We start from the raw sequence: 72,089 nt of genomic DNA, 5'->3' as shown, positions 1-72,089 counted from the left end.
TTGATGACATAAACCTCATTGGAACTTCAGAAGAGCTCCAAAAGGCGATTGAATATTTGAAGAAAGAATTTGAGATGAAAGATCTCGGAAAGACAAAACTCTGTCTTGGTCTGCAAATTGAACATTTCGCAAAAGGGATCTTTATACATCAATCTGCCTATACTGAGAAAGTTTTAAATCGGTTTTACATGGACAATGCGCATCCTTTAAGTACTCCTATGGTTGTTCGCTCACTTGAAGTGAGCAAAGATCCGTTCCGACCTCAGGAAGAAAACGAAGAGCTACTTGGTCCTGAAGTACCATATCTTAGTGCAATAGGTGCACTTATGTATCTTGCTAATGCTACAAGACCTGACATAGCATTTTCTGTTAATTTGCTAGCAAGATATAGCTCTTCTCCTACACGGAGGCATTGGAACGGGATTAAGCATATATTGCGATATCTGAAGGGAACTAGCGATATGGGTCTGTTTTATACTAACAAAGGTAGTACAGATCTTGTTGGTTATGCAGATGCAGGTTATTTATCTGATCCACATAAAGCTCGATCTCAAACGGGCTATCTGTTTACATGCGGAGGTACTGCTATATCATGGCGATCGACCAAGCAGTCCATTGTTGCTACTTCTTCAAATCATGCTGAGATAATCGCTATTCATGAAGCAAGTAGAGAATGTGTGTGGTTGAGATCAGTGATACATTTCATCAGAGAAAGATGTGGCTTGAAGTGTGATACAAAAATACCAACAGTATTATATGAAGATAATGCTGCATGCATAGCTCAATTAAAAGGAGGTTTCATAAAAGGAGATAGAACAAAGCACATTTCACCAAAGTTATTTTTCACACATGATCTCCAGAAGAATGGTGATATTGATGTGCAACAAATCCGTTCAAGTGACAATCCTGCAGATTTGTTCACTAAATCTTTGCCAACTTCAACTCTTGAGAAGATGATATTCAAGAATGGAATGCGAAGACTCCGACATCTGAATCTTGGTCTTCGTCAGGGGGAGTGAAATACGTGTTGTACTCTTTTTCCCTTAACCAAGTTTTGTCCCATTGGGTTTTCTTGGTAAGGTTTTTAATGAGGCAACTCTCAAAGCGTATTATTAGATATGCGCACTCTTTTTCCTTCATTAGGACTTTTTCCCACAGGGTTTTTCCTAATAAGGTTTTAACGAGACACATCATCTATTAATGGATATCCAAGGGGGAGTGTCAAAAATATCCCAAATAGTGGATATCCAAAATATCCCAAAATATCCCAAAATATCTCAAAATATCTCATGTCCTGTTTCTCTATAAATAGGATGCACAGATGCAATGTTGAAAGAGCAGAAGTAATATAAACTGATATCTCTCTACATATTCTCTCTACATATTTCTTCCGTATATTTACTTTATAGTTATTATTTTATAACACGTTATCAGCACGATGCTCGCGATGAGGGGGTGTGTTGTGAACTTGAAGTTCCCACATCGCTCGCACACGGGATTGTGTGCGTGCTTATAAGCTGGGCCTGAAGCCTTTACTTGTATACGCGTTTTAAAGCCGTGAGGTGCGCCAAAGCGGACAATATGTACAAGCAGTTTATAACAAGACAACTATTATAGCAAGGTTTGTCACTAACTTTTAAGTGCGGCACCGGGCACATATATCAATTATTGGGGCTATTGGGAAGACACATCAGAATCAAGAAGCAGCAAATTCATTATCCTGTTCCAGCAAAAAAATATACCATCCATAGCTTTTGATCAATAAAACTAGGAGCTAGAATGGTCATTATAATAGTGCTAATCCCTGGTAGTCTTTGGTACCTATCAAAAAAGGATGCTAATCTCGAATATGGTGTGCTTCCTACTTTAATGGACCCTAAGCAACGCGCCATGAGATAATGGATGTCAGCACTCAGCAGTAGAACAAGCAATTGAGTTCGAGTTAGATGTAAATATTATAATAATATATACTCTTATGGTTGGATTAAAACTTCTCAATTATGCTTTCTCAATCCTTAGTAAGTTTGAATCGGTTATATGAATCCTTATTGACCACGTGGCTTAAGTAATTCTCATTTCTCACTGACCATGTTGCTTATTTTCCGTCATTTTAAAAAACATTCAAGAAAATTCATCGAATAAATTATCAACAAAGGTTTTAGAGAATAAGTAATTACTTCTTTATGATTCTAGTAGTAGATCAAGATACAATGCTCAATTACTCATGCACACCAACAAATGTCTTTAGGGCAAGCGATGATCAGACATGTAATATATGAGTTCACGCGATTCAGTAATTTTTGCCCAAATTTTATATATGGGTGAAAAAATTCACTAAATATTTAAGAATATTTGACTAAACATAGTTATTATGATATATTAACTTAAGGTCGTTGTAAGAACTAAGTTGGTCAAATCACAAACTTTAATATAACCCACTTGACAAAGATCTTATGTTTCTTTATAAAGTTTTTAGATTGTAATTTACTCATGGTTCTTGCACTAATCAATATTTAATAGTTGCATGCATTAACAGACAAATTATTTTTGCATTTTTTTTTATTCTAATACTTCAGAGCTAATCAAATCACACCATTACTAAAATCAACTTAACAAAGAACCCGTGGTTCATAACATAAGAACAACTTGTAGTGTATATTTACAATTATAAAGAGAGTTAAATAGAATACAAAGGGTCATACATGATGAATATTTCTAACATAGTATCTTATAACATGAGATTAAACAAAAGGCAAAAAAGCCAGGGAGTAAAACCACTATGCTAAAAAGGATAAATACTTACCCGCAACAAGCTTTTTTCCTGAAAATTTAACCTTAGTTGTTACAAACCAAAGTCAAAATACATACTATATCTGATATCACTTAACCATGGTTAAGCAACGGAGAAAAGACCATTTTCATTATCCATGGCTAAGGAGGATCCTCATCATAGCTTTTACTTTGGCTTCCATGACACAATTTACACAATTCTATGCACTAAAACTACACTAAACTCACGTTATATGCGAGATCTGATAAAGAGTCTGACCACATTGAGTTTAGACAAAATCTCCACTTGTCTCTATCACATCATCTATATCAGCATCAATATCTAAGTCATCATCAAGATCAAGACTACTGCTTCCATTAACAAATAAGTCACCTACTTTGGGCCCTTCTCCTGGCTTTCTTGCCTCTTGAATTATAGCCAACACTTCATCAATACTTTGAGAGGGTTCATTTTCTCCATTCATTTGTAAACTTGCTTCCTCTCCTTCCATAAATTCTATAGGCGAATTCTTTAGAAACCAAGGATGCTTTTTAATCTCTTCTATGGTTATTCTCTACAAATACAATATCATAGAATTAGCTGATTTTCAACAAACAAAAAGAAAGTGGATGTACAAATTTGAAGAGAAAAATAAAACTACAAACCTTCTCAGGGTCAGCTACAAATATTTGAGATAAAAGATGCTCACACTCCTTCGAAAGTCGAACGTAATAAGGAACTGAATATTGAACACTCAATATCCTCTGCCACAAACCAAAATTTTTCATCTTTAAGGAAAGAAAAAGAGGAAATGAAACAAGAAGTCGACTATATATAGAGGGTTAATTTCACGTCTGGTCAATGAAAATGACTTTACTGTTATAGCGGGTCACCTTTAGTGACCATACGTGAAAATTAACGTGTTTTTTAAAAATGAAACATAACTTACTGTCAAAGTTTTCCTGAAATTTCTTGGATCACTAGGATCTTCAAAGGGATAAGCACCAACAAGCATCACATATAATGTAACCCCACAAGACCAAACATCTGCTAGCTTTACATCCAAAATGATGACATGCAAACCATAAAGTTTAGTCAACAAATCAATGCATTAATTGAAATAATAATTAAATGATTTAAGTTATATATACTGACAATATACTATCAAACCAATTTAATCTGTTACAGCAGTTTGCTACTCTATAGTTAAAAGATCATTATAATCGTACCTTCCCATCGTACTCCTTTCTTGATAAGACTTCTGGTGCGATATAGGCCGGAGTTCCAACAGTAGATTTGGGTTGGGAATGCAGGACCGACGACTAAACAATGAATTATACAACAATCAGAAGCTATTTTTGAAAAAATAATCCAATTTCAACATAGGATAGAGTTCATATTTTGCCTTGGAGTAGCTAAAATCGCATATTTTAAGGCGCGGTGTTGAGCTACCATCTAAGAGTGTATTTTCGAGCTTGAGATCTCTATGACAAATTTGCTGCATTCAAGAAAATATTTGCACATCACAAGCATCATATAGGAGTAAATTTGGGTATTAAAGCATAGACCAATTGAAATAAACTTAGTTACTAGTTCTCATTTACCATTGAGTGACAGTAACTGACTCCTGATATAAGTTGTTGAAAGAAAAATCTTGCCTGAAAAATCATAACCAAAAACAGGACAGATTGCATTAACAAGGAATTCAGATTACAATGACACTAAAATTGGATTATTTAATAAAGTTTCAGTATACAAACTTCTATAAGATTTATGAAAAATAAAAATAGACGTGTATCTCAAACTTCCAAGAATAAGAGGAACTAACTTGATTGCCTACCTATGTTGCTAGGTCTCTTTGAAAATGTCACTAATGCGTGTCAGACCCTCTAAAAGTAGTGCAGTTTTGGAGAATTCGAATCAATGCAGTAACATTTTGGAGAGTCTGAGCAGCAGAATTGCTTGCTAAAATTAAAACTAAAAGATGTGACAAAAATCTAGAATTTTTATGTTACCTCATCTTCACTGAATCTACCAGCATTGCAAATTCTTCCAAACAGCTCTCCGCCAGCCGCATATTCCATCACTATTGCTAGATGAGTTGGGGTAAGAAATACCTGCACAATAATGAAAAACATGATCTAAAATTCTGGTCCAAGAAACTCTATATTCAGATTAGCTAAAATCAGATTCTCTGCTTTCTTGATATCTTCATAACAGAAATCTGATGAGCCATTATTGGTCTCAGACGGAACTTGTTGAGAATTTAATTAACTAAATAAAAATGTGTTCTCTTTATCAATTTAAGCTTCTAAATGAGCAAACAGAGCCCATATGTTCTGGATTCAAGTCTCACCACCACCATTATGAAAAATAAATTTCACGCACTTGGCCAATGTAAAAGAACCAGGCACCGCACGTGAGGGAGCGCATTGAGAATATAATTAATTAAATAAAAGAATGCTTCTCTATTAGCTTAAGCTTCTAGATGCGATGATCACATACTTCAACAGAACAAATGAACGAGGCTGCATTATCAGATGTAAGGTACAGTTTCTTAGCTTGTGAAATCAAGATTCAAGTACATAACAATAAAAACAGGTTGAGTTGGTTACCTATATTTTGAAAATGATCCTATTTTCTTAAGAACATCGAGAATTGTGATAGCTGTATGTATTCAAGCTTCCACTAAATGTGAAGAATCAAACATCAAAGGGGGTTTCATTTGCTTGCTCAAAATACTAAAATGGCATCTGATTTAAAGAGGCAAAATCTTGAAAAAGCTAGCACTTTTAACATGACAAAGGGAATCTCAGCTTCAAATAAGTATAACAGGCTGTTCAACAGAGTTTACAACTTAAAACAATCACTGACTGAGAAATTTATCTGTTACTAAATTAGTATGATCAAAGGGGAATCCACGATTTGAATTTTCTGGATTCGGATGCACTGAATTCACTGACATTTGAGTTGATGGGTTCAAAATTTAATATTCGCACATATTTCCAATAGATTTTTTCAATATACATAATACTAGGACTGAGCCAAAACTATTGAGTTCAGCTGAACCCATAACTTTTATGAACAGACAGATTTTACTATGAAAAACTTCATTAAATGATGCATTAATAATTACCTCCTTGAATTTAATGATATTGGGATGCCTCAAGGACCTATGATTCATGATTTCTCTCTGAACATGCTCATCCATCTGCACGGACAAACCCAAAATAAGGCAAGAAAGAGTAGCAAAAATGAATCTTGACAATTAACAATAATACTACATAACAACCATACGAATATTCAACGGGTTCGATCCTTAGAAATGAAAACAATCTTGCTAGGGAGCATTTCCCCGTACCAGAAATCAGGTGAGAAACAAAAGAGAAGAAGAGGTGAATGGTTGGGAGAAAGAGATGAAGCAAACCTTTTTTCCTCTCTCAATATACTTGACAGCATAAAGCTCACTTGTCCACTTATCTTTCACTAGCTTAGCTACACCAAAACTGCCAGAACCAATATCTTTCACAATTTCATACCTTTCCATTCTATTTATTTTAGCTTCAATAATACCTCATATCAATGCACTCAGTATTTGAAAACAAAAATACACGATAAGGGGATTTTCAAGATTCTGGGTACTATATATACAAGAGCTGTATAACTAAGTGAACTGGTCATGTCTTGCTAGTCTTCAAAGAACATGACTGCTATTTGACAGGAACAGAAAATGGCAGACACGTGGAACTGCTCCAATGGTTTGATATTTGAGTATAACTAAGATATTACGGGCGTGGAATATTTACGTGCCTGAACCAAAAAGAGAAAACAACATAAAAAAGATGACAGAAGATGTTATGTGGTGGGACGGTCGAGATTCTTCTATTTTGTTTTTGAGGAACTTTAATAGTGAATAATTAAGCAGGAAAAAAACCAAAAAGTAAACAGGAGCGGATAGCAACTTGGTACACATTTCCCTTTTGTTATGTTTATTGCATCGTGACTTCACAGGCGGATGCAGTTGCGTTACATCATTTATCTAAATTCTAACACGTTTGATGGAAAACGTAAATTTATGTGGAGGCACATTCACTAAAATTGCAATGAATAATAAGTTTGAACCTATATTTTTACAAATATAATGAATACAATGCTAAGGATCTTAAAAGCTGAACCTTCATATTTTAAATCCTGAATCTGTCTCCGTATGACCTTGGAGCTACGGTTGTTATACAAATACAGTAAATTCTTTGCAACATTCTGAAACTAAAATCTTGAAATTTGAAGGCCAACATCATTTTTCTAAGCTTGTATAGGTAGGTTTTTACTTGGTTTATATGGAGTATTTAACAAACTGTCTTAATCAATTTGATTTTTTTGTAAGGGACTTAAACTGGACCACAAACACCTTGACCTTCACCATTAATTCTTCAAACACGTACCAAGGGAAGGAAGAAAATTTGAAATTCAGAGCTGGAAAGTTTGAAAATTCCTTATTCTTTTTTCCTTCAGGAAAATGACTAATATGATCAACTAAAGATACTATTAACGTAGTATGATATTGCTCGCCTTGATCAAATCCATATTGTTAATCTCAAAAGCCTCACACTATTGAGAGAATCCCTACATTTTATATGAAGCTTCTTTTTCTTTTTAACTACTAATGTGATGCTTTATTCGATCAACCGATAATTTTTCTCTTAAACTAAGTTCCACATGCCCATCACCAAGATTCACGGGCTAATACCGACATTCACCGTGAATCTGCATAGTCATGACCACCAAAGCCTATAGGCTTCTTTTTGAGTTTACGCATCTCCAAACGACGGCAATAATTAACTCGTAGATGGGCAAAGGCAGTCACCCGACTCACACCACCCGCCAATTCCATATTTGTCTAGCAAAACAATCTACATATACTCTTATACTTAACATGGTGTGTTATATATTCTCCGTTTTGGGCCCAAGTTTTTTCTCTAGAGAAGACCTCACAATATTAAGAGTAAGCCCCCCCCCCCCCCCCCCCCCTTTTTTTTTTTTTACTTTTTACCTTTATATTAAGAGTAACCCTACACTTTATATTATATTTTTTTCTATTCAGCTATCAATGTGGAACTTTGTTGGCATATCCACCACTGCCCACTGTTAATCAGAAGTCAAGGGTTCAAGCGCCGAAAATAAAGAAATTCCTCACATGGAGCCTTTTTTTCTTAAATGGGTCATATGCGACACAAATTTAAATTAGTCGAGCCAATGAATTCTGAATACCTAATGAATTTACAACAAAGATTCCATGGAGGGTTAACACTGAAAGTAAGGAAATTCCTCACATGGAACCTATTTTCTTAAATGGGTCATACGCGATGCGAATTTAAATTAATCGAGCCAATAAATTCTAAATACCCAATGAATTTACAACAAAAATTCCACGAGGGTTGGAGGGTCCCCCAAAAAGGAAACCAACCATATTCAAGAAAACATTTGGCATCAAGAAAATCAATTTCAAGATTCTGAATAATATTGTCGAATGCAAAGTGAAGGATGGTTGAAGCAACAAATGTTTAAATACACTCATAGTTGCTAGCCTTTGTCCTTATGCTACTTTGTGGGTCTTAGGTCTACCACCCCCCTTCTAAAAGCTTGGACAACTCATTGACCGACCTCTTTCTTTTTAAGTGCAAAGTTGGCAAGCTAGAGTAATTAACGATATCCTTTGGTAGAATTATTCTTTGGTTTGGTCCTCCTTTGTCACCACTATTATTTTAGTGGAGTTCAAATTCTATACATGTATTGCTGTGTAAAAGAATTTTAATACTATTATAAAGTCGACGGAATTGATCCTGATTCCTCTGAGTAAATAACTCAACTTACAACTCAGTGCACTGCTAAGCCTTTATGTAGCATGAGTGCGCACAGGTACTAATAAATCAATTCTACAAAATATGTACATAAAAATATATTTAATTTTGCAGAAAGATTATTGGTTCACGTGCACCATATAAATTACCCACTAAATTCGCTCCTGAACTTAAAGCTCATTTTAGTTACTGAATTTGTAATTAAATAGTCATACATATCTAATGAATCTATCAATACTACATGATTTAAGCAGAAGCTACTGTGTTCACCTGGGCATCTAATACGATAGCTCCACCATTTACTATCAGATAACCACATGTAATTATACACAATAAGTAACCTATTTTGTCAAACTTTTGGAAAGTCAAAAGTGCTTATTTTAAAAAGTTGAGGTGTTGGTCAAGCTATTAAGAAAGAAAAAACAAGTGTTTTTGAATAGCAGCAAAGCCAATTTAGAAGTTTAAAAAGTAGCGTATTCGAGAAACATTTTTTGAAACCTTTACCGAACAAAACTTGCTGCTCTAGTATTGATATAAGTCATTTTCAAATTGATTTCCAACTAAAAATTGCCTAGAATACTTTTTCGAAAATCATTTTTAATGAAAATACTTTTCAAAATAAATTAATTTTGAGAACTTGCCAAGCATGCAGTAAGATTTGTTATTTTGGAGATAATAGGTTCAGATACAATGATGGCGTAATTTTTTCTACAGTATTAGTTAAAACTGCCCCTCTGATTTAGCTCTTTCACTGAGAGTTCTATAGATTTTGCATTTTCATTAGCAATGTCATTATTTGAGTTACAATTTCACCTGTAATTGTTTACTACCGTTCTTCTTGTATGTCCCATTTGCATATAAGTCTTTAGTTAATCGGTTCCCAATTCGTAGACTGAAAAAACTTGTTCTAAATTAGTTTACATTGACCCATCCAAATTATAGCAGGAAAATTGGAGGAGATTACTCATGACAAACACTATAATAGAAGGAAAAGAAGCTAAAAGAGAAGAAAAGAAAACTGCAAATACGATTGACCCCAAAAAAATAAAAAATGCAAATACATTTAATTTTATCTTTCCTAAACTTTTATGTTATGCATAATTTGTAGATATGCTCTTCAATATCCATCAACGTCGTACATCCTGAAATATAAATTGCTAAATGCAGGTATTTTCACGTACGTTTACTTATCTATCTCTCTATTTGGTTACATAGGCCTTTTTCATCACGTCTCTCCACAAAAAAGACACGGTATGGTTGGAACAGAATTTAGTTGACGTAAGACAAAAAATTATGTGATTATCACAATAATAGATATACTTCATGTTACATTCCAAATCCATGACACGTATTGTTTAATTTTGACCGAATAAATTTAACGAATTTTATCCTTTGAGTTATTATATATCGAGCCCAATGAGCACGCACCCAATACGTTTTTGAAGTGTCACGCTCATGATGGAAAACATATAGTAGACAATTAAATCCTTTAATGAAAATGTTGTATCAACCGCTAATTACGATGATTTATGAAAGGTACTGATGATTATACAGTAACAAGAAGACATGCATGGAGCTAAATCTGCAATTATCATGAACAACTGGCTGATAATGAAATCATCAGGTTGACAATAAGCTTCCTTCAGATTATAGGAACAAATGGCAAAAGGACAGGTGACCTTAATTATATGGGCGATGCCAACCTTTCATGATTTATGTTATAAAGGCATGCATTTGGCGCCACACGCATGTCTTTCCATTTTGATATAAAATTTGGGGATTACATATATTTCGTATTTGGTTATTGACATCAGCTAAAATCTGTACAAATTGTATATCATAATTTTAATAGTATTATTTATCCCATATAATAAATTGGATAATAAATTCTAATCCGAGATTATAATCCTGGATATGAACCCCAGAGCAAAACTCCTCCTCTTTTATATAAACTGTTTAAACAACAGGTTGCATTCAAACATAATCCTGATATTTCAAATGTTATCCTGAAATTAGAGTAATTCGATTTGTTGAGATCTTAAAAAACAGCAGTGCGTTGAATATAATTGGCTTATAATAATTTTTTATATATATTCGCTAGAATTAATTAGCATGTCTATTGGTGTCACTGCGACTTTTTCAGGTGAATTCTGAGAAATTCATCAGATATGCTTGTTTGACCTTGTTAATGGTTTTGTTGCCCCTCTTCTCACGATCAACCAAATATTGAACATCGGTAAGCATTTTCAATCAGATAAAACTTGCGAATAATAACATATATAACAAAAATAGTTTCAAATATCTAGTCTTGCAAAATTTGTGAACAATTGAACAACACATACATATTTTGCCAATCCAACAATACTTGTGAATAATTGTACCAAAGCTATGTCTGCCCATCATAATTGTGATCAGGGCTAGTTTTGCATTTGACCAAATCAAATGCCAAATTGTTGTAAACATTCAAGTTGACAATCGATGTTATTAGACAGCCAGTATTCGACCAAATCAAATGCAAATTGATGTAAACATTCGAGTTAACAATCGGTATTTTTAGATAGCCCGTAGTCGACTGAATCAAATGCCAAATTCTTGTTAACATTCGAGTTGCAATCGCTGATTTTAGATAGCCATTAGTCGACCAAATCAAATGCCAAATCGCTAACAGTCAGATCATACAAAATGAATTTTTAAAAGAGAAAATAATCCAATTAGTAGTAGTAAACTAATAATAACTGGTAAAATATTTCTTAAGCTTGCAATTTGCAATAGTCAATTGTTGTGAAACGCAGTTCTAAACCCTAAACTGATTCAAAGTTTGATCTATATAAATTGATCAGAAACTCCAACATTAATTACACCAACATATTGGATAAATTTTCTAAAGAAATTATATACTGAGTGAAAAAAATGGCAAAGGGTGCTATAACTATTTTGGTACATAGGCTTTCGGCCTGGCTCCATGGGGGACAAAAATATCTCGATGGAATTCAACAGGAAATTGTTCACATGGGAGATGCAGTTGACCAAATGAGGACTTTCTCAAGAGTAGCTGATGCAAAAGAAGAAGAAGAAGATGCTGAATTGTACAACTATGGATCATGCAAATACAAGACCTTGCACATGGTGTCCTAGAGGTTCTTGGAAAATATGTTGCCACATGCAACAATTTTCAAGAAAAGGGATCGTGGCCACGAAAAAGATCAAATCTTTCATTGTCTGAGAAGTTAGAAGCTCAATATGACAATCTTTTAACAATGTTGGAAGGCATGAAGGCTCGTATCGTCATCATTTCTGGAGGACATGCAACATTTCTTCAGAAATATGGTGTTACAGCGAGTGTTGAGAGTAGCAACATTACTACACGATGTAATAAACATGAAGAAGTACTTCTTGATGATGATGTAGATCTTGTAGGCATTGAATATCGTAAATCAGTACTACTTGATTGGGTTCTTTCTGATGATCCAGAATGGGAATTGCTTTGTGTAGTTGGAACAAAAGGTATAGGGAAAACTACCCTAGTCAAGAAAATCTTTGATGATCCAACAGTGAAGAAGCATTTCAATCATACACTGTGGATTGAGATTCCAAGGTTTTCTAACATTAATGATCTATTCACAAACATACTTGATCCACAAGATGACCACACCCGTCGAGCACTTGAAGCCATGGATGCTTACATGTTGGCACAGTTCATTCAACAGGTCTTTGAGTCATCAAGGTACTTTGTAGTCCTTGATGACCCTAATATTGACACATGGAGGGCTTTCAAAATATGTACTTCCTATTGAAAACCGCGGAAGCAGGGTCATCATCATATCACGTTTTGCTAAAATATGCCACACCATTTGTGCGGAGATTGGTGATCATAGCCATATCTATAGTATGAAGCCTTTGCCTGAAGATGAATCTCGAATTCTTTTCTACATAAAGGCATTCTCAGGTAACCTACTCTCCATCTTTGGTGCAAATCTCCAAAGAGACATAGAAAAATGCAATGGTTTGCCACTGGCGATTTTGGTGATTGCTGGTGCACTAGCTACTAAATGGAACAAAATGAAGGCATGGGAGTTGTTTCATGGAAGCCTTGTTGACAAGTTACAAGGTGGTTATAGCGAAGTCGACCACATGAAAAGACTACTCAATCTATGTTATCAAGACTTGCATCTTGAAGAAATGAGAGAATTTAAACAACACAACTGGAAATTTTCTCTTGTATATTTTCCACCTCTGTTGTATACACTGTTGTATCTATTTATGCTACTAAACTAGGGACTGTAAATGTAAATTATATACTGTACAAGCAATGTAAATAAATAAAATAAATCTGCAAATTATCCTAACTAAATTTGTCTCATTCAAGTGTCATATTATATTGTATGGTAGAGTGTATCCTAATTATACTATGTGTCACATTGTTGGGCTGAAGAGAAAGTAATTCATTTTGTGTGTACCGGAGGCCCAAGATTAATATGAGCCCAATAATGTGTAAAATTTCAGAAGCCCAAATATGTTTTGTCCAAAACTTGTTAAGCGTGTGTCAACTTAACGTGAATATGTTGTGTCCGTCTCTTTCAATTTAGAAGGTTGTTGAACAGCTATGGAGGATATTTCATCAGCCTCCCTCAAGTTGGTATCCGGTGATCGTATACCCAACTTGACAAAAAAATGACGATGAAGAGGACCGGCGAGAGCCTTGGTGAACAGATCTGCGATTTGGGAAGAGGAAGGTAGAAAAGAGAGAGAGAGATAAGGCCACCAAGGAGTTTTTCACGAACGAAGTGACAATCAAGCTCGATGTGCTTGGTGCGTTCGTGAAATACGGGGTTTTTGCAATATGTATGGCGGATCTATTGTCGCAGTGTAGAGGAACAGGAAGAGAAGGTGAGACAGTGAGATCTGAGAGAAGACGAACGATCCAAGAGATCTCGGCTACTAAACGACGCATAGAGCAGTATTCAGATTCTGTTGAGGAAAGAGAAACGACTGGTTGTTTCTTGGATTTCCAAGACACTGGTGAGTCTCCGAGACTGATGTAGAAGCCGTTGACGGAGCGTCTAGAGTCGGAGCACGAGGCCCAATCGGCATCACAGAACCCAAGTACATGAAGAGAAGGAGAAGAATTCATAAAAAGGCCCAAGCTTGGATCTTTACGGAGATAGCGAAGGGTATGGAAGGCTGCCTGAAGGTGACCAGTGTGAGGCTGTTGCATATACTGGTTGAGAGTTTCGACTGCAAAAGCAAGATAAGGACGAGTGTGCGTGAGGAAGTTGAGTTGACCCAATAGTCGACGGTAGAAAGTGGGATTTGGTAGTGGTTGACCGGAAGTTATGGTGAGTTTGAGAGTAGGGTCCAAGGGAGTGGAAGCAGGGTGGGAAGAAAGATCGGGATATTCCAAAAGAAGATCCATGGCGAATTTCCGTTGAGTCACAAGCAATCCATCTGGTAAGTGTAACAATTCCATACCAAGAAAATAACTGGCAACACCTAAATCTCTGATTTTGAATTCATTGTTGAGAAAGACCTTAAGCTCACTAATTTCTTGTTGATTGTTCCCAATTAAGAGTATATCGTCAACATATACTGCAATGATTGTGACAAGATTCCCAGAAGACTTATAAAAAAGAGAATAGTCGTTCAAAAACGAAATGAAACCCCGAGTTCCCAAGGCTGAAGATAACCTTGCATACCACTGGCGCGATGCCTGTATGAGCCCGTACAAGGATTTCCGTAAACGGACCACATATGAGGGAGAAGGTGGTGTCATGCTAGGAGGGTAGCGCATGAATACTTCTTCATCTAAATCGCCGTGTAAAAAGGCGTTGTTCACGTCCAGTTGAAAAAGTGGCCAGGATTCTTTTACTGCAACTGCAAGGATGCACCGAATTGTGGTCATCTTAACAACAGGTGAGTATGTTTCTGTATAATCGACCCCTTCGCGTTGTATATCACCTCGCACAACTAAACGAGCTTTCAATCGTTCCAATTCACCATTTGACTTCAATTTTACCTTGTATACCCATTTGCAGGGTAAAGGTTTCTTACCTGGGGGCAGGAGTACCTCGTCCCATGTAGAATTAGAAATAAGAGCTCGGATTTCATCATCCATGGCAAGTTTCCAACCTGGATGGCACATGGCCTGTTGGTAAGTGACTGGTTCTGTGATATGCTCGATGGAATGTAAAATTTTGTTGGTTTTCTATGCTTAGAAGTGCAAAGGAAAAAGAATGCAGGGGTAAAGTAGATGGGTTAGGGGAAATGACTGAAAAAGCATTGTCACATATAAAATTAGACAAATGAGAGGGAAAAACAGACTTTCTGGTTGTTCTGCGTAAGTCTTGTACTGTAGATGACACATCCACTGTAGGGGCAGGAGTACTTGGTGAGTTAGAAGGAGAATGATGTAGTGAATTATGAGGAGATTGGGCTGAATAATGAGAGGGACTAGAAACTGCTAAGAGGGGAAGAATTGTTGGGATCATCTGGTGATTGAGATGAATTAGAAAAATCAGTAGGTGAAGTAGGGGAATAGACAGTAGGATCAAGAGGAATGGAAACATTAGACTTAAAAGAACCAGGAAACAGTTGTGACATAGGCACAGTGTGAGCAAAAGGAAAGATGTATTCATAAAACTTTACATCTCTACTAACAATGACTTGTTTGGTAATAAGATTGAGCACTTTATACCCCGTTTTGCCAAATGGGTAACCCAGAAATACTCCAGGGATAGCCCTTGGAGATAGTTTGTCTATATTTTTAGACAATGTTGACACAAAAATTAGGCAACCGAAGGTTTTTAAATGTGTGTAACTGGGGGGCTTGTGGAAGAGTTTCTCATATTGTATGAGATGATTAAGAACAGTGGAAGGGAGAATGTTAACAGGGCTTCCCCCCGGTAGCATGGTTTTAAATGAGATTGATACATAAGTGCCTTACATATCTCTAGAAGGTGCCTGTGTTTCCTCTCAGCTACCCCATTTTGTCGTGGGGTAGCAACACAGGATGTTTGGTGCACAATCCCTTGAGAAGAAAAGAAATATGTAGGCAAAGTCCCAGACCCCAATTCATAGTTATTGTCTGATCTCACAAGTTTAACTTTCTTCCCAAATTGTCTCTCAACATAGGCTAAAAATAACTTCAAAATTGGGAAAGCATTTGATTTTGTAGACAAGAGATAAGTCCAAGTTGTTCTAGAAAAATCATCAACAATAGTAAGAAAGTATTTCTCCCCTTTATAGGTTGGAGTTTTGTAGGGTCCCCATGTGTCTATATGAATCATGTCAAATCAGTCATGTGAAGTAATGATACTGGTAGGAAATGGTAACTTGGATTGTCTAGCCATAGGACATACATCACAGGGAAAATCATGGTACTTGGACTGTTGCAAATTAATACCATGCACATTTTTTAATGAAGCATAAGGTAAATGACCTAATCTAAAGTGCCAAAGTCTGTTAGAAGAAGTGTTTGCTGAACTGAAATTCATTTCATTAATGGAATTAGGAGTACATTCATTTGAAATAGTACTTGGCAAGCAAGGCAAAGACTCAACACCAGAAACTACAAGACTATTGGCAGAAAATGAACTAGATTTGCTATTTAAAGAGACTAGGGGGTTTGGAAAGACTGGATGTAAACGTAGATGTGTCATTCTTCAGTAAATATAGACCTCTAACAGCTTCACCAAAAATCTGTCTCCTCTGCATTGTATGGCCCTGTATGAAACACCCTATTTTAGTGAAAAGAATTTCTAACTCAGTTTCCTGCACAAACTGACTCACAAAGAAGAGATTATGCTTAAAAGAAGGCACATAGAAGACATTAAATAAAGTAATATGTTCTGTTAGACTAACATCTCCAACATATTTGACTGTGACCTTGTAAGAATTTGGTAAAGTGACAGAAATAGGACTGGGCAGTGATTTGAAATTGTGAAAAACTGTTTTGTCAAAACTCATGTGATGTGAAGCCCTTGTATCTATTATCCAGGGGCTTGATTGGAATTTTATGAGATAGGAAGTGTAGGCTGAAAAAAAAAGCAGAAATACCAGCCATATTTGCACTGTGTTGTTCCTCTGTACCAGTTCCATTCTGTACTGATCTGAACATATGAATGAGTTGTTCACATTGTTCCTTAGAAAAATCCTGAATATTAAAACCAGTAGGTTTCTTGTGCCCATTCATTCTAGTTCCCTGAACATCACTGATAATGGCATTTTTTTCTTGTAAAGTAGAAATAGGTCCTGAACTCATGTCCTCAACTGCAGTAGTTGCATTTGCTTTGGCATTGTTGAAAGGCTTCTTTTGCTTGTTTGTGAACTTGAAATCCGAGGGGTACCCTATTAATCTATAGCAGCATTGTCTAGTATGATTTGTCTTCTTACAATAGGTGCAGAACAAGTTGTTACCAGAGCTTGTATTCTGAAAATTCCTGGGATTAGAGGACTGTTGGTAAAAAGGCTGTGGATTCTCCTTCTTAGAATTAAAGTTCCTAGGATCATTCCATTTGTTGACACTAAAAGCAGATGATTCAGGTGTAGAGAAGTTCCCAAAATGCACCTCCCTTTGTGATTCTTGATTTAGCAAGATTGAGTAAGCCTGACTTGTGTTGGGTAATGGTTTCATCATTAGGATATTTGCCCTAATTGTTGAATATGCTGCATTCAAACCCATGAGAAATTGCATGAGTTTGATGTCCTCATTCATTTTGTGATTATGTTCTTTTGCTCCATACTTGCAATCACAGGTACAGTTCATAAATGTGTTGAGAACTCTCTGTTGATCCCACAACTTTTTTAATTTATTGAAATAGTTTGCAACATCACTTGTACCTTGTGCAATGTTGTTTAAGTCCCTCTGTATTTGAAATAATTTTGAACCATCTGGCTGATCATATCTCTCCTCCAATTCATGCCACAGATCTGAAGCTGTCTGTGAATACAATAGACTTTCTGAAATATCTTTCGTCAAAGAGTTCAACAGCCATGCAATGACCATGTCATTGCATCTTCTCCACTGGTTAAAAAAGGGTGAGTTTTCATCTGGAATTTCAGATTTTTCATTTATAAAACACAATTTGTTTTTGGCTGATAGTGAAATCAACATTCCCCTTTTCCAGTTGCCATAACTTGATCCATCAAAACTCACATTCAACAAATTCATTCCGGGTGAATCTGAGGGGTTCAAATAATAGGGGTGATTGGGAGGAACAACATCAGATGCTGTTTTCTCAGCAGATCCACTTGAGATCTGACTGGAGGAAGAGTTTTCTCCCATTTTGAAGTTGGAAAAGAGAGAAAAAAGTTGAAGAACAAGTCTATACTAGAGCTTGCTCTGATACCATGAAGAAATGAGAGAATTTAAACAACACAACTGAAAATTTTCTCTTGTATATTTTCCACCTCTGTTGTATACACTGTTGTATCTATTTATGCTACTAAACTAGGGACTAGAAATATAAATTCTATACTGTACAAGCAATGTAAATAAATAAAATAAATCTGCAAATTATCCTAACTAACTTTGTCTCATTCAAGTGCCATATTATATTGTATGGTAGAGTGTATCCTAATTATACTATGTGTCACATTGTTGGGCTGAAGAGAAAGTAATTCAGTTTGTGTGTACCGGAGGCCCAAGATTAATATGAGCCCAATAATGTGTAAAATTTCAGAAGGCCCAAATATGTTTTGTCCAAAAAATGTTAAGCGTGTGTCAACTTAACATGAATATGTTGTGTCCGTCTCTTTCAATTTAGAAGGTTGTTGAACAGCTATGGAGGATATTTCATCACATCTCCATCTCAAGTCTTGTTTCACATATCTGAGCATAATCCCGAAATATCATGTCATTAATATGATGAGACTGACTCCAATGTGGGCAGCAGAAGGACTTGTCCTTGAACGAGAAGGAAAATCAATTGCACAGGTTGCTGGAAGCTATCTCAATGAACTTGCAAACAGAAGCTTGATCCAAGTTTCTAAAAAGTACCCAGATGGAAGGTTAGCGACATTCAGCATCCATAACCTATGGTATGAACTCATTCTTTCTAAATCATGGGAAAGGGTCCTTGCAACTATAGCTAATGGGGAAGAAACTAGAAGGCCTCCCCAAGTCAGACATCTAATAATCGTTGATCAACTGGCTAGCGATATACAAGATATTAGTCGGTTTAAGCATCTTCAATCTCTAATGGTGTTCGGGTCATCATATTATGTCACTAACTCATTCTTGTTAAAGCTGTTATGTGGCAGTTTCAAGCTACTCAAGATCTTAGACTTACCGGAGCTCCATTAGTGAAAATACCAGAAGAAGTCTTTGAATTAGTACATCTCAAGTTTTTGAACTTGAGGAGCACTAAGACAAAACATCTTGCAGGATCAATAGGGAAGCTTGAGAGCCTCGAATTCTTGGACCTAAGGGGGACATCAGTAAACAAATTTCCTATTGAGATTCTAAGGCTTCAATATCTTCGTTTTGTCCTCATTTATAGCTCTGGTGCTGGTTTTTTGCATGGTTTTGATGCTCCTAAGAAGATAGGGACCCTTCTGTCCTTAGAAGTGCTGAATCTTGTAAATGCCACTACAAGCACATTGATTGAATTAGGGAACTTAACAAGACTAAGAATGTTAGGCATCGCGAATCTGAGAAGAAAACATGGGAGGGGTCTTTGTTCTTTCCTTGACAAGTTGATAAATCTTTAACAACTATCTATCTCATCTTATGGGGCGAGTGTCATTATTGATTTGCACTATCCCCTTCGTTCTACACATTCATCCCTTCGAACATTAATCTTTGAAGGGCGTTTGGAGAGGCTTCTAATATGGGTAAAATCTCTTCAAGCCTTAGCCACAGTTCATTTAAAATTGGGCAAGCTAGAGGACAATGCACTAGAAAGTCTTCAAGATTTACACAGCCTTGTAAACCTTGTGCTAAAGTTGTCCTACGAAGGAGAAGAATTGAGATTCAGGACGGGTGGATTTAAGAAACTGAGAGATTTATATATTTTGCACTGTACAAAACTGAGAATGATTAAAGTAGAATAAAGTGCAATGCCTTCTCTTGAGGTGCTTCAACTCTGCAATTGTATGCTAATGGAGGAGTTGCCCTTTGGGATTTAGCATTTGATCAAGCTTCAAAGTCTTGTGCTTCAGAATATTTATGAAAAGATGTTGATGACTGTGCAGCTTAAAAACAGTCTAAGTGGAGACTACTGGAAAATCACTCATATTCCAAGAGTTCACGTAGTAGACTTGTAGAAAACTGGAAAGTTGAAGAGAAGAGAAACAAAGTCTCATTGATTAGTAACATATTTTTCTGTCATAATTCAGATTCAAACTCTCTAAGGATACTAATAGTTCAAGATTTTACTCTGTACTCCTCATTCTAGATTTAAAATTTCTCATCCTAGCACATTTATGATCCCATCACCTGTATTCTGCTTCCAGATGATATGAAACAAAGTTATGATCCTAGATCTTGTCAATTCAAATTGCTGAAGATTTTCACATCAAATGATGATAAGATCCCCCAAAGTCACATCATATTTTGCTCCATTTCATGGAAAACTACTGGACACAATCCATTGTGTTTTAGGGAAGGAAGAAATGGAACTCTCCCATAAAAAAAGGGCAGTGGGCAGAAGCGTGCAGGAGCAAATGAAGAATATCGCAGCAGCCCCAGCACTCGAGAGGAACTCTTTCTAACGGCTCAGAAATATTTGTATGGAATTTCTTATGTGTAAAACTTATCATATCAACATATGTCTAATTTCAGGGGCATTTGGATTAGGAGGCCACTCGCTAAAGGCTCAGAAAGATTTGTTTTGGAATGTCTAACTCTTGTGTAAACTTACGTATCAACAAATCCCTTATTTCTTGGACATTTGAGTTATAATTCCACTTACTAAAGTCTCAGAAATATTGTATCGAATGTCTTATCCATGTGTAAACTTTCATATCAGCAAATCTTGATTAATCTCTCTGGCCTATCATTTGTTGGTCGATCCCACAGGCGATTCCTCTTGATTAAACTTTAAGGTAATTGAGTGGAGAAAAAGTAACCAACAAGTCTTTAAATGGTACTCAAGAATCTTTACTATTTTGATAAATAGAAATTGTTTCTTAAATTCATAATTGTAAAGGGAACTTTAGCCTTGAGAAATTGTTACTATCAATCCTATCAGTAAGAACTACTTCTGCAAGAACCTGATGATATCTACAAAGGAAAAAATTAGGCCTGCCCTAACATAAAAGGTGAAATATTACCTAAAAAGTCGAACACCAACGTTAAAAAGTATTGGAGCACATATTACCTGCTGATCAGAACTGAGTTGACCACTTTTTTAGCTAGTCATTAGGAGTTTGTTGTCTTTTATCTTCTCAATCAAATCTCCCTTTTCTAGGAGTTAGCTTAACAAGTAGTTTAGTCCTCCTCTTTCAAAGGGAGTTAGTTTAGGAAGTGCTTATTCCTTCTTGTATATAAAGGTTGCATTGATTCAATAAATGAACACAAGTCTTTTGTGCTCTATTCTTGTTCTTATATGGTATCAGAGCCTCAACACACTCTAACAAGTAAGATCCTAACCTTTTTTTTCTTTTGTGCTCTATTCTTGTTCTTATAAAAAGTACCTATATCAGCATTTACATCTCCAGCACTTCCCTTGGAACCTTTTTGAATGCTCTTAATTTTTGAAAACATGTAATGTCAGCTACTAGATACCTCATACCAGCAATTTTCTGTTATTGACATAATTGTTAAAATCAGACAACCACCTTTAATTCGGGGGAAACAAGAAATATAAAATTTAGAAGGAATTTAATGTCCAGGAAGTATCTGGGGAGCTGTCCTAGACACCAGGGTTATAAGAAATGCATTTGGCAAGCACGGGCACAACAATTTATGTTTTGTCCTAATTTGTATGTATGAGATGATAGAGCAATCTAACGGTCCAAATTATTGGATCTAGTCTGTTATGATCAGGGTTGAGCATAAATGATCAAAAATCGAATTACTGAATCGAACTGGTAATTTCGCTAATTCGGCATTCGGTACTTCAGTAATGACTATAGTATTCGGGAGTAAAATTTTAGAATTACAGTATTCTTATTCGAGCTCGATACATGATATTAGTATAGTTAGTAACTTAGTATATACGGATACCGAATTATTTAGTAAACAAAGGCTGTCAGTTTATGTCATATACGGGACACAGGTCCATAGGTACAAGTTAAAGCTAAGTTTTGTATATGTGAAAGAAAAAGAAGAGAGGTAGTAACACAGAAAGTCACCCAATTATGGGTAATGATCTCCCAAAAAGTCATTTTTTTTAATAACAATAAGGTCACCCAACTTTTTCTTTATCACTTTAAAAGTCATCCAATTAATATTTGACCAGCAAAATATGACATGACATTTAATTTAATCCACATAGACTTTCTCTTTTTCTTTTCTCAGTCTACATGACAATAAGACCCAACCCGACCCTAACCCATAACCCAAATTAACCCTATTCTCTCTTAATTAAAATAGTGTTGCACTCTCTAGAAAATAATTGGCCCATCATTCCATTAAAATCGTGTCGTCTTTTTTTCTTTCTCTTAGGCGAAGTACATGTGGATTTTTTTTAACGACATAACGTAAATATACTTCCTGAAGTTTGGTCATTCCTTCTGACCCATAAATCGTACTCCTATAATATATTGGCATCACTTATATTTAATCAAAATAGGAGCACCTTGATGTATTTATTTCGCAAGCTATAACGTATTTAACTAGACTATTAACCCTTAAGAATGCAAAAACTGGATCGATGCTAACACATATTACTATTCTAAAATAAAATAAGATCAAATTCCATCATTTGGATTTGTAGTCTTTGAAAATATACCCTAGGTTAGTTAGTACATGACGCAGTGCCAGCTTACCGAGGACATGTTCTTAAATGGAAAGTTATGAATGACGCATATTAGGGTAAAAGGGTAGTAGGTAATCCCGTTTACCCTTTTGTATTAACAGTTGCAGTTTTGCCCAGTAATTTCTTGTCATTTGTTTTATGCTACTATTTGTTATTTCTTGTATTTCAATTATTTAATTTATTTGTGATAGTTGTTGTTCCTTTTCTTTTCAAGACTGTTTTATCATGGTTTTTCGCTTTCATTATTTCATTTCTATACTGCTTTGATTGCTTATCCTTATCTGACCTTTTTTGCCATGCTTTCTCTTGAGCCGAAGGTCTTTCGAAAACATTCTCCATACCTTCCGAGACAGTGATGTGGTTTGCGTACACTTTACCCTCCCCAAATCTCATATTGTGAAATTTCACTAGATATGTTGTTGTAGCCTAGGTTAGAGAAATACATGAAGAAACGGATTCCAGTTTCTGGGGTTTAAATAGGTTACTTTGTTAAATTATTAAATTGATTAAACAGAATATTCTCTCCTTCATAGGAATGTTACAAAACACTATGGTGTAAGACAGAGTGTGCCTAATAACCATTTAGGTTACCAGAATTATGGGAACTGTGATGTAGAAATACGGTGTGCACTACATCCTTGATTAACACCTGCAAATCTGCAATATATAAAAAGCTTCATGACGAGCATAATAATAAATGTTAGCATCAATCAAGTCTTTGCGTTCTTAAGGTTTAATAGCTTGGTTAAATACATTATAGCTTGCAAAATAGATTCATGAGGATGTTCTTCTGAATAATTATTAGTGTTGCTTATATGATAGGAGTACAATTTATGAGCCGTTTTTTTTTTTTTTAAAGAGAGTGGAACTTTTATTTTAATAAGAGAGAATAGGGTTGATAAGGATTAATTTGGGTTATGGGTTTGGGTTGGGTCAAATCCGATCTTATTGCCATGCAAACTAAAAAAAAAAAGAAGAGAAAATCTACATGCACTAAATTAACTATCATGTCATATTTTGTTGGTTAAATATTAATTGAATGACTTTTAAAATGATATATGAAAAGTTGATGACTTTGCTGTTACGAAGAAAAAAACACGACTTTAGGGGGGGGGGGGGGGGGGGGTTGTGTGGTTGATGCATATTATAACTTCTTGATTGTAGAGCAAATCACACTTTTCTTTTGATATATTTCAGATCATACTTGCTGGGAGTGCAGTAAAGCTTCTTTGACTAGTTTGGTTGTACTTATCAATCCAGATACTGTATTTAACATGAGGAATTTTTTATGCGGATTCGTTAAATTGCGACTTTTCTTGTGATTTAAAATACCAAATTCGTGTTATTGTTGTCCGTTCCATAATAGTTGCTCTCTTGAATGGTAACACTGAAAACTTTAATACCAAATCCTAAAGTCTAATTTACCGAACAAAACTTTAAAACTTTGGTATTTGATATTTACTTTCAATTACGGATTATCGAACTACTGATCCAGAATTTTGAAAATATCGAACCAAACACTGAAAGCCCATCCCCAAACATCATATTATGTTGTGCAGTCTATCAAAATTATGCGTCAAACAAGAAACAACAGAGAAAATAAATAAACGGCATATGCACATCCTGCTTCTTATTCAAGCGCATAAACTTAAAATAGCCGGCTGGTATATGTACAATGCATCTATAATATGTGTATAACCATGTATAATTAGTATATAATTTATGTATATGGACTAGTAAAAGTAAACAGTATACCTGTTATTTGTGTAAAGATCTCTAAACCATCCTATTTTCTACGTAACAAAACTCCAGGAAAATAAAACTATTGACTATGTACAAACTGGTTACAAGAAAGACGGAGAAAAAAATTCCAACATCGCGACAAAAGCAAGTATTATATCTGTTGATTTTTCATCACCAATTGAGCACACTTGTATAAAGGATGCAGGGGATCCTTTTAATTGTTAAGAATATTGCTCTTTCACTTTCTCATCATCAGCAATGACTTGATTTAAGGCCAAGAAAAGAAAATCAGCACTCTTATTCAAGGACCATGAGTATGCCAACTGAAATTCTGTCGAATTCATTTCCAGTTCAAGACCCTGGAAAAGAATCATCTTTGAAAAGTCCTGTCCATCCTAAGCTCCCAGATTATGATGAATCTGTTGCCAAGTACAGGACACTCAAGAAAGAGAAGCTACAAAAATAATGCTAGCAGAAATGTATCTGAATCCTTCATAACACTAGCATAACAAATAGAATGTGTGTGTTTGTATGTGTATTTCCATGCACATTTTTGTTGTGAGGTGGTAGTTATACAAAACACATTAAATTTATGAGTTACTCTTACTTTCCCATTTTGACATATTATATACCAGAAAACTTGAATAGATTGTCAGCACTCATCACATCTCACAACTTTGTTCAAAAATTAAATTAAATAGCAACAATTCCTGTTTTTTCCTTTTATAACTAGGGTATAAAATGTAGGAACCATCATTCTTTATTTGCAGGTCAGTTGGATGGTGTCCTCCAACCATTTCTTGAAAGCATATTTATAAGAAATAGCTTATGCTCGTTTGTGTTATTTCAAAATAAACAAAAGAGATTGAGTTATGGGAAAATTCAATGTAACATTCAAGTTGACCATCCAAAGTTCATAATGGCCACCAATAATCAACAAAACAACCTCTAAATTGCTGGCCACGTTAAGTGTGCTCAAAAGTCAGCCCATATAACATGAATAGAAAAAGAAGTATCCCAACTAGTAGTCGTAAACTACTACTAATAACTGGTAGTAAAATATTTCTTAAGCTTGCAATTTTCAATAATCATTAGCAGAACGTTTCCAGTCTATGAATCAGTTTCAAAGTTTGCTCCGATCAGGAAAGACTATTAATTATATCAACATTCCCTGCATAAAAACATTTATTGAGTGAAAAATGGCAGAGAGTGCTGTAGCTTTTTTGGTACATCAACTTTCGTCCTTACTTAATGGGGGACAAAATTTTCCTGAAGGTATTCAAGAGGAAATTGTTCACATCAGGGATGCATTTGAACAAATGAGGACTTTCTCAAGGACAGCTGATGCAAAAGAAGAAGAAGATGCTGAATTACAACTATGGATCAAGCAAGTACAAGATCTTACACATGATGTCCAAGATATTCTTGAAACACATGTCGTCACGTGCAGCAATTTTCAAGAAAAGGGATCACGGCCATGGAGAAAACCCCATCATTCATTAACATCTCATAAGTTATTTGAAGCTCAAAATGATAATCTTTCAATGTTGTTGGAAGGCGTCAAGGCCCAAATCGCCATTATTTCTGAAGGACATATAACATTTCTTCAGAAATATGATGAAAAGAACAACATTTCATGGTGTAATAACCATGAAGACGTGATTCTTGATGATGATGCAGATCTGGTAGGCATTGAAAATGATAAATCGGTATTAAATGATTGGGTCCTTTCTGATGATTCAGAATGGAAATTGCAGTGTGTAGTTGGAACGAGAGGTATAGGGAAAACCACCCTAATAAAGAAAATCTTTGATGATGCAGCAGTAAAGAATCATTTCAATAATACACTGTGGATTGAGATTCCAAGGTTTTCTGATGTTAAGGAGCTATTGAAGAGCATGATTACTCCAAAAGATGACCAATCCCGTCGAGCAATTGAAGCCATGAATACCAACATGCTGGCAGAGTTCATTCAACAAGTCTTTGAGTCATCAAGGTACTTTGTTGTCCTTGATGATGTCCCTGATATTAGCACATGGAGGGCTCTCAAACGTGCATTTCCTATCGAAAACTGTGGCAGCAGGGTCATAATCATATCGCGTTTTACTGAACTATGCCATATCATTCGTGCAGAAACTGGTGGTCGTAGTCATTTCTATGATATGAAGCCTTTGTCTGAAGAAGAATCTTGGATTCTTTTCTGCAGAGAGACATTCCCAGGCAGCCCACTCTGTCCTCCACATTTAGTGCAAATCACCAAAGACATCATAGAAAAATGCAATGGTTTACCAATGGCGATTTTGGTGATTGCTGGTGCACTGGCTACTAAAGGGAACAAAACAGAGGTGTGGGAGATGTTTCATGACAGCCTTGTTGACAAGTTACAAGGTAGTTATAGTGAATTTGAGCACATGAAAAGGATACTCAATCTATGTTATCAAGATTTGCCTTTCTATCTCAAATCTTGTTTCACTTATCTGAGAATAATCCCAAAATATCATGTCATCGATAAGATGAGACTGATTCGACTGTTGGCAGCAGAAGGACTCGTCCTCGAAAGAGAAGGAAAGGCAATTGCACAAGTTGCTGAGAGCTATCTCAATGAACTTGCAAACAGAAGATTGATCCAAGTTGCTGAAAGGTACTCTGATGGAAGATTGGACTCATTCACTATCCATAACTTGTGGTATGAATTCATTCTTTCTAAGCCAGAGGAAAGGGTCACAGCAACTATAGCAGATGGTCAAGAAATTACAAGAAGGGGTCACAAAGTCAGACATTTAGTAATCCATGCTCAATTGGCGAGTGATATACAAGACATTGATCAGTTCAAGCATCTTCACTCTCTGATAACGCTCGGATCATCGGAATCCATCTCTAATTCATTCTTGTTGAAGTTGTTATCTGGCAGTTTTAAGCTACTCAAGGTGTTAGACTTAACAGGAGCCCCATTGGTGAAAATCCCAGAAGAAGTCTTTGAATTGTTTCATCTCAAGTTTCTCAACTTGAGGAGAACTAAGATAAAACATCTGACAGGATCAATAGAGAAGCTTGAGAACCTTGAGTTCTTGGACCTAAGGGAGACATTGGTAAGAAAATTGCCGGTTGAGATACTAAAGCTTCAATGTCTTCGCCATATCTTCATTCATCGACGCGGTGCTGGTTTTTTGCATGGTTTTAAAGCTCCCAAGAAGATAGGGACCCTTGTGTCCTTAGAAATGGTGAATTCTATAAAGGCCACTACAAGCACAGTTATAGAATTGGGAAATTTAACAAGACTAAGAATGTTACACATTGCGAAGCTGAGAAGAAAACATGGGAGGGATTTTTGTTCTTCCCTTGACAAGTTGATAAATCTTCAGCAACTATCTATCTCATCTTATGGGGTGAGTGAAATTATTGATTTGCACTATCCCCTTTCTTCCACACACTCATCCCTCCGAACAATAGTTTTCGAAGGGCATTTAGAGAGGTTTCCGCAATGGGTAGCCTCTCTTCAAGCATTAGCCGCAGTTGTTTTAAAATGGAGCAAGCTAATGCACAATGCACTAGACACTCTTCAAGATTTGCCCAACCTTGTAAAACTTGTGCTGGACCGGGCATATGAAGGCGAAGAATTGAGGTTCAGAGCATGCGGATTCAAGAAACTGAAAGAATTATGTATTTGGCACTCTACAAATTTGAGAAAGATGAAAGTGGAAGAGGGTGCAATGCCTTTTCTTGAAGAGCTTCGAGTGCGCAACTGTGGATTAATGGAGCAGTTGCCTTTTGGGATTGAGCATTTGAGCAAGCTTCAGTATCTTTCACTTGAAGAAATTTCTGAAAAGTTGTTAGCAACTGTGCAGCTTAAGGACAGTCAAAGTGGGGATTACTGGAAAATTGCTCATATTCCTAGAGTTTACATTGACTTGTAGAAAAGCTGGAAGGTCATTAGGAATGGGATGGCGCAAAAGAAGAGAAAAAAGTCTCATTGTTCGGTACAATATTTTCTTTGATAATTCAGATTCAAATTTTTAAAGATTATTAGTAGTTCAAAGTTCGCATTAACCACATAATAATCCATGTTCGCCACCTTTCTCCTAAGGATTCAAAGAATTCAAAAGTAATATTACTCTTTCTATTCAGAAGCTCGCGTAATTTCATGCAAGTATTGTAAAGACAAATAAACCAAAGATGAAGGAGGACTCACGGAAGCAGGTAAAACAGGTCGTAAAAAAGGAACGCTAATTCTTAAGGAAGTGGTACATAAACATCAAATATATACCAGATTCGTGTCGCATAGTGGTACTAGTATTTTGTCACACCAGTTAAGCAAGAGAGTACACCTTCCACCCTCAAAGTTCGTATCCTGGGAACCTGGAATTATTCGGCGCAAGCAAGTCGAACAGGAAGCAAGCAACGCCACCTAATCCTTGGAAAAGGGAGTACGTATGATCTGCTTCATTATTATGTCTTTCGTTCATGATCGTTCTTGCATTGTGATATAAGCAACTTGCAAAAGCTCTTGCTCTTTCTTCATATATGCTTTCCCCAGTTAGCCGATATAAGGAGAGGAAGGCGTAAGCATTTCCCGAGGCACCATCTGCAAGTCCCACTTTCTTGACAAACCCGCTTTTCCACACCACCTCTCCGCCTTCTATGGCAGCATCACGGAATTCCCTATCATTTGACAGTACCTGCAGCAGAGGAGAAAAAGTTTAAGGTCATTGCTCATCCTCACAACTTTGTTTACTATATTTTAAATATATGATACTCTCTGTTTTTTCCTTTTCGGGGCCTTCAGCACGGTCAAATTAATAGAAGCAGAAATTCTAAGAAGAGGATTCAGAAAAATGCAAGAATATCACACTTAGAAATCCAACTTATGACCTAAACAAACTTCCAATCATCTTTAAGGCTTACTTTGCCCTTTTATATATGGAATTCAATACTATATATGCATACAAAACTGGTCCACAGCATAAGTTTCTGACATGAAATTTAATTAAGCTCCCTTGTATCTATCTAGCTACGTCCCTGGCTCGGATCAGCCCAAAGAGATCGGATGCTTCTCCACCTTTTCAAATTAAAAACCTTAATAGAAATCCAAGTATTGGTTTGGAGAAGTCTGGAAAATCCCAGTTTGAACACAAGAACAGGGAATAGGAACATGCTTAACATTGTTATAGTTATTTCTTATTTTCTTTGAATACGCCACTCATTATAAGTCCAGGGAATAACCAGAAAGCTCATTGCCTCACTCTAACAGGTACTAACCTCAGATACTTTGCACATAGTAATGGTAACACCTGTGGCACCATGGGACCATTGGACCAGCTTGTCTCTTGGATTCCCTTCACTGACAGGATAATTACCACTGTGGGGAAACCTGTTGCTCATCATGTACCTCAAGGTTTCCTTAACATCTTCAATATCTTCTTGAGAGAGCGGAAAATGAAGTAATACGTGCAGAATACCAGAAAGGCCGTGAGCAGCGCCCCAATACCTTGTCCCGTGCCATCTATACATCAGCGGGCAGGCTGGGTTATCAGATGCCCCTGCTCTCCCTCCTGCTAATATTGCTTCAACTACAGGCATGAGATAATCGTCTGGCACTGCCTCCTCTCCCAAGTACTTCCTCATAAACAATGCTGCCCACAAGAAACCAGCCCGTCCATAAAGGAGGTCATATGACATTCCAAAACCTCCATCTTCAGGTCCAACTGGAAGGGCTCTCTCTTGTGCTACCTGAAAGTAATAAATAAGAAAGAGATTTAGACATTGCATGGAGTCAAGGTTGAGTGAAACTACTACAGTAAAAGAGGGGCATCTGGACGTAGATAATGTAGAGGCTAATGCAATGAAAAACAACATCATGAGATTCATCGTTGCATTAGAGGCTGAACCTATCACCATGACAATATGTGGTTTCACACAGGAGGACAAACAAGTGCTAATGTTACGGATTCTCCATGATTTGCAACAAATTTGTTTAACTGAAAACACAAGCAGGTATGAAACACTATATCGCCAGCATGTATCTAGCAAATAATTTCTTCATCACCAGGTCAAATGTTTTTTCCTCTTCTTGTTTTTCCATAAGCAAGAAACAGGTCCAGTGTTACCAGCATAATATCTACGCAACAGTGTTGTCAAAGGCGCGCTTAAGCCCTGAAGCGAGGCTCAAATCATGTTGAGCGCTTCGCCTCGCTTTTTCTGCGCTTCAGTGTCATCATCAAGGCTCTAAGACATACTTTTCCTTGCTAATGAGTCTCTCTTGAAGAGGTGATACTAGATAATTGATATTTCACTTTATCGTAATGTTTTTACAGTTTCTTTGTCTGGATATTTGTTATTCATGCTTATTATTATTTGTCTTGGACTAAACATACATATAGCTGTATTTTTGCACCATTGCGCCTTTTTTCATTAAAGCCCGCGTTTTATTTGCGCTTTGCGCTTAAAGCCCCAGCTGACCTTAGAGCGTTTTTGCGCTTTTCGCTTTTGATAACACTGCTAAGCAAACAATTATCAGGGCTACGCTAAATCATCACCATGGCTAAGAAATAATTCTACACAGTGGACACTACTCCAACAAGTAGGATATCACACCTTTCACAAACTTTTGGTATAAAATTAGCAATAATAATATGTTCCAATATGTCTCTGAACAATTTGGTATCAAATTAGCAGTCACCAAACAACTCTATATATCGTCAGTTACATGCCATTTACTCTCCAGTCTCCCCATAATATGAAATCAATGAAATACCAGATGGATATGTTTAAAAAGGAATAAAGCACTTCATAAAGACATGTTTGGTAAGCTCAATTATCTTTCCACGAATCTAAGGAAAAAGGACAATCATAATTGAATTGTGCTGGTACCTCAAGGAAATGGTTCAAATACAAGTCACGTTTGGGTTGGTCCCCACAATAGTTGGCAGCAACAGCACCAAGAGCATATACCCCTCCTCTTCCACACAGAAACGTCACATGCCTGGTCCCAAAAAAGGTACAAAGATAAGAAATATTTGAACTATTAGACATTTAATGACCCCAAAATAAAGATTAGTAAAACAATTCGGGAGACTAAAACTATAGCTTCAAACTCACGACTAGAATCGATTCCTATAACTAGTGGGCTCCCAAAGATCAAAAGATCAAGCCCACATATGACACTGGTACCATATCATTCTGCATTCCATTAAATTGTACTTCTCCCTCTGTCCCAATCTTTGTGGTACAATCTTCATTTTAGGTTATCACAAAAAAAAAAATGATGCATTTATATATTCAAAAAGACAATTTAATGCTAATCTTTCCATTATATACTTAATAAGATATATCTCACACAATTACCAATGACTTATTTTTTAAGACAAATTTCAAACATCCTTCTTTCTTACTTAAATTTTGTGCCCAATAAAAGTCCACCACATAACTTGAGACGGGATGGAGGGAAAGTTCCACAAAGGTGTAGACTTGATTTCTCCACGTTACACATATCCTACTTCAATTTTTTTGAGATATCTTAAGATGGAGGTATCCGATTTAAAAGTTCTAGAGAGTGATGGCGACAGTTCTTGCAAGACAAAATTAGCATGAGTAACATCCAAGTCGTGATTCTTTTGAACGTAATAATTGGAAAAGAAAAAAACGGTGGAGACCTCTATAAAATTATATGACCCAATTGTTCGGTGACTACAAAAATAGACTATACTCATCTACCGACCAGTCATCAGTATCTTCTAGACAAAGTAAACAGTAGCACTATTTCATTTTAATTAAATTGTCTCATGACTTTGTTTGAAAAAACACTTGACTGCTTGGGGTCGGTTGCTACGCGAATTGAATTATCCTGAAATTATAATCTCATAATTCTGAGATTAATTTATACCACTTGAGAGTTGAGATAAAATAACCCCAAGATTAATGGATAAGATATAATATTTACCATTAAGTTTGAACCTTATTTATATTCTATTTGATAGAAAGTATAAATTAATCTTAAAATAAATTTATACTTTCTATCAAATATGATAGAAAATTAATTTTAAAATTAGTGATAAAATACCTCATCTTATACCGTGCATCAAACGACCTCGTGGTGCATGTTTGGACCAGCAAATATAAATACACAGACCAAAAAAAAAAAAAACAACAGGGACAAAAAAAGAGGTACAATTTTTCCTAGCATGCTTTGTAGCTATCGAGTCATCATCATTAATAAGCCTGAAAGCTCGGTGGAAATTCTGAATTCAGCCTTTCCGTCCGTCCCTAGCATTATTCGCTCTAACAAATATAGGTAATCATTTTAAAAGATGCTTCCTCTCTCTCAAATTATATGTGTTATAAAAAAAAAATCTTAAATTATTTGTCGTTTAGTTCAAGCCACAATTAATTTTTTTCTATTTTATTTTCGGTAGAATTTTATCATTGCAAACAAAAAAAATGATAAATAATTTGAAATTGAGAGAGTACTCCCTTTATCTTAATTTATGTGGAATAATTCAGATTTCGAGAGTCAAACCTATTAATTTTACCCGTGTATTCGGACAATGAATTTTTTAAGTTTTTTGACATAAAATATTTAAAAACAACGTAAAAAGTAGGGTAAGTCACGTTAATTGATAATTCAAAATATTTACAAAAGTCGGTCAAAAAAATAATCACTTCTGCTTCTATTGGAACACAAGATTCTCCTTTTATGTGAAAAAGGCCCATATCAATAATTCTGATTTTACGTATCGACAATTCCTCAATATCTTGTTCATTCGCAATAAAATATTTTCTTTGTGCGTCGATAATGGTATATTTTTATATTTAAAAATGATTTAATTCAAAACTTCTTATTTTACCCTTAATAAAATAGTTTGCAACCATACATATATCTAATGACTTATTCTAAACCACAAGTTTCAAATACATTCCTTTTTATCTTAAATTCCGGGTCTACTTAAATTATATCACATACAAATCTAAAAAAAAATTGTGCCAAAAAGTACCACATAAATTGGGATGTGTGGGGGAGTACTCAATTCTAGAGCACCAAATGAAGTTCTTAAGTCCAATTAACTCATTAAATTCCGTATTAGTATTAAATCCAAATCCATTAAATTCCATGTGAGGATTAAACTGATTAAAAGAAAGGAAAATAAAAAGTAAGTATGTGTTTGGCCATCAATTTTCAAATCATAATTTCAAATCAGTATTTGGTCATCAATTTTCAGTCATGATTTGAACCCAAATCATTCAAAAAGTATGATTTGGGATTTGAAACTATGGTTTCAACTTTTTTAAATATAAAATTTAACCCATAAATTAATATTTATAAAAAAAATCCATAAATTGATAAAATATTTTTAACAATTACTCTCATCAATTATTTACCAATTTCGTTACTTCCACCAACCTTCATTTATATCTACCAATATTTAATTTACGTGAAAAGATTATATTAAATAATTATTAAATTACTATTCATGTTAAATTTTCAATTTTATTAAAGTAAAATTTGATTAATTGATGTTATATTTTAAAAAAAAATCTTCTGATAGTGTACTAATTTTATTATAAACTATGATTTGCTCCTTTGGTGAAATTGTATAAGAATTTAAAATGTTTTTATAATTTTTACAATTTGTGAAATTTTTACCTCTATAAAAAAGAATTACAACTTAAAATATCTAAACTTATCTAAACGGGCCTAAGTAAGAACCTGGTGAGGGTGCGTGCAAGGTCGGCACACGCGTCAACTATATCAGAGCACAATTCCAAGTCTTTCCGATCACCGGTGGCTTCGTAAGACCTCAAGCAAGTAAACGCCGTTCCTAGCAGACCAATATACATCGTTGGATCTGTAACGGCGCTGGCACTCCTTCCCTTTCCTTTCCACGTCATTTCTACTACCTGAATTCACACCAAATTCAGCATTACACGGCTAAAATACGCCGTCCATTATGCAAAAGTACCCTAGAATATTTCTTATACCTTTCTTAATTTATGTGATACAGTTCAAATGTCGAGAATTAAATAATTTTTTTCATTTATTAATGACTTTTAAATATTTTAAATTATTAACTATTGTCGGTTACAATATAGTTTCTAGTAATTTTTAAATATATAAATTATTTTTTTAAAATTATATGCCTGGATTCACTTTTTCGGATAGAACCTAGGAGTAACTGTTTTCTCAGAGTCTTGTCAGGAAAATGGATACAGTTCTCAAAATATTCAGTACTATGAAGTTTTTCGGGAGATTTTCCGGCAAAAACAAACATGAAAGAGCGTTTTCTATCTCCTTGAATTTGGTTCGTTTTCCAGGAAAACTAAATTTTCTCAATGTTCATAATTGAGAAAAAAGAAATCTGCTATAAGGATTTAGCAAAATATAGCCAATTTCAAACTCAAAAGTACTACACAGTGGAGTTATAAATAGCTCAAATGATCAGTTACTAGTAAACTATAATGACTTGCTAATCAGTAACAACGTACATATTTGGTAGTTAAATGAGAAAATCCGTTGCTAATCCTATTTAACAACAGATTAATTATTAAAAAGTTCTAATTAACTCATGATATATACCTGATCTTTGAGAGAGATGGCAGCTTGAAGAAAAGTTTCAGAAGGGAGGGAGATATAATTATGAGCCGTAGGATCATGGCTATGGTGATCAGAATCAAGCCGTTCATTTCCATCTTCATGATGATTACTACTATTACTATTGCTTTGCACTATCGACGAAGACATATTCTCGTTAGTTTCTCTTAAAAATTACTTTTGTTCTTCAAATTATCTCTTAAGTGAGCGATTTTATAGTGGCTTTTGAGTCACGGTGATGTGGTGGGCACGTGCCACGTAATCAAGGGGTCATCCGAATGAGTAATCAGATTTGTAGAGCGTTGATAGGAGTAAAGAAGTGAAGATGAACGGCTATTAGAGGCTTACCAGAGTTGGCAACGGGTCCTACGTGACGGACAGGAAATCAGGGTGACACCACGCCACCTGTATGAAAAACAATGGGAAACCTCATGCATTCTTCTTACACCAAATCAAAATATGTAAAAAAAAAAAAAAAAATAATTATGATATTAATTTGATGTAAATACTCGATTCGGATAAGTTTTTACATTCCTCTAGTGCATATTTTGACGGCCAAGGTTCTTGAGAGGTGATTTTTGCATCTAAACTGAATGGCTCGTTATAGTGGCGGAGTCAGGAATTTAGCGAAGGGTGTGCAAATTTGATTCTCACTTGCGTTAAGGGTATGCAAAATTAAATATATATCTATAATAGTTAACATTTAACGTATGTACGCCACATGTTTTTTAGGCGAAGGGTGTACACCTGATCACCCTTCGCCTAAGGTGGCTCCGCCCATGGCTCGTTATTAATTGATCATATTTGATCAAGTATGATGTTATATTCAGGGGCGGAGCCATGTAATGGTCAGGGCATTCACTCAAACCTTTTTCAGCACAAAATTACCTTGTATATATAAATTTATAATTATTTTTTATGTATAATAGATGTTGAATTCCGTTGACTTTATATCCTTTATATGCATAGGATGGAATAAATTAGATTCATTCACTTAGAAGTTTTAAGTTTGAGTTCTAAAAATGAAAAAAAACAAAAACTCATAATAGTAAGCATTTCGCTTTTCCGCACAAAAGTTTTAACTTAGTTCTTTGAAAAACCTAACACTTAAGGCAAAAATAACATCTTTCTGTTTTGGCGCACGATAGGCGTGTGCTAACTTGCGCCCGTCGAAATGGGAAGAGGTCGACCACGGAAAGACGCTACCAAGGATCGAACTGAGGACATCAGGCAAGCAGTGGAGTTGATACTAGCGACAACACCCAAGGAAGGCAAAATAGGTGGTGTGCAACAAAACCCTAGGACGCAGGTGGAAGGAGACTCAGCTGGTGGGGGTAAGGCGCCACTGGCCACACCAGAGAACTGGCCAGTGCTTCAAGCAAACCATAAGGGGGGAACCTGTTACACTCCATAATAATCCGTGTTACTTGAAGTAAAACAAGAAAAAGAAATGAGTTATGAAGGTTCAAGGAAAGTTAATCGAGTTAGTAAGAATATCGTTATATATATGGTTGCCTTAAGTATCCCGAGGTGACATGGTAACCTAAAGGATTTGAAATCGCGTTATGAGTATGTATATGAGGTAATGCGAGTGACCTTTTAAAGTATTTGAGATTATTAGTAATGATATAGAGGATGGACAAAAGATATGAATATACTTTTGCGATTGGAGTTTCGTCAAAGCTTTGTGAGTTCTCTAGTTATGCTTAAGGTTATTGTGATTCTCTGGACCCTTCGAGATGTGTATATGGATTTTTATTGATGTATATAAGTGTGTATATGTATGCATAAGAGGTTACATAAGGTTGGAAGAGGATTAGAAGTTAAACGAAATGAATCGGAACTTCAGTAAAATATCGGACCCAATTTTAGTCTATATTGTAGGAGGCATATCTCCTTGAATATGAGGAGTTTTAAGGTGTTTCAAAAGCCTAAAATGAAGTTCATCGAGTCTAGTTTGTAATGCAACAAACCGATCGTCAAAATGATATCGGGATAAGGAGATATGGACGATGCAAGTTGGGCTGGCAGGGCAGCAAGTTTGGACCCGACCCAAACACTCACATTTCGGCCCATGAGGCCCATTAAACTCAATAGATAAGTCACCACTTTGCCCTATATCATTTCACACGACCTAAATCAGATCCAAAACCCTTATTTTCTCTCCCAAACCCCCTTTCTAATTGAGCCATCATATAAGCTAAATCCTAGACCCTTGACATGATATTAGTTAAAGAGAAGTTGTAGCTTAAGTTTTTTTTTTTGTGTTGTTAAGCAAGCAGCTGGAAAGAGGAACAAGATTCTTGAAGATTCTGATTTCTAAAGGTAATTTCAACCTCCTACTCATGTTATCAATTTGGATTAAAGGTTTAATATGGTGTATACGTGAAGGAAACGTTGATATACAAGCTAGAGAGAGAGAGAGAGAGCATAAGCCATGGCATTCGACCATGGCTAGCAAAATTGGAGCTCAAATTTGTTGATCCAAAAATCAGTTTTTCTAGGTATTTCAGCCCTTAGGAAGGTGATAATAACGTGGAGAATTCATTTGGAGCAACAAGAACAAGTATTAGTTCATTTCACAAATTCTAGCTAAGTGGAAAAAGCCAACTTGTTAAGGTAAGAGTTGATCATTTTTCTATGTGTTTGATGATGAAGTTGGACGTGTGGGGAATATGCAAATGTAAATTGTATGTGTGAAATTATGTATCTTGATGTTGAAGCATAGTTGTAACTTGGTAACATGAATTGCACGAATGTTGGAATGTTGTTGAATGTCGTAGGGGCTGTTTTTAATTGAAATTTGATGGATTGATTTGAATTAATATTTTGGTTGTTGTAATCATAGATTATGTGATGAGAATGACGGAATTTAATGGTTAGAGTTGGAGTTAAAATTGTTGTGGGTTGTTGTAAGGATTATAGAGATAATAATGTGATTTACTTGCATATGAATAGATGATGTGGTGTCGTGTGGCTGCTGTTGTATTTCCCTGAAATTTGCTGAAAAGATGGCATGAAATAAGGCGTAAGAAGTGTATATGGGCTGCTTGGTGTGTTGTAAGTGTTCGTTAGAATTTCGGGCATCGTTATGTTATAGTTTAGGGGCTGTTTTCGGCCCAATTTGGAGAAATTGTTAGATCGTTGGAAATATTATGTGAATTATTTAGAATGTTCTTGAATGTTGTTAGTATGGGTTTGGATTAGTATTTGAATGTATAGGCGTTGATGTTGGCTTGAAGGTAAGCCGTTGAATTGAATATTTGGAAAGTTGTCGAATGATGAAAAAGAGAGTATTAATGTAATATTGTCTTTCAGATTGGTTATTGGAGTTGCTAGGTTGGTTATTGTGGTTGTTGCTGTTGATTTTGAGCGAGTTAAATTCTCGGGTTGGCCTATTTACAGGGGAAATGTTGCCGAATTTTCTGTAGAATTTAATGTTAGTTTGGAATGAATGGCTTAAGTGCCTATGTTTAATATTGGATATTCGTTGGCATATTTGTAGACCTTGGGGAGCCCGAGGCGTAGATTGGGATTTACTTTAGATTGGCTATCTTGGAGTGCGTACGAGGTATGTAAAGCGCAACTCTTCTTTCTTTTGGCATGCCTTAGTTTTCAATAGGTTATATCACGAGCCTCGAGGAAATTCCAAATTCGAAATCCGAGCACGTTATGATCCTTATATATATTCCTTGGCATTCTTATGTATGATGTGATGAAATATGAACCTTTATGTTTTTGAAAGAATTGATTTCCAAACTTTGTACAAAAATAGTTGTTTTAAAGAATTTCGTAACTACGAAACGCCATATCTTTCACCGAAAGGCTCGGATAGCTTCAATATTGTTGTAGAAGTTTATATGGCATATAATGAGTATATTTTCCATAGGCGGGCCCGATTCGGGTCAATACCCATCTGTGGGTCCCGCGACTTTCCTTTATGTAATTCGGACGACTTTTGAAAGAATTTGGTATGATTATCATTTCGAATTTCAAGTATGGTCATTTACTTATATTTGAGTCTATGATAATGATTTTATGCATATGGTTACTCATGACTCTGCTCGTGCGTTCTGTTATATCTTTCGCCGGTTCCCGGGCCGGTTCTGTTATCGTGCGCATTTTGATATACTCCGGAGTTATGCTGTGTTATGGTTCTCCGAGCTACTCGCTAATGAGGGTCGGGTTCCACCTATATTTGGTGTTATGCTGTGTATGGTGTTATGTTGTGTTGTGATATGTGACGGGGATACGGAGATTTGAAACTTTCTGGTGTTATGCTGTGTTATGGCGCCATCGTCGGGTGGGCGACCATATTCTTCTGTACCCTATGCATTACTTACATATTTTTAAAAGTAAGCAAATTTTGATATGTTGGATTTGCACTTATGTTTGGTACTTCTATTTCGTTTATGTCTCATATTTGCTTTCTGTATATTCTGCTTTGCATACTCAGTACATATTTCGTACTGACCCCCTTTCTTCGGGGGGCTGCGTTTCATGCCCGCAGGTACAGACGCACAGTTTGGTGATCTACCCATTTAGGACACCCTCTTCTGCTGTTTGGAGTGCTCTTCTCATTTCAGAGCACACATTTTGGTATATATTCGTTCGCTATGTATACATGTATTTGTTCAGGGGCACGGCGGGGCCCTATCCCGCCATATGATTCAGTTTGTCTGTTTAGAGGTCTGTAGACGTATTTGTGGGTGTGTGTGCCTACTTCTGTACGGATGTGTTTGCATGACTCTATTCGTTATAGCAGCCTCGTCGGCGTGCATTTTGTATATGTTTGTGGCAGCCTTGTCGGCGTGCATTTGTATATGCGTTTTGGGCCGTTGTGCCATTTGACAGCCTTGTCGGCTTTTGACATATTTGATAGCCTTGCCGGCTTTTTGATATATGTGCATATGTTCGGCGATGTATATTCCGCTGCCTCTTCTGATTCTGATATAATGTTTTGTACGCGCAATCGCGCAAGATAATATTCGTTCTCAACTCTGTTTAAAAATGATGATTTAGTTTGTATGTCCGTTTGGGTGCCCAAGTAAGGCACCAGTCGCGGCCCACGGGGCTGGGTCGTGACAGAACCTCTCTACAGGGGGAAGCTTGAAGAGTCCCAATAACACTACGGCAGGAACAACTCACCGTCCGGCAATCGCGGCGGCAAAAGACAAGGTGGTAGAGGGGGGATCTGGAGCGCATGAGAAGGTTCAGTCAGCTGCAGGGAAACAAGAAGCAGCATCCTGGACTAATTTGTTTGAAAACAATATGCTAGCAGGGAGAGGAATGTCGCTAACTTTCTTTCCCCCTAAAATTGTTGATGGTGAAAAGGTGGTTGAGCTGGTACAAGAAGATATTGCAGCTGAAACTAACAAGTGGAAATCAACAATTGTGGTATATGTGGTTGGAGCCTCGCCATCAATAGGAGCAATTGAGCGATTTATTGTAGCGCAAGGGAGGTTCGCAACCAAACCCAAAGTGTATTACTACAATGATGGGTATTTTGTGGTGCGATTTGAGAAAAAGAAAGACAGAGATGTAGTTATATGTGTCACGACCCAACACCGTGGGCCGTGACTGGTGCCCGAGCTGGGCACCCGTACTTACCTGTTTACCAATCAACATAGTCATATCTCATTCTTGTTTAACCTATAACAATTAACACAGTTTTTTTTTCTTTTTCCGAAACAGTCGCATATATCATACACATCAGACCAAAGCATAAATACATACAAGCCGTTGAGGCTGTCGGAGCAAACCGCATACGTAACCGGACAACAGCGACCCACGACCCACATATATGTCTACAGGCCTCTAACAGACATAACATAATCATATGACGGGACAGGGCCCCGCCGTACCCCTGAATATACACATACATGTACATGGCAGAAAGGTATGTACCAAAAGATGGGCTCCGGGACAAGGGAGCACTCCGGAATAGCAGAACAGGTAACCTAGACCGTCGGATCTCTTACACGAGCGTCTGTACCTGCGGGCATGAAACGCAGCCCCCGAAGAGAGGGGGGTCAGTACGGAATATGTACTGAGTATGTAAGGCATAAAATACGGAAAATAGAAACGTAACCGGAACAACGGTGCAAGAGAGTAAGTGCAATAGTCAGAATACCAAGATGCTTATCTTCCGAACGTACATCATACTTACCGGTGCCATATGTTGGAAAAGTACCAAAAATGAATAAATCATCTAGAATACCGAAATGATTACTTCCCAACACAAACCTTACGTGCTGGCGTCCTATGTCTCCATATACATATTCATACAACCAATCCATATATATATATACATATCATATACTGCCGTGGAACGTACGGCCCGATCCATATATACATACCATATTGCCGTGGAACATACGGCCCAATCCATAATATAGAATACTCTGCCGAGGAACGTTCAGCCCGATCCATAATATAACATTTACTGCCGTGGAACGTACGGCCCGATCCATAATACCACGTACACTGCCGAGGAACGTTCGGCCCGAACCATAAGTAAAATAACGTATTGCTGCGGAACGTGCAGCCCGATCCATACATATTATATACATACCGTCATATCATCTCATATCATATCTTATCATATCATATCATATCTTCAAACGTGCTATCATACTTACAGACTCCTTTTAGAACATTTTCCATGAAGGTTAAGGACATTAAGACTTACCAAATTCTTTTAGAAACACAATTTTCTTACTTATCTCGTTACTTAATCATGAAACGTTTACAAGGTTCGATGAAATGATCGGACATACTATTACCTAAAAAGTGAGACATCGAAGGGTTCAAAGGATACTCCTAACGGATTATCTGTATCCGGATGTTCAACTCAGAATATTCGTATCAGAGTTTCTAGATACTTATTTCAGAGGATATATGCGAATCACAGCAACTAGGAATAGTAACCAAACGTTTTCCTTAATTATTGTATGGAAATGAGTCAACTAGGACGACATAATTAAGTCTCGAGGATTGTGGGCCCACCTCGGGTCAAGTCGAGGTGGCGTACACAAATTGCATACATTAGGCTTTATAAAATCACTTGCGAAGATCTTAGCATTATTCGGTTCCATTTGGGCGAATTATAGATGTTTACACAATTGATTCATCAATATATGCCAAACTTAATTCAATTCTATTGATTGAAAAAGGGGTAAATTCAAACTCGGATTTCTAGGAATAGGATCGCCCCCGAGGCTCGTATCCAAACCTAATAGGTCTAAGACATGCCAAAAGAAGGAAAAGTGAAGCCTTACATACCTTTCGCGCTCCTTACGCCTGCCCAAACTCAAATCCCGTTTGCTCCAAAATCTACATTTGGTCACAATTACCAATTATGAGTTACAAGCTTTAAGAGTTCAAACTTAAGTCTATATTTGTCTACCGAAATTTCGGCAGCATTTCCCCTATATATATAGCACCCCCGAGACTTAGCTCGGCTCAATATATCAACAACAACCCAATAACCACACTAACATCAACAGCAATAACGACGAGGCACAATATCGCACAAGTATTCTTCTTTCCGACATAATGCAATAACTTTCATTCCGACTTCACACTTCCAAACCAATCTCAATATTTTCATATTCATCATTAATCAAGATCATTACAATGCAATTTAAAAACATTTCATATCATTTCTACAAAATATTCACAAGATATACAAAATATACAAACTTTCCACCAAAACCATAATTCACCTAAAACTTCCAATCTTCAACATAATCATTCGCAACACATTTTTATCTCCCAATTTCACTCACAACAACAACAATTCCAACATCAATAATATCCTTTTCCATATCAACATATTCCATAAAACAACCCACACGCTGTTTTCCAACTTTCCACAACTAATTAACTCAGTATACAATTATTTAATCGCGTTTTCTTCGTAAATAAACTAGTATTAACACAAATAAGAAGAGATTCATACCTTTATCCTTTTAATATTGTTGTATCTTCACCTTTTCGCTAATTTTTGGCCACCACACGCCTGCCATATGATTCTGCAGTGAAAACTTTACGCTATCCGGACTGGAATTGGGAAATTATACCTGGTTTGGGCTAAATTTTGGTGCTAAAAAGTTGGGGAATTTTTTGGGATTTTTGAGGTGTTTTTCGTGGGTTTCCAACTGAAAATGAGGGGGTTTCCCCCTTTTTATTACGTTTTAGAAGCTGCCAGAAGCAGCTGGAAAAGTGTTCAGCGCGTTCGCGCTGGCACGGTTTTTCTGTCTGGACCTTCGTTCAGTAAAACGGTCATAACCCTTAATCCCGATATTGTATGAGGGCCCACGACCTATGGTTGGAAAGCTAATTCAATTATGTACAACTTTTATTTCTGGGGGTTTTCCCAAATTCCAAACTTATAATGCCGTTTTTGCCCCTAGAAGTCAGATCATCCGAAAATGTTTCCTTAAATTGTCCTTTTGGAGGGCTTATGCCCATTTTTGGCTTATGGGTCCTTCTTATGACTTGCTCAACTTTCCATATGCTACGCGTATGTATCTTCATATGTCCTTTTTTTAAAACTCCGACATGTGGGCCCCACTTAGCTTGCAGCCACGAGGGCTTTTCGTCAATTAACATATGAACTAATTTACACCATATGGTCTGCAAATGTCATATATATGCTATTATTACCTTCTTATAACACAACCTTCATTCCGAACTTGATTTTCAAATTTTTGTTCAGCGCGTTCGCGCCACGTGGGCGCGCGTTCGCGTTGTATTGGCCCTTTGGCCTTCTGCGCGTTCGCGCCACTTGCTGGCGCGTTCGCGCAGACCATTTTCCTGGCTCGTCCATCCAACTTGTAATGTCCATATCTCCTTACCCCGATGTCCGATTGAGGAGCGGTTTGTTGCGTTGGAAACTAGACTTCCCGAAATTCACTTTAAAATTTTGTTTTACTTCAAAATTATTAATATACTAGAACATATCATTTCTTCCATTTAGACCAAAATTTTTGTATCAGACCTTGCCTAACTTTCTTCCAAAGCCTCGGAAGCTTAACCTCATTGATCCTGGCGTAACTTTACTCTTCATTTGGCCCATACTAGGCCATCTACAGCTTTGGTAACGCAAAATTTTTCGGGGTGTAACCATGTGCTCTGGTCCACACACACTAAACAAGTGGCCTGTCATAATGAAGTCATGGACTGAGGACTTTAATTTCAACGATGAGATCCTAACAACTATTCCCTTATGGATTAAACTTCCAGATCTTCCCCTTAGTTGCTGGGGTGCAGCAGCTCTAAGAAAAATAGGGAGTAGTTTGGGACAACTTCTATATGCTGACGACTGCACTACGTAGTATAGTAGAATATCATATGCTCGAATTTTGGTAGAAGTTGAGGTCACGAGACCGCTGCTACAGACCATCAAAGTACAAGATCTAAAGGGGAAAACATTCACTCAATGGGTGTGGTATGATTGGAATCCGATATATTGTCCAGTTTGTTTGCAAGTTGGACATACATGTCAAGCAAAGAAGCAACCAGAGAGGCCTGCACCAGTAGCAGGACAGGATAAGCATAAAAATGTGCCAATTCCCCAGCCTAAGCAAGTACAAAGGCAAGAATGGCAGGCACAAGGTATTGTCACAAAGGCAACAAGAGCAGGCGAGGAGCTAGCACTTAGCAATGTGCAGGAGGTATCGAATGCCACGCCACAATATGAGGATACTTGGCAAGTAGTAAGGGGCAAATTTGCAGCAAAGAAAACACACCAATTAGCTCGGCATGTAACTGGTCCTAATACTAAGCTCCTTAGCCGTGAGAAAACAGGGACTAGTAATATTGTGGCAACGGCGCAATATAATGGGGGAAGTGGTGGTGGAGAAGGGATGGAAGCTGGTACGAATCTCAATCCATCTAAATGATAGTGACTTGGAATGTACGAGGATTTAATAATGTGGTGAAACACAAGGAGATGAAGGTGTTTTTAGTTGCAAATAAAGTTAGTCTTATAGCAATTAGTGAGCATAGAGTTACTGAGAGTAAAGCTGCAATGATTCTTAATAAATCTGCACCTGGATGGGACTGGTGCACTGATGCTTCTGCTAATGTTAGAGGGAGACTATGGGTTGTATAGGATCCTAGCGTGATACATTTCAGCCATATAGAGATGCATCCACAATTCATACATGGGGCTGTTAAGGTATATAGAAGTAGCAGAGAATTTCAATTTACGGCTGTCTATGGGCTGCACACAGTGCCAGCAAAGGGACCTTTGTGGGACAAACTCAGGGAGATAGATAGAGGAATGCGAGATCCCTGGTTGATTATGGGTGATTTTAACACAATTCTAGAGAAAGAAGATAGAACACATGGAAGTGAAATACAAGATTATGAAACAAGAGGCTTTAAGAGCTTCATGGAGGAATGTCTGAATTGGCAACAGTTGGGAGAACCTTTACATGGACTAATAGTTATGTCTTTAGCAGGATAGATAGAGCAGTAGTTAATACAAAATGGATGCTGCACATGCCGGCAATGCAAGTGCACATACGTGACCCTGCTTTTTCTGATCATTCATCCCTTTGCCTTGAAGTGGACGAGCCTAGAGAGACTGGTACTAAGCCTTTCAGATTTTACAATTGTTTAACAGAGCATCCTAGCTTCAAAGAAGGGATACAGAGTAACTGGGTTGTACAAAATAAATGAATCAAAGGAGTGTGGAAGAACCTCAAGAATATAAAACTGGTCATGAAAGCTCTTAATAAAAAGGAGTACATGGGGGTCACAAAGAAAGTTCACCAGCTGCGAGATGCCTTGAAGAGTATACAAAGAGAGATGAGGACAACTGAAACCACTGCTGATTTGTTTGAGAATGAAAGAGGAATTAGGGCCGAATTATATAACTGGAGCAACATAAAGGAAAGAATATACAGGCAAAAATCGAGGGTCAAATGGCTCCAACTGGGGGATGCGAATACAAGTTTTTTCTATGCAAGTATGAAGGGCCGGAAAGTCCAAAACCAAATTCGGCTACTAACAACTGAAAATGGGGCATCTGTTAACACTAGTGATGAGATCAAGGCAGAAGTGGTAGGGTTCTACTAGCAACTCCTAGGCAACACCAACACAGATTTACCAGCGATTCATCCTGCAGTCATGAAATGGGGCCAGACTAAACAGGCAGCAGCAATTGCAACTTATAAAGCCTTTTACAAAAGAGGATGTTTTGTAAGCTTTGCAAGGGATCGATGATATGAAGGGTCCCGGGTGTGATGGATTCAACTCACTGTTTTTAAAAAAATCATGGTCCATTATTGGACAGGATGTTAGTAGTGTAATCCTAAATTTCTTTGAAACTAGTGTCATGTATGCCCCAATCAATAGCACCTCAGTGACCTTGATTCCTAAAATAAAGCACCCTACCACCATTAGAGACTACAGGCCTATCTCGTGTTGTACTACACTCTACAAGATTATATAAAAAATGCTCACTCAAAGACTTCAGCCTGTAATGGATATTTTAGTGGACAATGGATAGACTGGTTTTGTGCCCGGTAGAAGGCTGAATGACAATGTGATCCTAAGCCATGAATTAGTCAAATGCTATGGGAGGAAAGCAATTTCACCTAGATACATGCTCAAGATTGATATGCAAAAGGCCTACGATTCTCTAAAGTGGAATTTTTTGGAGCAAGTCCTACAAGGTTTACAGTTTCCAGAGTAGTTTGTCAACTGGATAATGGTATGTGTAAGAATTGTTTCATACTCTATACTTATAAATAGATCTCCAACTGCCCCATTTGCTGCTAAGAAAGGGGTTCGACAAGGGGACATGTCCCCTTACTTATTTGTGCTATCAATGGAATATCTTACTAGGCTATTGAAAAATTTGAGAACAACCCCTGATTTTCAGTATCATCTGAGGTGTAAAAAATTAAACATCATACAATTGAGCTTTGCGGACGATCTGTTATTGTTTTGTAAAGGAGATAAGGCATCTACATCAAGGTTATATGAATGTTTTCAAGTATTTTCTCATGCGTCTGGCCTTATAGAAAATCAGAGTAAGAGTAGCATATACTTTGGAGGGGTTCCGGAGCCCATTAAACAAAGTATCATTCAAACACTTGGTTTCTTGATAGGGAAGTTGCCATTCAAATATCTTGGGGTCCCTTTGAGTTCCAAGAAACTTACTGTAGCTCAATGTCAACCCCTCCTTGAGAAGATGCTTGGAAGAATCACTAGCTGGACAACTAAATTTCTATCTTATGCAGGCCGCTTGCAACTGTTGAGGAGTGTCCTGATAGCAGTGAAATATTTTTGGTCCCAAATGCTCCCTCTGCCTAAGAAAATCCTACAAAAGATAGAAACAGTGTGTCGGAAGTTTCTTTGGACAGGTGCAGCCGAGGCAAAAAACAAAGCCCTTGTGGCATGGGACCAACTTTGCTGGCCTAGGACTGCTGGTGGGCTGAACATTACTGATGTGCATACATGGAATAAAGCTGCAATAGTGAAGCAACTATGGAATCTTAGCAAGAAGAAGGATAAGCTCTGGGTAATGTGGGTACACACATACTATATAAAAGGGAGAGCAGCTTGGGATGTGATTACCAAACAGGCCTCTTGGCTAATCCAAAAAATCCTGCAGGCTGCGAAATATCTCACTGAGGCAAATCTGGACAAGGTGACAATCCTGCAGGCTGATAATTATTCTATCCGAGATGTATATAATCAGCTTAGGGGCGACTACCCAAAAGTTGAGTGGAGGAGGCTTATATGCAACAACCATGGCAGTCCTAAATGGATCTTTGTGTTATATTTAGCAATCCATTGTCGAATGTATACACGAGATCGACTGGATAAATGGGGAATCCAAAGGAGCTTACTATGCCCGCTATGTGAGGTGGAGAAGGAGGATCACCAACGTATATTCTTTGTCTGAAATTTTCTAGGTTGGTATGGGAAAAATTACTTACCTGACAAGGTATTCACAGAGGGGTGATGAACTGGAAGGAAGAAGTCAAGTGGGCAAGTCGAAGGGCAAAAGGAAAAGGTGCACCTGCTATCATATATAGAATGGTGTTGGCTGGGGCAGTGTACCATCTCTAGCTTGAGAGGATCAAAGGATTTTCCAACAAAAGAGCAGAACACTTGAGCAATTGGTGAGAAAGATCATCCAAGAAGGGCATGGAAGAGGAGCAGCTTCCCCAAAATTAGCTAGTATTTTACAGGCTTTAAATTTTTACCCTTGATAATTTTGGTAGCATAGAGGTGAAGTAGGCATTATGCAGATTGTAGCGTGACTTGAGGTTGGGACTCTGTCCAACTCAAGATATTAAGCTGTACACAACGTTCACTTTGGTAAATAAAATCCTTTACTTACCAAAAAAAAGTAAGTGTTTCTCTTCTTCTTGGTGATTTCTATGCGTTATAAATTTAAACTAATTTCGCTCACAAAATTTCAAGCATCAAATGGTTAACAAACGAAAATGACGTTTACGATAAAAGAGAGCTAATATAATAAACGTAACGTAGTAGAAGAAAATACAATTAGTATGTTGTTATTTTAAACACTATGTCAATCAAACATAAGGGATTGATATAAAGGGATTGGAAATTTGGAATGTAAAAGGAGTAAAATCAAATTGATATTACAAAAAAATGTGAAAAATTTACGGGATTTTCTGACAAAATTTGTCTGAATTGGATTGATGATAACGTGTCTGATAGACTTTTCATTGGAATTTCATACTAGTATTTTTTACGGCAATCTGGGACGCAACTCGCAAGTCGAAAATTTACGTTTTGGATTATTTCATTAAAAATGTTTAGATCACTTTATTTCAAATTCAATCATTTTTTGTCAAGTTGGAAAGGGTACATAATTACTAACAGAATTATAAAATCCAACTGAATAATAGTGTTTCATCTATTTTCTTTAATCTGTTTAGAAAGAATACCAGCATGCTATGAAGTTCTTATTTTTAAATCTTGCATTTTTATCCTTGATGATACGCTCTTAAACTCATAAAAATGTCAAAACATATTTACCCTAAAAGTTTAATGGTATTTTTGGTACTTATATAATAAGATTTAAAATCTTTATCTAATTAAATAACATCATATAACGTAAAATAAATTGCGGAAATAGTAGTTAAGAGATCACTGAAATTTTAACTAGTATCATTAACATTTGAATTAACATTTATGACCATTTGTCTCTCCTTCTTTTTTCATTCGATATTTATTTTTGAGCTCGTTCAATACGACTTTGTATTGATAAATTTACTTTCGGAATACCATGATGCATAACATACTCTACTTTATGTCAAAGCTTAAATCGAAAACTCTAATTTAAAATTACACAAACACTTATGATCCACCTTAACCTTTGATGGCAGGGCCATACGGATTTTTTTTTAAATTGTTTTTTTATTTATTAGGATAGAGAAAGGGAAAATGGGGAAGGAGATTAGGGTAATTCCAATTCATTAATCTATTGCATATGATAAAAGTTGTGGGCGTGTGGGGCCATTGTAGAAAATGGTGGGACTATTTTCGTAAAGGCCATAGAGGGTACAATTATGAAATTAGGTACGGTGGGTGGGATATTTTATTTAGTGGCTATCAATCCAAATGATTTTGTTTGGATTATATTTTGGCTTTGGGGTGTCAAATTGGTAATGTTACATCAATGCATTTCACGTGATCAAATTCAAGAAGAAGAATCAGATTTATATATTTGTATTTTGTATGATATAATTTTGATAATGGCTGTAAGTAAAGAATCTTTATTAGTAATTGATTACAAGACAATGTTCTAGTAGTGTAAACATATTATAAAGTTGCCGCATAAAAAATTCCTAATTTAATAAAATAAAATAACGATTTTTTGTTTTGTTTTGTTTTAAAGCTTTGCAAATTGCGGTAGCTAGAAAATGAAGTCAAGTTTAAATCTCCATAGATGCTAGCAAAAAAAGTTTCATTATCTCGATAGTGTACGTAATATGTGAAGACATTCAACATATGAAATGTTACTTTATTGATTTGTACTCTTTGTATTTGTCGATGCAATCGTAAGTAATATGAACCTTTTCTTTATTTTAGTGTGAAAAAAAAAGTAAATAAATTAGTGAATCTCTCAATTACATATGCAGTTAGAACTTGCAACATATAAATATAACTTCTATTTTATAGGTCTTTTGAATCATATAGATGTGAAAAACCAACTTTCACAATTAATTAGCTATCACGTTCTCTAGACCAAATATTTCAATTAATGGGACGTCAACCACTGCCACGTATTTTAAACAGAATGTGATAACGATAATTCTTTCTGATAGCAAGGAAAAGGCCGAAAGGGAGATTAACCTCTATTGATGTAGTGTCCATCTACCACATATCAGTAGTTACTGAGCTTGCTTATTGACAGACACAATTAAACTATACTACTCGTGTCTTTTATTTATCCACCACTTGAATCACGGCACTACCTTTTAGGCTATGACCTATTAACATAAGTTTAAATTCAGGCATATATTAAAAATATATATAAAATTACACAGCTTTGTATATTTTGATGGTGGAAGGTGGACACTATTATAAAGGAAAACGAGTAATCTTTGATTATTGGGTGATGCTCATGATGATTATAGTTTACATGCACTTGCTCAGACAATTCATAGCGGGAGATACTTTTATAAAAAGGCACCGAGTGTCGTATTATGCCTAGGCCATGATTCGGGGCGTAACAAAGCTTGATATCAGAGCATTAAGTTCAAGTGTCTTAGGGAGTCTATGAAGCCGTGTACATTCCGACATGATGTTTATAACCTAAGCTAGGTGATAGACTGATCTATCTCGTATGCCAAAAGACAAAAAAGAGTTACTCACTATGCTATTTCAATTGTTAAAGACAATGTAAACGAACTTTCTGCTAACTTTTATTCAATTATTTCCCACTAACTTTTATCCAGTTAATTAACACTTAAAAATTAATAACGTCAGATGGTCATGGAACAACGCTTATCCTTCTCTCTCTTTTTGTTGGATACATTCTCTACGTTCACATCCCTTAAGATTGCTAATTTGCTAATTGTTTGATACTCTTGTGAAGTAAAAACGTGGCATCTCTGAGGGTGCTTTTTACCAACGGAATAAAGTTTAAGTTAAAAAAAAAAGGAATAAAATTATATAAAAACACAAATCAAACTGTAAATAACATGTGTTATGTCCTGATTTATTTATGTACCTACCTTATCGTCACTAATCATTTTTTCATATAAGAAATAAAGAACGATGGATACCAAATCACCTGTTGAAATTTATGTTGAAAATATTATGGAAAATACTTCATCGCGAACACATGTAGGGACTTCTCTTCATCACGAACACTTATAGGGACTTCTCTTCATCACAAACACTTGTAGGAACTTCTTCTAAGCTTGAGGAAAATACTTGATCGCGAATACTTGTAGAGAATTCTTCATAGCTTGAGGCATGCCAATGGCACTGTCCTTAAGGATATTTCACCCGATATGGGCATATCCCCCAGGATTCAACAAACTCTTCTAGTACAAAACTAAGAGTCAGAATCTAACAAAGATTTATCTTATACAAAACCCAGCACTATAATATTGTAAGAAGTATTTCTTTTATTGTCTCTCTCTCAAAGGAAAAGGACTATAATATATATATATATATATATATATATATGCAACAAAAAGTCATACCCTCAAATAACTGAGATACCCACCGTTTATAAGAATATACTAATGACCAAAATAGGCTAATAAAGAGCAAAGTCCAATGACCACAAAAAGGAGTAAATGTCAATAAAATGACAAGGGGTCTGTTACAAAACAAAGCTAATAACATGCAACTTTAAAGCCATTCAAGGCTATCATCAACTGCCAAAGACCATTCAAATTGATTTAATGTAGTAGCTATTAAGGCTCTTAAAATAGTCAAATACGTATATAATAAATCTGATCACAAAATAATAATTTTATCATTAGAGCTATTTAATGTATTAAATATTCCGTTATAACTTTGCTCAATTTGATTGCAAATAGAAGACCATTAAAGATAACATTTGTATTGCAAAACAATGACTCATCAATATAATATTAAAATCACGAATTTGGATATAAGTTTAAAACTTCTTTTTGAGATATTAAACTCATTTTTCACAACAATCCCCCACATATCTCAAAAAGAATATTAAGTAATGAAATAAAAAGTTTTGATAGGTTTTCACATATCTCAAAAGGAAAAGAAGTAGAAAGAATATTTTGTTGGGTTTCCACATATGAATACAATGCATCGAATCTGGTGTCGCGTAGACTATGAACCAAACCTAGATAAAATAAGATTATACTTACAGAATAATTGGTGAAGTTCAGAACTTCTATGAACCAAGAATTCTTTTGTAAGTCCAGCATCTTATTCTATCACATTATACTTGCACAATCTTTGTCGTTATCGCGGTTTTGCGCTAAGAGGCCATGCGCGTGTCCTGGTATTCATGAGTGCTCTAGAAATCTGTCACAATTTCATAGGAGCGGCACCACTCGACACTCATATAGGTCCACCCATCAAGTGTATTCTGCGGAGCAATACACCACCTATAAAGGATATGATAATGGATTAAGAGTTTATAACTCAGCCTCACTTTGCCTTGCAGAACTGCACTATATTCACACACCATAGGAAGGAACATAATTTAATAGTGCACTTTGATCAACTAATGACTTGTTATTACCCATATGAACCTAGTTCATGGGATCTCCAATCACATAGGTTGGGTTACCATCATTGTTGATCTTCTCAATTGACAAAAGTCTCATTCCCCTCGATGTTTCTTATAGTTTGTGAATTGATCAGATTCACCTCCGACTTCACATAATTTACATAATTAATTTCTTCTCATAGCAGCTGCTTTAACACATTATGTCTCAAATAAATGTGTCTTATTTTGCCATTGAAAATTTTATATTTCACTACAGTTATTGTCGCTTGACAACCACAATGTATAGACACAAAAGATGTTGGCTTTATTTCAATTAGAATACTCACTGAGAGGTCTATTAACCACTTAGTCTCATTACCAACCAAGTCTCATTACCAACCAACTCCAAAAATTCACTATGTTTAGTACCATAAAAGTGCTACCTCTCAGGTATACTTTTCTGTTTCAAAATTTGAGTAGCATAACATTAGCAAGACACTCCCACAACTTCAAATATTTTGAATAGTCTTTCCACAAGAAAGTTGACCTCTAAATCAACATCTCAATATTAAAATGTAATAAAAACCTTTAAACGCTATTCAAATAACCAAATACGTTTTTACCATTGAATTCCAATCAAATCATCATATACATTTACACCCAAGAGTTCAAAGCTACTATTATTATAGGTCTGCTACAAATTAAAGAACTAAACAGACGTTGCAAAATAAATTAATATAATGACTATTAAACAAGTTTAGTGAAGGACAAAGCTAAAGTTAGAAATATATTCAGATGATTATGTTAAGGTCTCATTAAAATTATAACTGTAGACATCTGTTTTTCCAGCATAAGACAATCTTAAAGTTGTATTTTCTTGATATGAGAAAAAACTAACATATTCAACTCTAATATGAAATAAATTATATGAACCAGTCAAGGAAACAAAGTATTAATATTTTCATCTTAAAAATTATCAAACACAGATAAATCATGATTACAGTACTCATCATCACCCACAAAAACGTTATTTTTTATAAACCTTATCAAACTCAAATAAAATATGTACCCAGCTTGTCCTAATAATCACACAGAACTCAAGTTGAATCAGATGTTAGAAACATGTACCACTTCAATTAATGCCAATGTTTTTCAAATGTGAGTTTAAGAAGAATTTTCCATTTCCAAAAACATAAGTAGTTCCCGAATCACCAAGACCATTATATTTTCATTCTTCTTCTTCAACATTGGTGTAGGACGCAGAAATAATTTTGTCAGCACAAATATACAAAGTGTAACACCCATCTCACACATTAGCCACAGAATTCACTTGAGAAATGACCACAATAATTTATATCATCCGCTTAGCCACACTTATTTTACTTAGCGGGATTATCATTTCTCCGAATCTTCTTTTACATTGAGAGATATAATGGCTTAGTTTGCCACACATGTAATTATAGTTATTTTCACAGAAGATTTTCTTATTGACTTTGTGTCAACTAACCACATTTTCTTTTCTCCAAATACAAACATAAAATATTGTCATACCTTATTAGCCTTTCCAAGACATGCACATATAAAGTTCTCAGCCTCTTCTTGTTTACTTCCCAAACACAGGTGCATGGTTACTGACATTTCCCTTGCCTTAGGAACTTAGCAGCAAGAGGCTGGCCAGCAGCAACATACTTGACTTCCCAGCCAAACTTGTCGTGGACCAACCGATTCCACCAAGTGCATCCCCATTGTCCTCCAAGTAGTTCAAGTAATATTTATCGCTAGATGCCTTGTTGGAAATATTATAAACCGTATTCTTCGTAAGAATAGAGTATAAAAATATCCTTAAGATTGTTGGAAATATTATGGAAAATACTTCATCGTGAACACATGTAGGAACTTCTCTTCATCACGTACACTTATAGGGACTTCTCTTCATCACGAACACTTGTAGGAACTTCTTCTAAGCTTGAGGAAAATACTTGATCGCGAATACTTGTAGAGAATTCTTCATAGCTTGAGGCATGCCAATGGCACTGTCCTTAAGGATATTTCACCCGATATGGGCATATCCCCCAGGATTCAACAAACTCTTCTAGTACAAAACTAGGAGTCAGAATTTAACAAAGATTTATCTTATACAAAACCCAACACTATAATATTGTAAGAAGTATTTCTTTTATTGTCTCTCTCTCAAAGGAAAATGACTATAATATATATATATATATGCAACAAAAAGTCATACCCTCAAATAACTGAGATACCCACCGTTTATAAGAATATACTAATGACCAAAATAGGCTAATAAAGAGCAAAGTCCAATGACCACAAAAAGGAGTAAATGTCAATAAAATGACAAAGGGTCTGTTACAAAACAAAGCTAATAACATGCAACTTTAAAGCCATTCAAGGCTATCATCAACTGCCAGAGACCATTCAAATTGATTTAATGTAGTAGCTATTAAGGCTCTTAAAATAGTCAAATACGTATATAATAAATCTGATCACAAAATAATAATTTTATCATTAGAGCTATTTAATGTATTAAATATTCGGTTATAATTTTGCTCAATTTGATTGCAAATAGAAGACCATTAAAGATTACATTTGTATTGCAAAATAATGACTCATCAATATAATATTAAAATCACGAATTTGGATATAAGTTTAAAATTTCTTTTTGAGATATTAAACTCATTTTTCACAACAATTTATTAACCTCGAATTAAACATGTTCCCTAATCTTTCTTATACTCCCTCCGTTTCAATTTATGTGAACCTTTTTGGAGTATGAGGGTTAAACTTTATAACTTTGACCACAAATTTTGATATAGATATTTCAAATTTATAAAAATAAAATTTATATATTTAGAAACTACATAAAAAGTACTATAAGTCATGATAATTTATAAATCAAATAATTTAGAAAAGATGTAAGAAAAATGTGATTAAAGAACCACCTTGTAAACTCTCAAATAGTAATAGATTCACATAAATTAAAATAGAGTATATAGATATTATGCAAAAAGTTCTCTCTGTGCGAATGGTGAAAATTACAAAACCAACATCTAGGTCGGCTTCTAGAGGTTACTACAATTTATCATAATGGCTTAATACCTAGATGGACCCTTAAACTTGGCATGTTTTGTAAGATAGACATATAAACTTATAAGGTGACCAGATAGACACTTAAACTTACTCAAAGTGTAGTTTTCAAGTTTTCCAGTTGTTTTGAAAATAAAAACTATATTTTTCAAACACTCACAATTTTCATGGCCAAACAAGCCCTAAATATATCACAAAATAATTTTTTTAAAATGCAAAAATAAGGCAAACGCATATACATGAGACTATAAATGTGCACTTAAACCAATAAATACTCGCTAATCGCAATTTTGCAGCTTTCAATTAACTCGGATTTTTTCTTTACACTTGAATAATTAAAAAACAATAACTTTAACCAATAAAAATCCTTAAAAAAAGAAATTTCAAATTAAGAAATTTCTTTTTTTAAGGATTTTCTTCTCGGCTTTACAGTTTTCTTAATTTGAAATTTCCTTTTTTAAGGATTTTTATTGGTTAAAGTTATTGTTTTTTAATTATTCAAGTGTAAAAAAAAACCGAGTTAATTGAAAGCTGCAAAATTGCGATTAGCGAGTATTTATTGGTTTAAGTGCACATTTATAGTCTCATGTATATGCGTTTGCCTTATTTTTGCATTTTAAAAAAAAAATTGTGATATATTTAGGGCTTGTTTGGCCATGAAAATTGTGAGTGTTTGAAAAATATAGTTTTTGTTTTCAAAACAACTGGAAAACTTGAAAAATACACTTTGAGTAAGTTTAAGTGTCTATCTGGTCACCTTGTAGGTTTATATGTCTATCTTACAAAACATGCCAAGTTTAAGGGTCCATCTAGGTATTAAGCCTATCATAATTAATTATTCTAACTATGTTGGCTTAATACCTAGATGGACCCTTAAACTTGACATGTTTTGTAAGATAGGCATATAAACTTATAAGGTGACCAGATAGACACTTAAACTTACTCAAAGTGTATTTTTCAAGTTTTTCAGTTGTTTTGAAAACAAAAACTATATTTTTCAAACACTCACAATTTTCATGGCCAAACAAGCCCTAAATATATCACAATTTTTTTTTTAAAATGCAAAAATAAGGCAAACGCATATACATGAGACTATAAATGTGCACTTAAACCAATAAATACTCGCTAATCGCAATTTTGCAGCTTTCAATTAACTCGGATTTTTTTTTACACTTGAATAATTAAAAAAAATAACTTTAACCAATAAAAATCCTTAAAAAAAGAAATTTCAAATTAAGAAATTTCTAAGTTCAGTATTTCAAGTGTAAAAGAAATTTCAAATTAAGAAAACTGTAAAGCCGAGAAGAAAATCCTTAAAAAAAAGAAATTTCTTAATTTGAAATTTCTTTTTTTAAGGATTTTTATTGGTTAAAGTTATTGTTTTTTAATTATTCAAGTGTAAAAAAAAAACCAAGTTAATTGAAAGCTGCAAAATTGCGATTAGCGAGTATTTATTGGTTTAAGTGCACATTTATAGTCTCATGTATATGCGTTTGCCTTATTTTTGCATTTTAAAAAAATTATTTTGTGATATATTTAGGGCTTGTTTGGCCATGAAAATTGTGAGTGTTTGAAAAATATAGTTTTTGTTTTCAAAACAACTGAAAAACTTGAAAAATACACTTTGAGTAAGTTTAAGTGTCTATCTGGTCACCTTATAAGTTTATATGCCTATCTTACAAAACATGTCAAGTTTAAGCGTTATCTATAATCTCAACGCGTTTCTTGTTATCTTAATCTAATAGTATTATTTTGAAAACCAAGTGCTAATTCACTGTGGGCGTGAATCTTCTTTATTATTTCCCCACTTACAATACATGCCTATATTCCTACTGTTTCTTATAATTTATATATTTTTCTGTTCAGAAACCTTGTCTATTTTTATAAAAACAAGTGGAGTATTTATTCCAGATTCATGCAGAGTTTATTCTTCGAAAAAGATGCTCGATCTCAACATGTCCTCCGGTGAAATCCCAAAAGCTAACATTAATAAGAAATCTAAAATACTGTAACCTAATGGAAGACCAGTTGATGAGTAAAAAAATTTAATTGTGTTGTTTTGCAATTACAGTATATACCTTTTTTTTTTTTTTTTTAATTACTCCCTTATTCCTTGATTCATTCATGCATGTGTCAATTAAGGCTGATGTGTAAATTAAAGGATGTGACCTTTTAAGTGGTTAATTATTTACGTAATAGATGCTTAAGAACACACGCAAAAGTTCTTCCAAAATTTGAGCAAGAAGTCTCTAATAGAAATTGTTATCAAGTGTTCCGGTGCTCAATCCAAAACAGGCCGTAACTCGAGCGTATAAATAAAAATTACTGTTAAGTTTAAGGGCAATGTATTCCGCCAAAAATATCAAAATTATTTTAACCAAGAGCTCAATCATGTTCAGAATAGTAACAGGAACTTAAGGAAATCAAGAAAAAGGTAGTACACAAAATTAAAGCTACTGCTAAATCCTAAATAATGTCTAAAATCACAACAGACCAACTAATAGTTTCAGGTAAAAAGCCTACTACTGAGCATTGGAGTCTACTCAACTTCAGGCGGAAATCTCAGTTCTTGGCCCTAACAGAATTGTTCTCCTTGATCCTAGCTCGGGTATCCAACTTGACAAAACGTTTGAGGTCATCGTAAGGGAGAGACTCGAGGTTTTTCCTTTTTAGTTCACTAAGTGCCGGGCGTTTATCCAGCAGGTGCCACAGCCAATCAGGGTATTCTGAATCGGGCAACACTTTTGGATCTGCTCCATCCTTGAGAATATTCGCCCCAACTACTGTACTGGCCTTGACTTCCTTGCTAATTGTCGACGCTTTTGGACCATCTCCAGCTGCACCACCTTTTCCACCCTTCTTTTTACCACCAACAGCAAATGTTCTGCAGCCTCCTATTTGAATAACCTCCTTCGGAAGGTTAATGCTTCTTAATGATCTGAAGTAAGTTAATGCCATAGTCCTTTATCCCTGCAGCATCAGTCAGAATAAATCGTGTCAAAACGTAATTCCTTGTGCAGCGTTTCTAACTCAACATTTGCCAGATTTAACAAAATGCCCTAATAACATACGAAATGACAAGAAAAGACTCAATAATAAAGCTCAATAGAACCTTTGCAAGTTCGAAGCGGGGCCAAAACACTAACAATATTGACCACTTAATAGTTTAATGCATTAAAAAACACAGCCAGAGGAATGTATTGATATTTAAATTTATCTGTCGAGTCACTATACAGAAACATACCCAAGACTTTGCCAGTCCTTGCTTAATCCTACAAAATCCCCAGTGTCTTCCATGGAAAACTTTATCTAATAGTCAACAATAACCAGATTCAACTCATAGCGCTAAAAGAATTCTTGACTATAAAGACTATATGTGCTGTTGCACCAAATGCACCAGTGGTAACCTGATGTGTTATAAGGACTTCATGAGTGCTGTGACTGTAAGATGCTGTTAGGAGTAGATTTTTCATGCATCAAAGACCGTGTTAAACACTAGTTTTTTTTCTCACAGAAACCTAAGGTTCTGTTTGGTTGCAAAGATCTTTTTTTTTTTTTTTTTTTAATGACAAGGGAACCTGCAGCCGCTATCCTTTGGGAGCCGCTATCCTTTGGGTGCGCACAGGGTAAACCCCGCTCCTATGTAATAGCCCGCAAACCACACAGGAGAGATAACCCTCACTAGGCAAGCCATGTGCGACGAGCTCGACCCAGAAGGAAAATCCCCTACTGTCGTAGGCAGGGGGTTTCGAACCTGAGACCTCCATTATGGAAGCCCCATGCTCAACCAATTGAGCCACCTTTGCAGGTGTTGCAAAGATCTTTCTGTTCTCATATTTATGTTTTCAACCACAGAAAGAGAGGGAAAAGTAAGAGCCCTACTTGAGAATACAACAACTATGTCTCAATTCTAATCTAGGTGGGCTATATGGATTCTCACTATTCGCTCCATCTAAACCCGTCTCAATCCAATACGTAAAAATTTAAGTTGACTAGCATGGCAGTCCTATACATGTTACTGGCATATAAATATCTAACAAGACTAAGAGACTCCTTAGCATATATTGGACCAAATGCAAACGTACATGACGACGATAACAACAAAAAGAATAAACTCTCACAGTAACCTTAGGTTTTATTTGATTACAAAGATTTTCTGTTCTCGTGTTTATATTTTCACTACATAAAGAAGAGAGGAGAAAGTAAAAGCCGAAGTAAAACCCCTGCTTGGAATCTCCTGAGAATACAACACAGCAATAACTACGCTTCAATCCCAATCTAGTTGGGCTCGACTATATGAATTCTCACATTCATGTTCCATTTAAACCCGTCTCAATTGAATATTTGAAGATTTAGGTTCCCTAGCATTACCCGCAAGGCTAGGTCAGTTAGTTGAGCATGAGGCTTCCATAATGGAGGTCTCAAGTTCGAAACCCCCTGCCTACAACAATAGGAGATTTGCCTTCTAGGTCGAGCTAGTCGCTCTGCGTGTGGTTTGCGAGCTATTGCATAGGAGCGGGATTTACCATGTGTTCACCCAAAGGGTAGCGGCTGCGGGTTCCCTTGTCATAAAAATTATAAAAAAAAAAAAAAGGTTTCCTAGGATTAGAAGTTCTCAATATTTCACTGACATAAATCTCTAACAAGACTAAAGACTCCTAACATATATTGACTACCGGTAAACCTACCAATTAACTAAAACTTAATCCTTCCAGAGAATAGTGATGGAAAGTTATCAGTTCAAATACTTGACAACAATAATACAAATCAAGGGTAGTATTTGTCTAGAAAATATCAGGCACACTTCCAAAACCCCATTTTCTCTTACCCAGTAGTAACAAACAGCAAGATTCTCCTGTTGGAACTCAATCTTCAATTTTATTTATCAGTTAAACTCAATCTTCAATATTTTATCAGTTAAACGCAATCATTAATTTGAGAAGCTTCTATCATCACAAACTAATACTTAATAAGAGATTACACCATAAACGTTGTTGCCAACTGAAAATCAAATAATAGTAGAAGCTCCATCTCTTTTGCTGAGCTACAGCATAAACATACAAAGACCGAGCATCCTACAAACTTAGTGACTGCATTGATGAGTTTTTTTTATATTTTCCCCTTTTAAACTTAGTGGAAAGGATATTATGAATACTTCCAGTAAGAACTTGGAGAAGGAATACATTTTCTAGGAAAAGAAAATGGAATTACAGAGGGCTTGGTGGTCAATGAACTGGTTTTGTTTTTCTCATAAAGATAACATAAATAACATGCAAAAAGAAATTGCTTGTTACATATCTTTGCACTTGTTTTGCAACAAAAAGATATGAATGGGAATGAAGTGAATATAAAAGTTAAGGGCAAGATAAAGCATACACAAGGACAAGTGTCCTTAGAGAGGTGCAAGCAACAGATCAGCGAAACCACCATGAAAGAAGAGTATCAATGGCACAAATGAAATGGGAAAGAGGAAGGTAGCTACACACACAAAAAAAAACCTCCGCGTCCCACACACAGACATTTCTTCTTACAAATGGACGACGAGAGCTTAATATTTGTATAGAGGAAAAAAGAAAAAGCAAAATGGAGGCATATTTGAACCTTAAAAGGTGAGGGAGAGAGGAATACAGTACTCAACAAGACCTTAAGCTAAGACATCATGCATGAACTTAAGGGCCACGATCAATTAGTATTTTGCGGACAACTCTTAATATTAAAGTAAGTTAATCAGAAAATAGAAAATTGCATATATAAGAAAGATATATGCTCTAGAGTTCTAGGAGGAACATCGTTTGCAAGATCCAGTCTTAATGAGAGAGCTGATGCAACACCGTCTGCCTTTCTGTCTCTCCAATATCTTCTCTTTTGTATGTATATGATCTTGTATGCTTCCAAATCATTTCCGAAATAATTGGGAAAAACAAAGACAAAATAATCATACAAAACTCACTTTAATGGCATCTTTTCTTGGATCAATTCATACAGCACCCATTTTTCTTAAAGTTCCTAATACTGAAAAATTGTGTTTCTGTAGTTCTTGGCATTAACACCAGATTCAACGAGCTCTTCAAGGAGGAACCACGTGTGACTATAAAGCATCATGTGGAAAATATAGTTGTATTGAAATCTAACAATCTAACAAGTACATAATGATTCGGAATTCAGGAAATAAATTCACTTGCACACTAATGTCTTGAAAATAAATTTCATTAATTGAGAAGCAGTGGATAGATGAATAAATAAATCAGGGTTTTTTATTGATATTGGCACATATAAGGATTAATTACTCTTCAAAATATAATCCAAAAATATCTTCTGGATTCTCCGAAAATTACGTTTATGAAGAGCAAAATATGACTCGCTACAAGAACAAACCCAGTATAATCCCACAAGTGGAGTCTGGGAAGGGTGGGTGTAAGCAGACCTTACCCCTACCTTTGTGAATTCAGATGCGATACCGCATTTAACTTATTGAGTAATGGATAAAAGGATGATTCTATTATGATATATTTATCCCTTGAAGAACTCGACAAAAGATCCAATCACACTCGAGTAACTACCTAAGTTACATGGATCATTTACCGTGTCAAAAAGGCATGTATAGGTACTTCGTTCAGATTCTTCAAAGTACCACAAATGCGCAAAAAGAAAAGTAAGATACCCCTATTGGATTAACTACTAACTAGTCATCTCTGTAGCTGAATAATTACTCTAATAATAAAACGAGAGCAAGGAGGCCGATGTCATTAAATTTTGAGGCCAATCACATATATCTTCCTAAACACCCATTAACCATCCCGTTAGCAAGAAACACGTTAACCCCCACTTTCAGAGAATAACCTTGACTAAATTTTGACACTAACTATCAAGTTCTTTAAACACTAAACATGACAGAAGGTGATATATGTCTAACGGGTACATTAAATCAAATCATTGTTAAATGCCTGGAGTTTTATATTCACCAATTGTAAGTCAGAGGTCGATCCAGGATTTGAAGTTTATGGATACCTACGATCAAGTTAATATACAATAATAATTGGGTTCACAGTCAAATATTATAGATATTTTAATACATTTACAACGTCTCGGTAAAAGCTACAGGGTTCCCGACTTCCTGTGAACGTTTAATTACATATGCCCTTTTTTTTTTTTTTTTTCGTTTTCATTGTTTTAGGATAAATATATGCAGCAAAGATTACTAATTTGCAGCCATTATTATAGGGAGAAAACAATAGAGCATAGAATTAAATTGTAACATTCACAAAGTAGTGCCAAATTTCGAAGTTCAAGGTTCATTTATTACAACACTAATCACAATTAGTGTAATTAAGCATTGAAATCAAATAGAGAGATGAAAAGGAGAACTTACAACTGGATGTCGCCTGAGGAAGAAATGGAGAGGAGAGAAAGGAGAAACCTTGAAAAGAGTATTTGAAATTGGGCTACAAAGAGAACCCGACTGCAGTAGGTTTGGGCTCAGTGGTTTTGGGGACATTTTTTTGCGCGGATTGTGCTTCAAAGACACTGGTCTTTAATTTTGTCCCTCAAATTGTTTGGTCTTTAATTTCCATCATTCGTTTAAAAAAGTGATCGAAAATATCTAGAGTTTCGGGTTCAAATTCTCGCTTAATCAAAAATTAAAAAAATTCGCAAGACAGAGTTTGTTTCATGTAAACTCTGCCTTAACAGTAGAGTTGCTACCTTAAGACAAACTCTGCCTTATAAGGTAAAACTCTGTCTTGAGAATTTTTTTGAAATTTTTGACTGAGCCAGAGTTCGAACCCGGAACACAAAGATTTTTAAGCGAAGGATAAAAAATAAAGACCAGCAATTTGAGGGACAAAAATTAAAGACCACCCCCGACTCAATTGCTGCGCCACGTAGGCAAAAAGTATCCAATGAGATCGAATTTGGACTGATTTAGGTACCTAATAGGTACAACTCTCGATTTAGGTACCCAGGGGAAAATATGACAAAGATTAGGGGGCTATCTATGATTTTTGCCAAAAATTTATTACAAAACTATAGTCAAATTTGTGTAATTAGCCACTAATGCCGCTACCAGGCCCACACCAATCTATTAAGGAAACCTCCAGGCCCACACCAATCTACGAAGGAAACGTACCAGGCCCATCTAATAACCATTCTATGAAGGAAACGGCCCACAAAGCCCAAATCCCTTCCCACTGGGGCAATTTACAGGATTGTCCTTCGCTGGGGTGGTCTTTAATTTTTGTCCCTCAAATTGGTAGTCTTTAACTTTTCCCCTTCGCTAAAAATTCCTTAGTTTCCGGTTCGAACCCCCACTCAGTCAAAAATTTTAAAAAAAATCGCAAGGTGGCAAAACTCTGCCTTAAGGCAGCATTTTGCCTTCAAATTCTGTCTCATGGGCAGAATTTTGCAAAATTCTGCTTTGCGAATCCAAATATGTGCCATGCAATTTGTTTTTTGTTTTATTGAGCTGGGGTCTAACCCACAACCTCGGGGCATTAGGCGAAGAATAAAACTTAAAGACCACCAATCTGAAGGGAAAAAATAAAATACTACCCCAAATGAAGGACAATCCGCGCAAAAAATGTTCCCACTGTCCACTTCCCAAGCGAAAAGGGTCAAATATACCTCTCGTTATACTTTGGGTTCAAATATGTCCCTGTTGTTAAACCACTGGTTCAAATATAGCCCTCCTCCGTTAAAATTGTCCAAGATGAACTACACTAATATTTGATGAGGTGGATGTCATAACTCATTTTACCCCTTCCCCTCTATTTGTTCTTCCACCATTATATTTGACCCTTTCTCATAATACAGTGGTATATTTGTCGCTTTTCCGTTTTTATAAATAAGAACAAAATTTAAATAATTTGGTCATTTGTGTAAATCAGCCACAAAGACCGCTACCAGGCCCACCTAATAACCAATCTATGAATTCAACGACCCACAAACCTCAAAGCCCTTCCCTTCCCCACTAACAAAAATTAAACTGTGTGGAGGTTCCAATCCTATAAACCGCTCTCACTTTTTTCTCCATAATTTCTCTCTCTACACAAAAAAAAAAAAACAAAAAAAAAAAAAAAAACTCTCTCTCTCTCACATCAATGGCGTCTCCACGCGAGGAAAACGTGTACATGGCGAAACTTGCCGAGCAAGCCGAACGTTACGAAGAAATGGTAGATTTCATGGAAAAAGTCGTTACTTTCGCCGACAGCGAAACCTCCGAACTAACCGTCGAAGAACGTAACCTTCTTTCCGTAGCCTACAAAAACGTGATCGGAGCACGTCGTGCTTCATGGAGAATAATCTCATCAATTGAACAAAAAGAGGAATCACGTGGTAACGAAGAACACGTGGCATCAATAAAGGAATACAGATCTAAGATTGAAACTGAATTAACATCGATCTGTAATGGCATTCTTAAGTTACTTGATTCTAAACTTATTGGATCAGCTGCTACTGGTGATTCTAAAGTTTTTTATTTGAAAATGAAAGGAGATTATCATCGTTATTTAGCTGAGTTTAAAACTGGTGCTGAGAGAAAAGAAGCTGCCGAGAATACTCTCTCTGCTTACAAAGCTGCTCAGGTTGGGAAAAAAAATTACGCTCTATGTCTATTTTTTTGAAAATATTTACGCGTCATAGCCCATTCTTTGAGTTTGTTACCTGATTTATGCGAATCCAGGATTTTTAGAATATTGGTAAAAAAAAAAATGCATTAATAAGAATTGATACTTGTTCCACTTGGTAAATAACTAAACTTTTAACCACGGGTGCCGGCAGGTAATATTAGATCAATTATTAAAAAAAAAAAATTGTGTATAAACACGGTTAATACATTATGTATAATACTTTCCCTCAGGTATAATGTTGTATATTACTTGTGTATAGGGCTCTACTTGGCGTAATAATTTAAGTTGGGATGCATATGTTTGAGAATTTCTCCATTTTATTTTTGCTTGTTAACAGAAAAAAAATTCAAATTCGAGTTTTTTTTTTGTTTTGCTAAATTGTTACATTTGATCTTGTGTTCTCAGGATATTGCTAATGCTGACCTTGCGCCTACACATCCAATCCGATTGGGTCTTGCTCTTAATTTCTCTGTGTTTTACTACGAGATATTGAATTCTCCTGATCGCGCTTGTAATCTTGCCAAACAGGTCAGTGAAGAGATCACATTTGTTTTCATAATTTCTATGTGAATTTGCAAGGATTTATGGAAAACTGAAAAATGTCTTTGATTAAATAGTTTAATTATTGCAATGTCTAACTGCCAATTACATGAATGGACCTAGTTATCTTAATGAATGTTAGCATAATTACTTGTAATTTAATACTCTTACATACAGTTTTGATGAAATTGAATCAGTTGAGTTTGATATTCTGATAATGATTTATAAGGTTTGATGTTATGAAAAAAGTGATTTTTGTTGTTGATTTGATCATATGAAAGGCCTTTGATGAGGCAATTGCGGAGCTGGACACATTGGGTGAAGAATCCTACAAGGATAGCACTCTGATCATGCAGCTTCTTCGCGATAACCTCACTTTATGGACCTCTGATATGCAGGTTTATACATATTTCTTGTATTGTTAATAAGATTTTTGTTTTTCTTTTGTCATTCTTTGAGCATTTTTATGAATCTTTGCATCTTTGCTGAATCTTGTTCAGGATGATGGAACTGATGAGATCAAAGAAGCAGCACCGAAACCAGATAATAATGAATGAGCAGAGCAGCAGTAAACTGGTGAAATTTCTTTAGGATTGAAATATGCCTTTGTTGTAACTTCTTTTTTTATTAATTGTCTGAATTATTCAGCTCTTTGTTAGTTCTAGATCTTGTGATTTGTAATACCTAAAATCAACCCTTGTTAATTTGTTGTTTTTGTTTGTTTCTTTGTGGATTTCTTCTTGTATTTGGATAATTTCCTTTTTCTCAAAGGAATGACTTATTGGGAATTTGGATCTACTACTGGTAGCTTCTCCATTTCATATTTACATGGATATATGTTCAAAGACTGTGTGCCAAACTAGGCATTATTTCTTGTGATATATGGTCAAGGTTGAAGTTTCTGAGAACCTTATTTCTTGTGTCTTGCCATATGAACATTGACCTCAAGTTTTCATCTTTTATTACTCCTATTAGGTAGGTATGACAACTAATCTAGCATTATATTTATGTAACAACCCTTGTGAAAAACGCTCTGCTCTGTTTCTGGGTTGTTAATTCTTTGTTTGTTGGGTATTTCCTCCGTTTTAAAAGTACTTGTCACGTTTTGCTTCTCTAAAGTTAATTTAGTATACTACAAGTGACAATTTTCTCATAACTCTTGGTGAAAAAGTATATTCTGAAATTTTGGTTAAGTTTATGTTATTTGAATATGTAGAAGAAAAAATGACAAATATTTTGGGACTGAATGACTAGTAAATAAGAATCCCTGCTTTGTTTGTCCCATCTGAAATGACTTGCCTATTGCATGGTTGATTTAGTCATAAAGTGTCTGTTCTACTAAGAGCCCGTTTGGATTGGCTTATAAGTTGATTATAAGCTGTTTTCAGCTTTTTTGAGTGTTTGGCTGACCAGTTTAAAGTCATTTTGTGGTTAAAATAAACTCAAAAAAATAATTGGGCCCATTTAACTTAGCTTATCTAAAGCAGTTTATAAGTTGAAAACAGCTTGTAAGTCAAAAAAAAAAAAAATTAAACTATTTTTTTTTTTTTAACTTATAAGCTATTTTAAGCTTATAGTCATAAACCTATCCAAATAGGCTCTAAATTTTTATAGTACATCACTTTTAATTCTGCCAGCAAGGTGACCACTCACTTTGTTCATTTTTCTCGTAAGGAGGGGCCTACCCTTTCTTTTAATTGGATTAATAATAATTTTTCAGAGGGGGTGGGGCAACACATTCATATCCCCCCACTAACAAGCTGTCTGGTTTCTTGTCGATTCTCTTATGATGTCTTGGTTTGAAATTTGAAACTTATTTAGTGCTGTAGCCTGTAGATATTGCTCCTTAGTGAAGAAGCTATAGTGTAAAATACTAAGGGGTCGTTTGGTAGGTAGCCAAAATTATCTCGGGATTAATTTATTCCATCTCTTGGAATTATTTTAGATGGTATAAAATAATCTCAGGATAAGTGAGATAAGAAGGAATATCCATCTTTTAAGTTGAGATATATTTTATATTTTGTTTGGTATAAAAAATTAATGTTGGGATATTTCAGCTTATGTCATCCACCAACCGAGCCCTAACATTTGGATAAGCCCTTCTTTAGTCATAATGAAAGTTCTTGTCTGTTGTTCCTCTTTCCATATCACTTGTTCAAACTTTTGACTGTAAAAGGGAAAAAATATTGTCTGGTACCATTCACTACTTCCAACTGCTATGCTAAAGCATTCTTCTTAATGAGTACAGTTGGGATCAGACACTTTTTGCTCTGCTTTTCATACTTTACAGTTGGATTTATGGAGGCACTTTTCTGTAGTAATTACATTGACACTTTACCATATCGCTTTTGAATTTTTGAGGAAATGAGATCCGCCCTTTTACTATTTGAATAGAAAGAAAATGACGTTTTTAGATTTCTTATATGTTTTTCTTAGATCGGTAGAAAATGAAGATCTTTTGTGGGAGAGTCATAAAATTAAAAAAAGTTTGTAAAGGATTAAAAAATCAATTCTCCTATCTGTTAGGGTGCATGATCTAATCAAATATGTTGGTTGTTGCTATTCAATTTAGCAACGTAGTGTTGGGATATTAAGTTAAAAGTAAAAACTTATCCGCACTCAATACTTAAATGTCATATTTTTATATATACTCTTATCATTAAATCATAGTTAATCAATACATATTTTTACTCTAATTTATGAATCATAGCTAATCAATACATACTTTTACTTTGATTTATGATTTAACTATGGTAAATTTATAAATTGATGTAAAGATCCAATGTGAATTAACTCTTTCGTGAATCAACTATTGGTCAAATGGATGTGATGTAATATAACATGCTTTAGGCTGCCTAACTGATAACAACTTTCCAATTTTGTAGCGTGTGATGTAGATGACTTTTCCACGGTGTATCCACGTAGGACATAAAGTACTAGTATTTGAAATGCCATCTAACGTGATCTGCATGACTTTTACAAATTGCATTAATTGGAATCTAATACTCCCTCGGTTTCAATTTATGTGAGTCTATTTCTTTTTTAGTTCGTGTCAAAATGAATGATCACTTTTCTAATTTGGAAATAAATTCACTTTATGAAATGATTTACAGCCACACAAATATTCAAGATTTACTTTAAATTTATCACAAATTTTAAAAGTCTTAACTCTTTCTTAAATATCGTGTCTAGTCAAATGAGTTCACATAAATTGAAACGGAAACGGAGGGAGTATGTCATTTGGTGGTTCAAAAGGGCATCGAATGGATGGCGGCACGTTCCTTTGAAGTTGTAAAAGTGGGGTAGGTCTGAGTAGATTTTCGTTCTTATCATACAAATTTTTGATTTGCTGTATAATTGAAGTAGAAAAGAAGCAGACATGAAAAATAAAAGTCGGTGGTGCGGCTGAGTTGCTAATTATCTCCAAGGAAGAATAATTTAGTAATGTAGTAGTTAATTTCTTACTCCCTTCTTTCCAAAATAAGTACCACAAGTACCACCTTAGTAAAAATTATGCCCATTAAGAAATCAATAAATACAATGTGGAGTTTATTAAACTATCTCAATTTATTAAATATTTTTTGAGAATTGAGCAATATTATAGAGGACTACTTTAATGTTAAGAGCATAGTTGGAAACACTTGTCAAATTTTGTCTTGAATTTCTTAGGTGATTCATATTTTGGGATAAGTTCTTTTTGCTAAGGTGACACTTATTTTGAGACGGAAGAAAATCCTTTTTTAAAGTTAAGTCTATCGTTTAGTTGGCCTCACAAATTTTTACGTTTTTTTCGGTAGTGTTGTGATTGTCATTCTTGAATATTACTTCGTCTGTCTCAATTTATATATATCATGTTTTTTCATTAATTTGTTTCAAAAGAATGTCATACTTTACTTTAAAAAACTTCTCATTTTAGTATTAATGAGATGATATAGCCACAAATGTGTCAATTCCTTATTTTAGACCATAAATTTCAAAACTCTTGTGTGCAATAGAGTAAAATATTTGGGAAAGTACTGGTCCTCATCTTGATATGACAAACAAAGATTTTAGAAGGAAAGGTAAAAGGAAAAACAGATTAGTGAATTAACTCCCTATGGGCCATACGCTATGGCCCTTTTGAAATGAGCATATTACTTTCTTGCATTACAAAAGTGGGCTGCGAGTCTCTTATGATTTTTTGAAAATCTTGCATTTCACTTCCCTTCCATAAAAACATTTTAGCATAATCCCACTCAAGTATTGTTTAATATATAGTGGTATTACACCGGATATGTTGTTATTGTATTGTGTAGTATACGCACAATCGAGCTCGCTTATAATGATTTGGATATGAACGGTTTTGAACTTTTTATCCCCCCTTATTCCATGAGCGAACATTCAAGATAAAAAATCAAAACTTGTTGAACTTGAAGTTTTGCTTATGAAATAGCAGGGTAAAAAGTTCAAGATCACCGCTCTCCTAAGACCATTCTTATAAATCACCCCTTCTAAATGAGCTAATAAACCCGATGCACAATTTGGTTCATGACTTGATTTGGGTTTAATGGGTCCAAGAAATCCCATAAAGCCCACCATTTAGGCGTAGATCCATTAAAAAGAAATTTTCAGATCCTTAATTCCTTATATCGCATACTATCTTGTTCTTGCCTAATTATATGTTATCCGGAGAATTTACTGATCCGATTAATTCAGGACAATTATTTAGAAGTATGTTTTGTGTGATAACCTTCCCATTGACAGAAAAGGATCCCATAATCCCCGATCTTAAATGAGATCGCTATCCCTAGCTTGTACATGAAGAATGAATCTAATTGTATTAGCGTACATGATTAATTTTTTTTGTCTAATATTAATCGATAGGACCTCGTCGGTAAGTGTTAAAATGCCTTGCCTATTATTTTTTATAATGCTCCATTTCAGGATATAAAAGAAAGCTTATTACGTATATAAATTGAAATTATCTTTTATATTGAGGACACCCTATGTGATGGTTTGAGCTGGCTCTCAAACCTATTACTGTTCGAATAGTCTTCCCTGGCTAAGCCCGGCAAAGCCAAATATTTTTTTTTTTTTATTAAAAGGAGATCTAGGACAGAGATTTCATTTTATCAAGTTCACTTTTATGATTCACCGCGTAAGACCAATTAAGAGGAAGCGTTCCCTACTAAAAACTTGTTCATTCTCAATACATGAATTCAAGATCTTAGGGTAAGGGTAGAGGGATCATACTTGTTCCAGCGTGCATTCTCCTGGTAGTCATACTGTCTCAACTTTGATCACTCTATTACTTGACTAATTATATTTTGATTAAGGGTTTTGATCAAAATTTATACTTAAATGATTCATCTTCCTTTGAGATTTATTAATTTTATATATCTTGTTTAAGTCTAGATAACCATAAGCGAAATAAACATCTCACCCCACTTCCTATCGTAGTGCTCGTTCACATATATGCTTCTTCCTTTCCAAATATAGTGATTCGGTGTTTCCTAAGTAAATAATATGGTGAAGTGAAGCAAAAAGAGTTCCAAAATGATAAAGTCGTAAGAAATTTTCTTATAAAAAGTTCCATTTGACAAAAGAACAAAGAGTTTGTTTGTATATCCATTTTATTCTTCCGGAATATTTTTTCACTTTATGTTGTTTGGCCATAAAATTTCCAAATAGAATTTAGAAAACAACCAAAACTTGTTTTTCACTTTTTTCACTTTTTCCATTTTCTGTTTTGAACCTCTACTTTTTTCTTTTTTTTTTCCGTTTTCAATTTTTACCGCAAAAGGTTGTATGTGCTCAATTTTTACCCTAAAAGTTCATACAACTTTTTTCACTGGTCAGAGGCAACTTATGTTGCTCAGTTGCTCTCCACTCCAACAACATTGCACATCAGGTGCTAAAAAGCTTCTAAAAGAAAAGAAGTAGGTGGGAATTTTGCAACAAAACCATATTTAGAGATGCTATATGTTTTGTGTACACTAGTAAGTAGGGCTGCTCAAAACCGAACCGCTACCGATATCCCAACCGTAAAATTGGCTTATTGGCTTCTTGGTATTGGGTTATCGAATTAGCGGTTGGAAAATGGATTAAATTTTTATAGTTAACGGCTTATCGGTGCGGAGGCGGATTACTCAATTTTCTTATCGGGTAAACCGTTAACCCGTTAAGAATTTGTCATATTTATATTCTTACCCCTAACATATAAAATAGGTATTGTGAATTTGTAAACCTAAAGCTAA

At 35.5% G+C, this 72,089-nt stretch overlaps 6 protein-coding genes, 1 long non-coding RNA gene and 1 pseudogene across 9 annotated transcripts; 5 read left to right on the top strand and 3 right to left on the bottom strand.

The window, feature by feature from the left end:
* Positions 1-2,636: 2,636 nt before the first annotated feature.
* Positions 2,637-6,652, bottom strand: LOC132614821 (serine/threonine-protein kinase SAPK2-like). The gene is made up of 9 exons (XM_060329368.1): positions 6,198-6,652; positions 5,907-5,981; positions 4,786-4,887; positions 4,375-4,428; positions 4,176-4,268; positions 4,000-4,092; positions 3,720-3,824; positions 3,436-3,534; positions 2,637-3,344 (listed from the first exon to the last, which is right to left on the bottom strand). Exons 1-9 carry the CDS (start codon positions 6,315-6,317, stop codon positions 3,060-3,062), a joined length of 1,026 nt encoding a protein of 341 aa, XP_060185351.1. The 5' UTR covers positions 6,318-6,652; the 3' UTR covers positions 2,637-3,059.
* Positions 6,653-11,885: 5,233 nt separating this feature from the next.
* On the top strand, positions 11,886-24,756 carry LOC132612652 (disease resistance protein RPM1-like; annotated as a pseudogene).
* On the bottom strand, positions 24,175-35,069 carry LOC132612633 (lanC-like protein GCL1). Of its 3 annotated transcripts, none has more exons than XR_009571938.1 (6): positions 34,858-35,069; positions 33,991-34,181; positions 31,158-31,269; positions 29,547-30,017; positions 28,555-28,966; positions 24,175-24,709 (listed from the first exon to the last, which is right to left on the bottom strand). XR_009571938.1 is itself a non-coding variant. In XM_060326748.1 (5 exons), the coding sequence occupies exons 1-5, from the start codon at positions 35,020-35,022 to the stop codon at positions 28,625-28,627; spliced, it is 1,281 nt and encodes a 426-aa protein (XP_060182731.1). In that variant the 5' UTR covers positions 35,023-35,069; the 3' UTR covers positions 28,386-28,624. The 3 variants fall into 3 exon arrangements, 1 of the variants encoding a protein (XP_060182731.1); XR_009571939.1 differs by lacking the exon at positions 24,175-24,709 and adding an exon at positions 25,161-25,461; XM_060326748.1 differs by lacking the exon at positions 24,175-24,709 and having other exon boundaries at positions 28,386-28,966.
* Positions 25,490-27,758, top strand: LOC132612651 (disease resistance protein RPM1-like). The gene is made up of 2 exons (XM_060326766.1): positions 25,490-27,676; positions 27,741-27,758. The coding sequence occupies exons 1-2, from the start codon at positions 25,490-25,492 to the stop codon at positions 27,756-27,758; spliced, it is 2,205 nt and encodes a 734-aa protein (XP_060182749.1).
* A 1,787-nt stretch (positions 35,070-36,856) lies between the features above and the next one.
* On the top strand, positions 36,857-39,861 carry LOC132615188 (uncharacterized). Its single transcript, XR_009572608.1, has 3 exons — positions 36,857-37,491; positions 38,378-38,443; positions 39,383-39,861. It is a non-coding gene; the product is annotated as an uncharacterized LOC132615188 (long non-coding RNA).
* A 6,736-nt stretch (positions 39,862-46,597) lies between these two features.
* On the top strand, positions 46,598-47,800 carry LOC132612650 (uncharacterized). The gene has a single exon (XM_060326765.1). It carries the CDS (start codon positions 46,598-46,600, stop codon positions 47,798-47,800), a length of 1,203 nt encoding a protein of 400 aa, XP_060182748.1.
* Positions 47,801-58,038: 10,238 nt separating this feature from the next.
* Positions 58,039-63,209, bottom strand: LOC132614846 (large ribosomal subunit protein mL54-like). Its single transcript, XM_060329397.1, has 2 exons — positions 63,060-63,209; positions 58,039-58,660 (listed from the first exon to the last, which is right to left on the bottom strand). Exon 2 carries the CDS (start codon positions 58,646-58,648, stop codon positions 58,253-58,255), a length of 396 nt encoding a protein of 131 aa, XP_060185380.1. The 5' UTR covers positions 58,649-58,660; positions 63,060-63,209; the 3' UTR covers positions 58,039-58,252.
* Positions 63,210-64,672: 1,463 nt separating this feature from the next.
* LOC132614164 (14-3-3-like protein 16R) lies at positions 64,673-66,654 on the top strand. Its single transcript, XM_060328543.1, has 4 exons — positions 64,673-65,268; positions 65,719-65,841; positions 66,135-66,251; positions 66,354-66,654. Exons 1-4 carry the CDS (start codon positions 64,786-64,788, stop codon positions 66,408-66,410), a joined length of 780 nt encoding a protein of 259 aa, XP_060184526.1. The 5' UTR covers positions 64,673-64,785; the 3' UTR covers positions 66,411-66,654.
* The last annotated feature ends 5,435 nt before the right edge of the window (positions 66,655-72,089 follow it).

This window comes from Lycium barbarum, chromosome 10, assembly GCF_019175385.1.
Source record: "Lycium barbarum isolate Lr01 chromosome 10, ASM1917538v2, whole genome shotgun sequence".
In the NCBI taxonomy this organism is placed as follows: domain Eukaryota; kingdom Viridiplantae; phylum Streptophyta; class Magnoliopsida; order Solanales; family Solanaceae; genus Lycium; species Lycium barbarum.
This window is presented reverse-complemented; position numbering and strand designations above follow the sequence as displayed.

Coding starts and splice junctions, on each gene's coding strand:
- LOC132614821 (XM_060329368.1), bottom strand. CDS start 6,317: ATGGAAAGGTATGAAATTGTGAAAGATATTGGTTCTGGCAGTTTTGGT. Junction 4,429..4,785: donor GTAGATTCAGTGAAGATGAG/GTAACATAAAAA, acceptor ATGATTTTTCAG/GCAAGATTTTTCTTTCAACA. Junction 4,269..4,374: donor TCAGTTACTGTCACTCAATG/GTAAATGAGAAC, acceptor TCTTGAATGCAG/CAAATTTGTCATAGAGATCT.
- LOC132612651 (XM_060326766.1), top strand. CDS start 25,490: ATGGCAGAGAGTGCTGTAGCTTTTTTGGTACATCAACTTTCGTCCTTA.
- LOC132612633 (XM_060326748.1), bottom strand. CDS start 35,022: ATGTCTTCGTCGATAGTGCAAAGCAATAGTAATAGTAGTAATCATCAT. Junction 30,018..31,157: donor ATTTGAACCATTTCCTTGAG/GTACCAGCACAA, acceptor TATTACTTTCAG/GTAGCACAAGAGAGAGCCCT. Junction 28,967..29,546: donor CTATGTGCAAAGTATCTGAG/GTTAGTACCTGT, acceptor CCTCTGCTGCAG/GTACTGTCAAATGATAGGGA.
- LOC132612650 (XM_060326765.1), top strand. CDS start 46,598: ATGGTATGTGTAAGAATTGTTTCATACTCTATACTTATAAATAGATCT.
- LOC132614846 (XM_060329397.1), bottom strand. CDS start 58,648: ATGGCATTAACTTACTTCAGATCATTAAGAAGCATTAACCTTCCGAAG.
- LOC132614164 (XM_060328543.1), top strand. CDS start 64,786: ATGGCGTCTCCACGCGAGGAAAACGTGTACATGGCGAAACTTGCCGAG. Junction 65,269..65,718: donor CTGCTTACAAAGCTGCTCAG/GTTGGGAAAAAA, acceptor TTGTGTTCTCAG/GATATTGCTAATGCTGACCT. Junction 66,252..66,353: donor TATGGACCTCTGATATGCAG/GTTTATACATAT, acceptor AATCTTGTTCAG/GATGATGGAACTGATGAGAT.